Raw genomic sequence first — 72,089 nt, forward strand, 5'->3', positions numbered from 1 at the left:
TTTGTGACTTTTTATTCAAAAAGTTAAGCACTCTATTACAATCTCTTCTAAATCCTGATCTGTGTCTAACTTTGGTGGAAAAGTTGCAAATTTTATCACAAATATGCAAATGCACAGTTTGCAAGTTTACAATCGCATTATGTGTTTACCTCCCAAAAATTTGTAATAAAATGTGATCAGTCAGATGTACACCAGAATAGTATCAATATAACCATTATCTTATCCTGCACTAAACATGCACTAAAAACAAACATACGAGTTTTCCCCGAAAGGCTGTATTTCGAGTAAAACCTCAGAAAACCTGTACATGTTTGTTGTCTCTTTAATCGTACAGAACTACAATATACACTCACCAGCCACTTTATTAGGTACACCTGTCCAACTGCTCGTTAACACTTAATTTCTAATCAGCCAATCACATGGCGGCAACTCAGTGCATTTAGGCATGTAGACATGGTCAAGACAATCTCCTGCAGTTCAAACCGAGCATCAGTATGGGGAAGAAAGGTGATTTGAGTGCCTTTGAACGTGGCATGGTTGTTGGTGCCAGAAGGGGCTGGTCTGAGTATTTCAGAAACTGCTGATCTACTGGGATTTTCACGCACAACCACCACTAGGGTTTACAGAGAATGGTCCGAAAAAGAAAAAACATCCAGTGGGCGGAAATGCCTTGTTGATGCCAGAGGAGAATGGGCAGACTGGTTCGAGCTGATAGAAAGGCAACAGTGACTCAAATCGCCACCCGTTACAACAAAGGTAGGCAGAAGAGCATCTCTGAACGCACAGTACGTCGAACTTTGAGGCACATGGGCTACAGCAGCAGAAGACCACACCGGGTGCCACTCCTTTCAGCTAAGAACAGGAAACTGAGGCTACAATTTGCACAAGCTCATCGAAATTGTTCAGTAGAAGATTGGAAAAACGTTGCCTGGTCTGATGAGTCTCGATTTCTGCTGCGACATTCGGATGGTAGGGTCAGAATTTGGCGTCAACAACATGAAAGCATGGAACCATCCTGCCTTGTATCAACGGTTCAGGCTGGTGGTGGTGGTGTCATGGTGTGGGGAATATTTTCTTGGGACTCTTTGGGCCCCTTGGTACCAATTGAGCATCGTTGCAACGCCACAGCCTACCTGAGTATTGTTGCTGACCATGTCCACTGACCCTTTATGACCACAATGTACCCAACATCTGATGGCTACTTTCAGCAGGATAATGCGCCATGTCATAAAGCTGGAATCATCTCAGACTGGTTTCTTGAACATGACAATGAGTTCACTGTACTCAAATGCCCTCCACAGTCACCAGATCTCAATCCAATAGAGCATCTTTGGGATGTGGTGGAACGGGAGATTCGCATCATGGATGTGCAGCCGACAAATCTGCGGCAACTGTGTGATGCCATCATGTCAATATGGACCAAAATCTCTGAGGAATGCTTCCAGCACCTTGTTGAATCTATGCCACGAAGAATTGAGGCAGTTCTGAAGGCAAAAGGGGGTCCAACTAGCATGGTGTACCTAAAAAAAGTGGTCGGTGAGTGTAATATATAAAAAATGGCAGCACTCCTAGATTCGATATGGTCAAAAACGTACTATTTTATTCCAGCATGTGCCAAGCAACGTTTCAGCTCCCAAAGCCTGGAGCCTTTCTCAAGCAAAGGTGTATACAGCAGTGATACAATTTATACAAAACATTGAGGAAGTGACATCATTCCTCTATTGTAAACAAGTGAAAATTACAATATATACATAGTGTTAAAGATACATATTTGAATAGAGCAACACATTTCATCAATAAACGTGGCAACAGTGTGGTGTGTATAAATATAATGGCTGTCGATCGCTCACCAGATAACTATACTGTCAGGTCCGTCGGCGTTCATAGTAGTGTACTGCGCATGACAGTCACATGACAATCACGTGATAATCACGTGACCGCTATAGCGTGATGGGTAATGGGAGAACGACGATAGGTGCGCATGCGCACTAGTAACTAATGTGTCGGCGTCGCCATATTGGATAGGGGAACGCTGTATAGAGTAAGTATATGGGAATATATCCCTAGCGCATCTGTACTAAGCTAAAGATGCCTACCGGTGCCGGTATATTTTAAATACCGTAGGGTTGACCATGTAAATGTTTTAACCCCTTCTTTTTAAAAATTTTAAATTATTTATTTTATGCTTTTCAGGCAGATCGTCATAGCACCCAAATAACTTTATAACTAACATTTCCCCAATGTCTGCTTTATTTGGGTGATTTTCACTATTTTGCGTTTTATTTGATTATTGCATGGAATGGGACTTCAAGGAACTATTATTCTTTTTTTAATAATTTTTTTAATTGCACCTTTTTTTTTACTGTTTTATTTTGTTCCAGGATGGAACATGAACAAGTGATCATTTGATGACTTGTTCATTGTAATATACTGCAATACTAATGTAATGCAGCATATTGCATAGGCTGACAGCTGCACTGTTAGCTGCACGATCCTAACAGGCTGCAACGATCGGCACCTAGTGCGATGCACTATAGAGTGACCGCGGCGTGTATAGGGTTGAACAGACGGGATTGCGGCTACCGCCTACTGAGCCTTCTGAGCCCGAGTGATCGCCGGGAGTATCAGAATTTCTATTTTTTTATGTTTCCCTTAAGAAAAGGGTTTTTAGCTTTTTTTTTTTTTTTTTTTTTTTTTTTTTTTTAAGCTTTATGCTATTTTACTCTATAACTGAGGCGATTGGTAGCTACAGTTCATAATGGAATAAACAAGTCCTTATATGGCTGTCAATTTTTTTTTTTTTTTTAGTTATGAAATTCAAGCATGAAAAACTGCTTTGTCCTTAATGCAAAAATAGGATTCGTCCTTAAGCCATTCTGCAAAACCACTTTAGTTTTTAACCCTGATCATATATCTCTGGTGAAAGAAAAGTTGAAGTTCTGTTTCCAAAATATCAAATGGCTAAACTTATGCCAGAAGTTTGGCAGAAAGTTATTATACATTGGGAGAAAACCAGCAGAGACTACAGATTAAATTAGATTTAAAAGGCGTATTCCCATTACAGCAAATTAATGACATTCTTTTTATGATAAAAAGTTATACAATTTTCCAATATGCTTTCTGTAACAATTCGTCAGGGATTTCTAGATCTCTGCTTGCCGTCATTCTATGGAAAGCTTCTAGGTTTACTACTAGTGGACAGAAATCTGACCATGGTCACACAGGTGCACGTCTCATTATAACGCACAGCTCTGATAATTTTCTGTGATACAACGAGCCGTGCACCTATGTGACCATGGTTAGATTTCTGTTCACTAGTAGTAAACATAGAAGTTTTCCATAGAATGACAAAAAGCTGAGATCTAGAAATCTGTGAGGAATTGATACACAAATTATATTGGGAAATTGTGTAACTTTTTATCATAAAAACAATAAAATAATTTGCTGAAATGGGAACACCCCTTTAATTCCGCCAGCTGAGCATGTCTCCAGATTTACTAATAGGCACGACTCTTAGGCCCGTTCCACACTTGCGAGTGTGATGCGATGAACTCGCATCACACTCGCAACGCAAGCTGCCGGGAACGCACGGCCCGAACACTGCACCACGGGAGTGAACTGACATGCTGAGTTCACTCCCGCGGTGCAGCGTTCGGGCCGTGCGTTCCCGGCAGCTTGCGTTGCGAGTGTAATGCGAGTTCATCGCATCACACTCGCAAGTGTGGAACGGGCCTTAGACTATCCAGCATACAGCACAGCAAAAATTAAGACTTGCGTTCAATACGCCAGGCTTAATAAATTTTCTCCTTTGTTGTCTCTTTTCCACTAGACACATCCTTCAGAGAATGCTAAAAAGTTTATAAAATGCATAACAAAGGTTTTTCATATCATTTTGTGGTGCAAGCAGCAACAGATTGATGGCTCATTTTAAATCCCCTTTCGGTAAATCTACTCCAGTTGTGTTTTTGTTATATTTGTCTTATTCAGTTACGGCATATTTAATGTAACATTATGTAAAAGTACAATCTTTTGAATCCTGGCTGATTTGGTCTTTAGGGTGATGGTTTACAGTTTCTGTAATTAACATGCAGGGAATAGAGATACTGTACAATTCATGTAAAAGGAAAGTGTTGTAGTTCCCTGCACATTGGTGCATTTTGCCACCTTCTATGAGTGATGGGCCTAGAAGTCAAACACTTATCACCCCTTGTGATATGTCCATCATTGGAATGCATCTTCAACAAAAATAATTTTTGCAACAGATTTAAAACATGTTTGTCATATTTTCCTTTTTTCTTTTCAACATTAATATTTGCAGGTTCCATCCGCATTGTTAACATTTCGTTGGGATGAAGCAATCTTAGCTGATGTTAAGGCTACAGATGGATATAATATGGAAAATGTGCTGAAACAGGACTTGCTATCTTCTGCAAAAACCTTTTCATAGGTGGAAAATGTCTGGTCATTTTTAAAGCTTTGAGAACTGATAGAAAACACTAAACTATTATCCTGAAAAATAAAGTGATTCATATTTATGTACATGTTAATGTCACTGAAAATTGCTATTGCTGTACAGAAAAATATATGTATATACTGTGTATTTAGCAAATTTGGAAAAAACACATATTTCAAAATAGTAAAATATTATAGTTTTATTTCTGCTTTGTGAGGCTAAGCACAGATTTATTTATGTCTGCAATTCTTGCACAGTTGGAAAGTTTAACTGTTCATAGAAAAATATTACCTTGCCGAAAATAATATTGAAGTGAAAGACGTATTAGAACACCTATAAAAAATATTTTATTTGAATTCTGCTAAGTCATATACAGTATAGTTCAAATATATGCCAGAATTAATATGTCATGAACTCTTCAGTTACTAGTGAAGATAGTACAACAGTACGTCTTTTCACATGTGCTATTCGTTATTTATGGGTCTGTATTACACAGTTCCTAAATCTATGCTAAAAACACTGATTGCAGATAGCTTTTGTAAAAAAATAAATAAATAAATTGCAGTATACCCCATGTTATTCAACGCTCAATCAGGTGTGTATAAAATAGGTCACCACTTCTGACATATTTGTTCAACAAAATACCCCCCATAATTTACGCTTGCAGCAGTTTTCTTATCACCGTTGGTTGCATAATTTCTCCTAGAAGTATACAGTATGGATAAATTGACAGCTGTCACTATCCAATATGTTTTGAGCTTATTGGAGTAAGGGGCATATGCATTTATCAAATAGACAGGTAAAATAAAATTTGAGCAGAGGTCCCTGAATCCCATGGATCTATAATAAGAGCAATCACATGATGTTTTAGTCCTATGAGCCTTTCTCATTGTATATAACATAGCACAGATAACCACAAAAAAATAAAGAATCTCACAGAAGTAGGGAGTGACTTCAAGATGCAGTAGTGATTACAAATGCAACCATTAAAACAAAATCACCAACAGAAAACGGGTGGATGGAGTAGTCTGCTTCTGCTCTCTGCTGAACGCTGCCAACAGCACTCCAAACCGCTGATATAATGCAGGCTTATCCAAAGGATAAGCCTTTGATCTGATAAGTCTGGAAAACCACTGTAATATATTTACACTTGACAAGCAGGCATCCCCTCAACTGTTTTTATTTAAACAAAATCAAACTTGATAAACCATGTTCATGCATTCAGGCTCAGTGACTGTGATAATCTTCTTACAGTTGTTATCCATGGCCGCCTCCTTCTGAAATCAACTTTTAAAATTTTGCTAATGAGCCAGAAGGGCTCTAGGGGGCATAACCAGAGCCCTTGTGCACTGCAGCTTCAAAGGCTGTTATACTGTCACCTCCTCCCCACTGCACCATCAGCACAACCACCTCCCATGCTAATGAGTGTGAGGGGCTATCCTTGTCTCTCTGTGATCTGAATTTACAGACTGTTACACTGTCTCGGCCTCCCCATCAGCGCTCAATTATGCAGAAGTACATGCACACATGTATCTATAGTTAAACTTAGAAAAGGGTGACAGATTGCCGCTGTACATACTGTATTTTGATAAAGTTTTATTAGATTTTACTACTTAAAGAACTTCAATGGGAAAAAATATTTTAAAAAAACATTCTTTACATTTTGAGTCATTTGTCTGCTAATTCTATGAAAAAAAAAAAGGAAATCAACTACTTAGAAAAGCTTAGTACAAGCTAAGCACACTCACATTTAGCTGTTTTTACCCTGATTCAGGCATAAAACTTTGTAATTCCTGCAGAAATTGGCTTTTTAATTTATGCTAATTAGCATTGGGCACCCTTGTGCACATCATGCAAGGTTCGGCGCCCCTCTGCTAATAATTTATTATCCCGCCCCATCCCTCTTATTCAGTATGACGAGGTTGGTTCTTTCAATGGAGCTTCACTGGCATCAGGCATTAGTGCTCTGAGGAGTTTACACATGTGGCTATGCTACAGGCTCCACCAATGAATATGAAGGGGATTAACAAAAGAATATAGAGCTTCTTTTCCACTGACACCAATTATGAGCTATATGTATTCTTTGGTATAGTGGTGTAGCATAGCAGGGGTTAAACCCCTGGTAGAGCATGTAGCATAGCCGCATCTGAGCTCACATGGGCAAGCATTCACTAGAGCCAGGTGACGTCACTGTTGAATCTGAGGGAGAGGTTGGGATAAAACAGGAGCAGGAGGAGAATTTAAAGGCAGATTTCTGCAGAGATTAAAAGGTTTTATAGATAAGAAAAGTGCAAATAGCTAAATATGACTGTGCATGGTTTACATCAAGCTTTTCTTAGTGGTAGATTTCCTTTTAAAGGAATAAAATTATCCTATCAAGTCTCACATCTCATAAAAAGAAACTTAGATAAAAATGTTATGATATGTAAAGTATGATATGATAAGGCTGTCACGGATGCCATGATGAAAGACGCCGCAGGGTGTCAGAAACACGTTGCTTAGTTGTAACTCACGTGATGTCCTTGATGCAATATGTATAAAGACCAATGACTTTTGAAGCAAGAGAGCTGGAGCTTTTTGTTTGTTTGGGATCTCTGAATCATGCATTTATTTACTACATCACAGTAAAAAAGATATATTTATATATAAGGGGGTGCTCACATGTGGCATTAAAGGGGTTTTCCTACGAATCAAAGTTGGGCCCTATCCACAGGGCACTTGGCGATCTCCATCAACACTGGGTTTATTGATTTCTACGGCGAACTCCGTACAAATAGATCTGCTCAAAGAGATTTCCCTGAATACACAGTGCTGTGTGTGGAGAATCTGATGCCATTCATTAGAATTGAGGAGGAGCCTGAGCTCTGGCTTTTTGTGCATTCACAATTTCATACATACACATTTCTACTATATCCAAACTTTCAAACACAAACAGCCCTGCTACATACCATTCATGGTATGTAATTTGATGACCTAAAGCATGTGATCAATCACATGCTTATGACATCACTGCAGGTCCTGGAGCTGCTTGAGCTTTTACTGATAAGGAGTAGTGATGGGAATTACGCCTCTTCTTAATGAGCTGGCTCATTAGGCTCCTCTCACTAAGAAGAGCTGGCTCCTGAACGGCGCACTATTAAATATATAATATGGAACCGCATGCCAGTCAATCACCCCATTTCACACCACTTTTAACCCGATTGTATTGGATTAAAGAGGGCGTGGTGAGCCAGTTATGGGCGGGTTTAAGTGAGCCATCAGCTCACTGAGGGGAGCCTACTCCCGTCATTCACGAACAAGAGCCATCTCGTTCGTGAATGACACGTCAATTACTGTGCTAGTAACCCCTTCCTCCACCCTCCTCTGGTCTTCTAGCTACAGAATCACATGGCAACCCAACCAAGCCAGACAGCCAGAGAGATCAGGTACTGCTAGCATTCAAAATACCATAAAAAGAACCAGAGCGGCAAAAGATTTCTATATAAACAAATATGTAATATTCTTTATTGAAAATACATAAACAATACATGTATAACCCTCAAATGGGAAAAAGATACAATAGACTGCTAGCATTCAGCCTGTGAGCTGACAAACGGCTAATTATTGTAAATTACAGAATTGCTTATTTTGGCTTCGTGCAGAGATGGGCAAAAGTTATACTTTACAGTTACCCTATAAGCATTTGTTTAAATAGATTATGTCTAGAGATATGTACATCTGCACATACAGTTAAATAATATTTGACATGGTACAACAATCCAAGTAAATTACAATAATAAAAACAATAATAATTATACTGACCTTAGAAATCCATGGGGTAGATGAGGGTTGAGATAGGTTATGTGGGGAAACATTTATGACTTGCCAGGATCAGTATGTATCCAGCATAGAAAAATCTGAAACCTAAAAAAGTGATATTGTTCCATTCTGAATATGGTTTTATCATTTCAACTTTAGATAAATTTTAGGATACATATGTATGAAAACTTTTAGTAACTCCAACTGGAAAGGAACAGAAAAAAAATTCTATAAACTATTTTTATATACAGTTGCCTGTTATAAATGATGCATCCGCTTTATATTTTGGCTGTTACGATTATTTTTTTAGGCTTTACTACTTTTCTCAATAAATGGTTAAAAGGTTTTTAACTAGTTTTTTCGGTTTGTTAATAAACACAGTCATTTACATAAAAGATATGTTCTTTATGTTTGTTCTTATGTAAGTCGGAACAGGTATATTTTACAACTTTAGCTCCAGAAAAAGTGCTTTTTTTTTGTCCCAGTGAAAATTGGATTTTCAAAATTTTGTGCTGTCACGGGAACAAGGATCAATAAAGGTTCATTACAGACACCTTACAGCTGATCATTGCAGCCTGGGGCTAAAGTAAACCATCCAGAGAACTTCACCAGGGGGTCACATTGGGCAGAGGTCTGTCTGTAACTAGGGGACATCTGTAAGTCGGGTGTCTTTAAGTCTGGTACCGCCTGTACATTGCTTGAGATAAATGAGGTGTTTTTTGGGTACATATTACATATGCCATTACAGGCTGTCTCTGAATTAAGGACACCCGACTTACAGACGACCCCTAGTTACAGACTGACCTCTCTGCCTACTGTGACCTCTGGTGAATCTCTCTGGATGTTTTACTTTAGTCCCCAGCTACAGAGATCAGTAAGGTGTCTGTAATGCAGCTTTATTGATAATCCGTGTTTTCATGACAGGAAAAAATTTTGAAAATCCATGTCTCATGGACAAAAAAAACATTTTGTCTATAGTTACAATTTTAAAATATACAGTTCCAACTTATATGCAAATTCAACTTCAGAAAAACCTAAAGAACCTATCCTGTACGTAACCCCGGGACTGCCTGTATATGGCAAGGTCAATTAGCTATACTTATATAGACAATCCCATAACACATGGGTTCTGAGAGGCACAGGAAGTGATTTAGAGTTGTCCACACAACCTCCGGACATGGCACAACAATAAATCGTCACCCTTGTTATCATACCAATAAACTGCCAATAGTTCTCCTTTTAATATAAGCCCGGCCGTAACGGGATTATATACAGTAGAGTGAGGAACCTACCCAGTAGCATACATTTAACCGAGACATGGACGTGGGGATTAGTGGATGGAGATAACAGAGCAACACAGGTTAAATTTTATATTCTAGGGCACACTAGACAAACCGTACACACAATAGATATTTATACAGTTAAGCAGAGTAGAAAATGCAAGATTAGGGCTACAGGTTTCAGCAATTCAGTATGTTAGGTTACCTAATGTCAACCTAATGGAAACTGATAGGCCACACTTAAAGATCATTCCTGTGCTTGTGATAGTGAATCGTTTCCTCAGGCAGAAGACCATGGGCATCAGTGGTGTTCTGATTATATTAGGTGCAGATACACCACTGCACACCCCCAGGAGGGCTTCGAGGACCCTCCCACCTGAATTCAGAACCTTGGAGAAGTCATAGCTTCTCAAGGGGAAGTCTTAGAGTCAGGGTTCTGGTATCATTGGATCCGTGTGAATCCCTGGATCGCATTGATACCAAACCTGACCCATTTGCTATGGTCCCATCCCAGGATATTTATATCTCTGGACCCAAGGATGCTAGAACCTAATTATTCATATCTATATGATACCCTGGTGATACAGATTCCAAAAATGTATTTGCCCTTGGGGTGAGATGGACCATAATTCCATAACCATCCTTAACCATAATATTGGTCTAAGATTTTATAACTCTTTGTCTTCTGGTTTAAAAATTGGAGGGAAGTCTCCTCAAGCCTTTCGGAGTCGCTGTGGCTGCAAAATGTATTAGTTAATAGTTACCCCTTAGAGAGCCAGAGTCCCTCTACTAGACATAGGGAACAAGCTTTCTCTCTACAAAGATCCAGCAGGTGACACAGGAAGGGGTTGGCAATTTATCAGGGATGGCGGCCGGCCAGCGCTAAATATCGGCTCCTTTAAATCTTACAGAGCCGACGCACACTAGGTAGGTGGGGACACTTGCGCCGGAGCGCAGGGACCACTGCTGGAACGAAGGAAGGTAAGTGAGGCTGCAGACTGGCCCCGAGGGCACAGGGAGGCACACGGGTGAGTCTGCGACCCGGGAAATGGGTTGCAGGAACACCCGTGAAAGTACCCCCTCCCCCAATTCTTGGACTGAAGAAACCATTGTAGAAGACCATGATCCAGGATGTTGTCCTCGGGCTCTCCTCCAGGACCTCTTTTACCTCATGCACATTGTGGTATCAGCCTCAGGAGCAGTTGGAGGTACCTGTCGGGAGAAGCCGTTCAGGATGACTGGCGTTTGAGAAGTGCGTGGTGGGAGGAAGACAAAGTTTATAGGCCACAGGATTTATGATTTCCAGCACCTTCGATGGACTCAAGAAATGAGGACCGAGCTTGTAGCTGGGAATCTTCAGCCTGACGTATCTGGAAGACAGCCACACTTTATCAACTGGAGAAAAGACTGGAGGAGACCTGCGTCTCTTATCAGCTTGGTTTTTGCGGTGTGGAAGGACGCCCGAAGTAGCGATTGATGTGTCTGCTCACAGATGGATTTCCTCTTTTTTTTTCTTCTTTCCCTTTCAAAACTTTTTCTTTATTTTTACCCACATTCATAATACAGCAATCAATTCTACAATTGTTTTGTTAAAAACAATAGAATATATAATCAACATTATTATTTCTTAACCAACCCCCCCACTTCTTATTAGTTGTACAATCATCATAGTGCTTTTTAATAAACATTAAAATCAACCAGACATATAATCAAACCACATTATGACCTCATACCCATCCCTTACCCCTTAAATAATGATCCATTGTCAGATTATAATACTTATACAAATATAACCAACCACATATATGACACCAGTCCTTTTAAGCATCCAATACCACCCTCTCCCACCCATGGGACCCATGGACCCATGCTGGAGATAGTCGGGGGAGAAAAAAATTAAAATTTTATATTATTATTCAATTATTTCCCTTTCCTGTATTCCCCTCCTCCCTCATATATTCCATTGATCTCACAGTTCATTAAGACCTCTTCCCCTTCTATAGCGTTTTTCATATGCACATTCATATACCTTAATACGTTCAACTGTATTATGCCATTCCTTTACTGTTGGAGCCTTAGTGTCTTTCCAATGTTTAATCAGAACCAGTCTCGCCAAAAACAAAACCTTTAAAACCAGATCTCTCTAATGGCTTGAGCCTATATTAGTTGGAATTAGTCCCAGGACACCGAGGGTAGCTATACGTGGTAAAGAACAGGCTGCCCGAGCCTCAACATACTCAAAAATCTCACTCCAGTATTTCCCAATCCTCAGGCAGTCCTAAAGAACATTGAGGATGTCGGGGGTTTGGGATTGGGTTTCTATTCAGTTCCTCTAGGCTTCAGTGGTTCTGTCCAGCCCCTTAGTCTGTGCTATTTACCATAAGCACCCACTCCAGTCCTTCATATATCACAGGAATAACATACAACCCTCGCAGATACTTATATACAAAAAGACTTTACTAACAACAAACATGTGACAAAGTAACTACATAAAATACAATACAAAATACATAGAGAACACAACTACACACAAACCTCTTTTCCTGGCCCCTTTTGGACCCAGTAATGTGTATGTATATACAATATAATCTAACACTACAGCAGCTCCTGGATATACCCTGAAACAGGAGTCACATCCAATACCTGACCATATACATGTACATATAGAGACTCATGCACAATAGCATCTATATATCTACTCCTCCAATACACGTGCAGGGCACAGATCCACGTGTGAATGGGATACGGCTACAGGTTATACATGTAGTTACACTAATATATATACACTCACTGTAAACACTTAGCTATGTATATAGATGGTAAAACACAGAACACCTGTAATATCTATAGGTACATGTATAAAGTCTACTATATTATAATAAGTACTATGTTATAATTACTCTTATAAAGTTATATACATACACAGAGAGCACACACAGTATATGACCTGGTTCCTTGTTAAGTGCTGTTCGTCCGGGGGGGCCAGGAGGCAAGAGACAGAAGAGAGTGATTTCTGTTTTTACCATGCTTAAATATCCCTGTGTATAGTCCCTCCCCACCCCCTTATAACTCCACCCTAAGACCCTCTCAGGATAGACCCCAGTGGGTGCAGGGTATCTCACACCTGGTTCATGGTGGCTTCTTACTGTTCAAAGCCTTTTGATATGTTAATGACCCAATGGCTTCAGTACACACTGACATCTCACCACAGAATATCAGTGACTGCTATCAGTATATACTGTATCCATTTACACTATATGTAATATATATAATAATAGAGCAGAGGGTCCAGTTATGAATAGTGTCCCCTGTAACATCGGCATTGTGCGTCTTACATCTCATACAATTACAATTATCTTTTAACCCAATCTTAAACATAAATTGCGGAGAAAAAAGTGTCCAATATAATATATTTAATTGTGTACATCTATGGTTTAGATTTATAGTGCTCCTAATGACATTCTTATAAATCTCCCCCCATTGTTCTTCAGTGATCACTCCAATCTGATTGGACCAATTAGATTGACTTGTGTGACCTATTACCTTATCAATATTATTCCTGTTTTCCCGTGCTAAGTTGCGCAGGCGCGCGTGTGCCGGAGAGCTCGGTGACGTCACAGGCTCTCCAGCACTTTAGAATCCGGCGCACCGTGCCCAAGTGCGGTGCGCCGAGTTATAAGTTAATATAACTTATAATTCTGCGGTAAGGGCTTTGTTCCCCTAACAAAAATATGCTCTGGCACTAGTTCACCCTGAGCTGGTGCCATGTATATGTGTATAAACCTACCACTTTTAAGTGGTAGGTTTCCTTTAAAGCACCAAACACATTGCACCGCCATTATCTATAGCCCATTTTCCCTGAGGAAGCCAGGGAACTGGCGAAACATGTTGGGGTGCTAATAGTGTATGAATTTTAGATGCAATGTGTGTGAGGAGAAATGGATAAAATCAGCTTGTAAGAAGCTCTGTACTGCAGACAGAGCCAGTTGTAGAAAAGGCTAAATAGCCTGAAAAAGTATTGGTTGTTAGTACAAAGTATGTGCCTGTTTAGGGTAGTGTCAGAGAAATTATACTTTGTAACAATCTCTGGCTACATGAAGCATACCTAAAGTTGTGCACAACACTGACATCTAGTGTCAATATTTAACTACTGTGTATACAGTGTATAAAACAGCCTATGAGCTTTGCACTTATACTCATCTAACACTACCAAAGATAGAAACAGACACCCACACCAAAAGGTTATACAAACAAATAAAAAATAATCAACTTATTAACAACTGTTTTATCTCCCCACAACACATTGGAATTTTATAAACTTTATTTGCCTAGAATCCTTTTATCTGAAATTGAATAAAAGTTACATTTTATTATTTTCGCTTTGGCACTTGGATATGGGATGAACCTTCTTGCCTTTTTCTGGAAACTTGACTAGAACTGGCCACCAGTAAAAATGAGAAATTAAAACAACAGATCATCACACTCCAGAGTGCCCAGCCACACGAGAGCAATGTATCCTGGTATCTGGCAATTGGCAACTTATAGTTTCATAGTTTATATGGTTGAAAAAAGACACTTGTCCATCAAGTTCAACCAAGGAAGGGAAGGGATTGAATGAGGAAGGGATTTAGGGGAAACAATTCTACATAGCATAACTTAGAATGTGGCGGCTGCAATCCAGCTAGGTGGATTGGTCTTACACGCATTCGCATCAAGAAGACGTCATAGAAAAGGTCAGTGGTGCCATATCTTGGGATCGTGAGATTTCCCCATAAGAAGAGCAAACCTGATAATCAGCGAAGTGTATACATTTCAAATAAATTGCCCAACAACTTGGATTCCTTCAGATAACAAGTAATGTCAGATTATTGTATCTCTATTTTAAATAGCATTATCCAGCTCTTGTAATATTCCACAGACATACACATGTTATAACAAATATTTTTATCTCCGAAAGGCAGGGGTGAGCACTCGGGCCCTTCAGTGCCACTCTGCCCCTTTTTTATACCCAGTCTGTGTTCTCAAAATAATTTTTGTAAAAAATCTCTATAAAAAATCTTTTATATGTGTATCTTTTTATATGTCTCATGTATGATATATGTTCATGTACAATATATCTTGTTTTCTAACAGTGACATGCACTATTTCTGATCTAGATGTCCAAAATCTACATAGTGTGAATTAGTGCTAGGTGTCATTTTTTTAATTTTTCAAAATTATTTTCAATACAGCGAGGCACCTGTATAACACCAATGGCTCATTTACTTCCCTCTACCATCTACTTTATATAGTTCTCATGATCAGGTTAGTGCTGAGATAAAATTCATATTCTCAACAGGAGAGCAATGTCCCCAAGCTTGTACCTTCTTCCGAAGGGCAGGTAAAACATAGGTCTTGGCAGGCAGGAGCTGCTGTAGATCCACAGGAGCGGCAAGCACCAGACATTCAGGAGGAACGATATGTTGAGGTGCCGGTTCTTCCCCAATAACAGTGGGGGCGGGCATCGCCTTTGATGTTCTTCTCTGCTGGATGAAAGTGAATTAGGAAATGAAAACGGGAAAAGAAGAGGGACCAACGAGACTGTTCCTCTCTGCAGCTGAGAAGGTGTTTGAGAAGAAACCACAAGTGAGTGTTCAGCCTTTAGGCCCTTTCTGTGTGAGAAAGACTCCAGCTCCCATCGAGGAGGCGTCAATCACGAGCAGCAACCCTTTCTCTGTATCAGGCAGCGAGAGAACTGGAGCAGTGGCAAAGGCAGACTTAAAGGGGTATTCTCATCTGGGCACTCACATTCAGTTTCATTAATCTGCCATATATAAACATTTCTTCAATTGGATGTTATTAAAAAAAATGCTCCTGTGTGAAGATAATTTCTCATAAATGTAGTTATTTGGTCCCTTAGAAACGAGATAACTTCCTCGGATACGGCCACCTCTACTAGAGAGATTGCACAAAGAAACAAAAAGTTTTTGTATATGAAATGTCCAGGAGTTACTGCATGTCCCACAGCCGTCCTGGGGTAATGAATGCTGAATCCTGGTGGTCCGGCAGGGCTCAATAGCGCATGTCTGACCACCGCTGCCAGAGTGTGACGTGGTCGTATCCGAGGAAGCTATCTGGTTTCTAAGGGACCATATCACTACATTTATAGAAAATTATCTTCACACGGGAACATTTTTTTAATTAACATCCAATTGAAGAAATGTTTACATATGGTAAATGAATTTAATTAAATGTAAATGCCCTGATGAGAATACCCCTTTAAGCTTAGAGAACGCTTCTTCAGCTGCCGGAGGCCAGAGTTTTTCTTGTTAATGTCACGAGGAGACACGAGGGAGGAGAAATGCGGTAGTAGTTAGGGAAGCCCAGGAATTTCTGGATAGCAGATCCCACTGGGCGAGGCCACTGAAGTACTGCAGACAACTTGGTGGGATCCATCTATAGTCCCTTGTCAGAGATTATATACCCAAGGAACGGAAGGGTTTTCTGGTGGAACTGACACTTCTTGAGTTTGGCATAAAGGCGATTAACCTATAGGCGCCTGAGAACTTGGCCTGTTGGGACTCCAGGTCCATAGAGAACTCCAAGATATCGTCCAAGTAGACCACTACACAGGTATAAAGTAAGCCTCTGAAGATATCATTGCCCATCCCGAGTGTTGAAGGCAGTCTACGAGGGGGCTCATAAACGACAAGAGGCCACAATATGAGAGGGATGGAGGAAGGAGACCACAGTATGAGAGGGGAGATGAAGGACAGGAGGCCACAAAATGAGAGGGATCATGGAGGATAGAATGCCACAAAACGAGGGGAGAGGGCTACAATATGAGAGGGCTCATGGAGGACAGCAAGCCACAATATGATAGGGCTCATGGAGTACAGGAGGCAACAATATGAGAGGGATCAAGGAGGACAAGAGGCCACAGCATGAGAGGGATCAAGGAGGACAGGAGGCCACAGCATGAGAGGGATCAAGGAGGACAGGAGGCCACAACAGGAGAGGACTCATGGAGGACAGAGGGCCACAATACGAGAGGGCTCATGAAGGACAGGAGGCCGCAATATGTGAGGGATGAAGTACAGTAGGCTACCATATAAGAGGGGTCATAGAGGAGAGGAGGTCACAATACGAGAGGGATGGAGGACAGGAGGCCACTATTTGAGAGCGATGGAGGAGGACAAGAGGCCATAATATGAAGGGAGATGAAGGAAAGGAGGCCACAAAACAAGAGGGATCATGGAGGACAGAATGCCTCAAAATGAGGGGAAGGAGCTACAATTTGAGAGAGCTCATGGAGGACAGGAAGCCACAATATGAGAGGGATCATGGAGGACGGGACGTCACAACATGAGACGGCTCATGGAGGACAGAGGGCCACAATACGAGAGGGCTCAAGAAGGACAGGATGCCACAATATGAGAGGAATGGACAAGGACAGGAGGCCACAATATGAGAGGAATCATGGAGGTCAGCAGGCTACAATATGAAAGGGATCATGGAGGACAGGAGGCTAGAATATGAGAAGGCTCATGGAGGGGAGAAGGCCACAATATGAGAAAGATCATGTAGGACAGGGGGCCACAATGTGATAGGGATCATGAAGAACAGAGGGCCAATATATGAGAGGGATCCTGGAGGACAGGAGGCCACAATATGAGAAAGATCATGGAGGACAGGAGGCTAGAATATGAGAAGGCTCATGGAGGAGAAAAGGCCACAATATGAGAAAGATCATGGTGGACAGCAGGCTACAAAATGAGAGGGCTTGCGTTGGCACCGATCACAGGTGTTAACCCTTTAAATGCCTTTGGCAAAGCTGCCGAGGCACTTAAATCCTGGAGGCGTGTGGGCACTGCCATCGCTGGATTCGATCGTTGCTCCCTGTTAGGTCATCGGGGAGTGGTGATCAGTTGCCATGACAGCCATGATTTGCACATTGTAATGAATGATGTGGTAAATCCCCATATACTGTGTGGGAGATTTGGCCCAGTAGAGACCGTGGTAGCGAGGTGCTGTGATGCAGTTCAAGAAAGTGACACCAAGGTACAGTCCAAAACAGGTCTAGCCTGTGTTTATTGCAGCAGGAACAAAATAAAACAGCCTTCACATTCAGGCATCAAAACAAATAATATCCTACCTGTCAGGGTGCTAACTATACAGTGATTCTCTAACTCACCACTAACACTTTGCTGCTCCAGGCACAGAGGTCAGGGCTGTGTGCTCTCCAGCCTCCTTTCAGAGAGACAAAGCTCTCAGCTCTGCTCAGCAGCTTTATGCAGGCTGATTAGGCTGCTCCCAGCACCTGTGTCCAAGGTGCTGGACAACACAACCTCAGCACTAAGGTCTTGCTTAATAGGAAAACCTAGGGGAAACATACCGCCCATCCACAGTTAACCCCTTCAGTGTCTCACATACCCTCCCCCTCTGTTTGACCCTGTGGCCATCAGACAGTGGGTACGAGCATTCCTGCTCGATGTTCTACTGTAAACTTACAATTCTGTAACATTAGGAACCACCTTGTGACCCTGGCGTTCCTCTCTTTAGCCTGACTAATCCAGGTGAGGGGAGAGTGATCGGTTACTAGCGTAAACTGTCGCCCTATCAAGTAATACGTCAGGGATTCCAGAGCCCATTTGATCGCCAAGCACTCCCTCTCAACTATACTATAGTTCTTCTCAGGGGGTGTGAGCTTGCGGCTCAGGAATGTCACAGGATGTTCCTCACCCTCCACTAATTGGGACAGGACAGCCCTAAGCCCACGTCAGAAACGTCAGTCTGGACAATAAAGGTTTTGGTGAAGTTAGGGGTGATCAGTACCGGTCCCTCGCACAAAACCGTCTTAAGTCGCTGAAACGCCCCCTCAGCCTCTTCACTCCACTTTACAATTACCGACCTGCTACCCTTGGTCAGGTCAGTCAGGGGTGCCGCTATTATTGCAAAATCGGGAATAAAACGGCGATAATAGCCCACTATGCCTAGGAAAGCCCTCACTTGCTTCTTGCTCACAGGTCGTGGCCACTGCTGTATCGCCTCCACTTTATTTAGTTGGGGTTTGATGACAACTTGCCCAAATACGGTACCCCAGGTAACGGGCCTCTTCCAGACCAAGTGCACATTTTTGAGGGTTCGCTGTCAACCCTGCTGCCCTCAGGGAGTCTATCACTGCTTGTACCTTGGCTAAATGACTCTCCCAATCGTTACTATAGACCAGTGATGGCAAACCTTTTAGAGACCGAGTGCCCAAACTTCAACAAAGACCCGCTTATTTATCGCAAAGTGCCAACACAGAAATGTAATTTGTGATTTATACTCCCTTCTCTGTCACAGTTTTCATTGATACCAGCACTGAGGACACCAATAAAGCAGAAAATAGTCCCAGGTAGAGCTGTCACTTTAAAATAGCTCTGTGCACAGCAAGTCCTGGGCTGTCTGGGACCGCAGGAAGATACCTGGAGTCATCTCTGGTGATGGCCTGAGTGCCCACAGAAAGGGCTCTGAGTGCCACCTCTGGCACCTGTGCCATAGGTTAGCCATCACTGCTATAGACTATGATGTCATCCAGGTAGGCCGAGGCATATCTCCGGTGAGGTTTTAGCACGAGATCCATTAACCTCTGGAATGTGGCAGGAGCCCCATGTAGCCCAAAGGGGAGTACCACATACTGAAATAGCCCATCAGGAGTAACAAAAGCGGTCTTCTCTTTAGCCCTGTCAGTAAGGGGTATCTGCCAATACCCTTTCGTCAGGTCAAGAGTGGAGAAGAACCTAGCCTGTCCAAGTCGTTCTATCAACTCGTCAACTCTGGGCATAGGATAAGAATCAAATTTGGACACCTCGTTCAACTTCCTAAAGTCATTGCAGAACCGTAGGGAACCATCAGGTTTGGGAATCAACACAATAGGACTCGACCAGTCACTTTTAGACTCCTCGATAACCCCCAGGTCTAACATCTGCCTGACTTCTTCGGATATGGCTAGCCGGCGCGCTTCAGGGACCCGGTAGGGTTTTTGGTGTACCCGGATGTGGGGTTCGGTTATGATGTCATGCTTGATGACTGAAGTACGACCCGGTAACTTAGAGAACACATCAACGTTTCGGAGCACAAACTCCTTCGCTTCCTGAATCTGGGCCCTGGAGAGGGACTCCGAGATCCGGACTTCAGGCACCTTGCCATCGGGTACACCTACCTCCGGTGTCACCTTCTTGGGGACAGACGCTTTTTCTACTCCCACGGCCATCAGGGACTCTCTTTCCCTCCATGGCTTTAGGAGGTTCACGTGGTATATCTGTTCGGGTTTCCTCCTCCCCGGCTGAGATACCTTGTAGTTAACCTCCCCCACTTTCTCCATGACCTCATATGGACCTTGCCATTTCGCCAAGAACTTACTCTCAACGGTGGGCACCAGAACTAACACTCTGTCGCCTGGGTTAAAGGCCCTGAGTCTGGCTGATCTATTGTAGACCCTACACTGGGCCTCTTGTGCCCTTGTCATGTGCTCCTTTACAAGGTGCATTACTGCCGCTATGCGGTCCTGCATAAGGGAGACGTCTTCAATCTACGGTGGGGGGTCCTTTCCTGTTCCCAGGTCTCCCTAGCTACATCCAAAAGCCCACGTGGGGAACGGCCATATAACAGCTCAAAGGGTGAGAAACCCGCGGAGGACTGGGGAACTTCACGTATGGCAAACATCAAATAAGGCAACAAACAATCCCAGTCCTTCCCATCTTTGCTGACCACCCTCTTTAGCATCCCCTTCAAGGTCTTGTTAAACCTCTCGACCAGGCCATCTGTCTGAGGATGATATACAGAGGTGCGGAGCTGTTTAACCTGCAGTAATTTACACATCTCCTTCATTACTCTAGACATGAATGGGGTTCCCTGGTCAGTCAAGATTTCCTTGGGGAGGCCTGTTCGGGAGAATACCTGGAACAGCTCCCTAGCAATGTTTTTGGAGGAGGTGTTCCTTAACGGGATTGCCTCCGGATACCGCGTAGCGTAGTCCAGGATAACCAGGATGTACTGGTGCCCCCTTGTGGATTTGACTATGGGGCCAACCAAATCCATTGCAATCCGTTCAAACGGCACCTCTATGATTGGTAACGGGACCAGAGGACTCCTGAAGTGGGACACCGGGGCAGTAAGTTGGCACTCAGGGCAGGAGCTACAATACTGGTTTACCTCCTCCCACACCCCGGGCCAGAAAAATCTCTGCAGGATCCTCTCTCGGGTCTTCTCAGCACCTAAGTGCCCTCCCAGCACATGTTTATGTGCCAAATCTAGCACCAGCCTATGGTGAGATTGGGGTACTACAAGTTGCTCAACCTCCTCACCCCGTTCCTGGTCAACCCTGTACAACAGTTCCCCAACAATCACCATTCGGGGGTATATTTTGTCAGCCCCTGGTATTTGGAGTACCCCATTTATCACTTTAACATTCTCCCGTGCTTTAAATAAGGTAGGGTCCTGTAGCTGTGCAGCCCCAAAATTTTCACGGGAAATCTCAAGGTCCTGCATGTCGGCTACCTCCTCGTGGCCCTCGACCTCACCAGCTAGGACCTCTAGGGGAGAGAATTCATCACATGGGGTCACCCCTACTGCTGGTGTGGGTACACTGGCCTCAAAGGGTTCAGGGGCCAAGGCCGGGCATACCTGATGTCCATTATCTGCAATAGCACCTGAGGTGGGTCTTCGTCTCCAGAGGTCCCAAAACACCGGTAAGTCTCTGCCGATAATAGCCTCATGAAACAGGGTCCCCACCACCCCCACTTCATGGGTAATAGTACCACAAGAAGTATGTAGGTTGATGACAGCAGTGGGATATTCGCGAGTGTCCCCATGTATACACAACACTCCCACTTTCCGCCCACTGTATAGTCCAGGATCAACCAAAGTTTCCCGCACCAGGGTGACCAGACTCCCTGAGTCTAGCAAGGCTTCCACCGAGTGACCACCGATTGTGACCATACACACTTGTGGTTCCGCATCCGTGACCGACTCGGCTGCCAGAACCGGCCGGGCAATCAGTGACACTCGCCGGGTCTGGTTGAAGTCCATTGGCTCCACTGACAGTGGACAGTTGGCAGCAATATGGCCCATTTCATGGCATTGCCAGCACTGGATACGGCTATGACCTCTGTCACGAGCCTCACTGGGTTTCTGTGTATCCGTGCCCCCCAATGAACCCCCTCCCAACCTTACCTGTCTTCCCTTTTCCGCAGTAGCAGTATTACCAGATTGTTTGCTGACCCTGTCACTGGCACTGCTTCGTGTGGGAGAGGTAAGTAGAAGATCCTCCGTAGCCCGATATCTCTCTACTAGGGACATGAGTTCCTCAACTTTTGTGGGACCGGCCTGTCCAACCCACCGCTGGAGCCGAGAGGGTAGAGAACGGGTGAACTTGTCAAGAACCACTCTCTCGACCATCTGTGTCGGGGTGCAGTCCTCTGGTTGTAGCCACTTCCGGACTAGATGGATCAGGTCATGCATTTGGGAGCGCGGGGGTAGTTTTTCTGAGTATGCCCACTGGTGGACTCGGCTGGAGCGAACTTGTATGGTGACCCCAAGACGAGCCAGAATCTCCGCCTTTAGCTGGGGGTACTCATGGGCTTCTGTTTCACTCAGGTCGTAGTAGGCCTTCTGCGATTCACCTGTCAGGAACAGTGCCAGGACATCTGCACACTGTTCTGCTGGTAACTCCTCTCGTTCAGCTATTCGCTCGAACACAGTGAGATACGCCTCCACGTCGTCGGTCGCCGTCATCTTTTGTAAGGCCTTCTGCACTGCAGCCCGTGCGGAATGCTGGACAACCGGGTACCCTTGCAAACCAGTATGGGACCCCTCAGTAGCTGTCGCTTGCGGTGCTGTCATAATGCCAGAAAACTTTTCCATCATCAGCTGGAACATGGCTTGCTGCTGACAGGACCTCTCCTCCTGTTGCTGGAGCATGGCTTGCTGCTGGCGGGACCTCTCCTCCTGTTGCTGGAGCATGGCTTGCTGCAGCTGCCGATTAGCCTGGGACTCTTCCTGCTGTTGCCGGAGCATGGCTTGCTGCTGCTGCCGATTAGCTCTGGCCTCCTCTTGCAGGTATTTAATAAAGTCCTCCATCTTGGCTGTATCCTGCAATTTGCCTGCTGCTTTCACCCAGGCCATGCAATGTTGCAGGATGTAGCGAGCCTTTCAGGTGTCTTTTGAACTTCCCGCAATCCGAAGCACCATATGTGGGAGATTTGGCCCAGTAGAGACCGTGGTAGCGAGATGCTGTGATGCAGTTCAAGACAGCGACACCAAGGTACAGTCCAAAACAGGTCTAGCCTGTGTTTATTGCAGCAGGAACAAAATAAAACAACCTTCACATTCAGGCATCAAAACAAATAATATCCTACCTGTCAGGGTGCTAACTATACAGTGATTCTCTAACTCACCACTAACACTTTGCTGCTCCAGGCACAGAGGTCAGGGCTGTGTGCTCTCCAGCCTCCTTTCAGAGAAACAACGCTCTCAGCTCTGCTCAGCGGCTTTATGCAGGCTGATTAGGCTGCTCCCAGCACCTGTGTCCAAGGTGCTGGACAACACAACCTCAGCACTAAGGTCTTGCATAATAGGAAAACCTAGGGGAAACATACCGCCCATCCACAGTTAACCCCTTCAGTGTCTCACAACTGCCATACAATATAATGGCGGTATATGGCAGGATCAATCAGACAACCTTTAAAGTACCCTAGCGGGTCTGAAAAATAGTAAAAATATTAAAAAAATAAATAAATTAAAAAAAACTACAAATTCTAAACACCCCCCTTTCCCTAGAACTCATATAAATAAAACAGTAAAAATCATAAACATGTTACCGTATATACTTGAGTATAATATACGGTATATATAAATTTGCTGAAAAACCCTAACTCGGCTTATACTCGAGTCAAGAAAAAACCCCAAAAAAGTGTACTCACCTTCCAACATTTCCCCGGCAGGTCCTATTCCATACATTGCGGCCCCGGGATCAGGAACGTGTCCCGGTCCGTCGCAGGCATCAAGGCGTCAGCCACTCACTCATATGATTCTAACATGTGCGCTAGCATTGGCACACACAATGATGTCAGCGAGCGGCTGACGTCATTGTGCCTTGGACGCACTGCGCGACACACGGAGCTAATGCCGCAGCCGCAATGGATAGAAGAGGGCCTTCGGAAGGTGAGGACATTTTTTTTTCCCTACAGGAATTATATTGGGTGCAGGGGCTGGCAGAGTATATACTCCAGGGGGCTGGCAAGTTATAAATTAGAGGGGGCTGTGACCAATGCATTTCCCACCCTCGGCTTATATTCGAGTCAATAGGTTTTTCCCATTTTTGTTTTAAAATGAGGGGTCTTGGCTTATAAAAAATAATTTAAAAAATAAGTTTATTATATTGTTCCCTTATGAAGAATGGCCGGATCATTATACAACCTCTTGTGTCAACAACCTCATCAGAAGAAGCCGGGGAGACTCGGCGAAACACTTGTCGGGACACAATCTATGCCCGCAGCCACAACTTAGGGAAAGAACAATAGAGGGACAGATGCAGTAGCGATACTTACATATCGTGTGATCGCTGGTTAAGATCACATTAGGACCTACTGTCAGCCTCAGTATCGTGCTTGCACGTTACCTGAGACAAGACAAGCTGTGCAGTGCTAGAAGAGAGGAGGCGCGGTATGGCGCTCCACCGCGATCCCCTCATACTTCACAGCGGACACATGCACACTGCGGTGTCGCGCTGAGCAGCAAGGTCCTTCAAGATCTCTCATTAAGAGAGAATCATATAGCACTGTCCTAGATCCCCACTACTGAATTCAAGTGGGATCCAGCTATTTCACAGGAGGGATTAAAGAAATCATAAGGGGACTCCCACCTGTATCTATATCCCTAGGAGTTACTCTGCATAATTTGTGGCTGGGGCAACAGCGTGGCAACGATAATTCTGCCACGCTTGTTAGGTTATTTATATTAATAAAGAGTACAGACTCTAGATTTTAAAACAACAATAAAAGTTAATTTTTATTACACTCACAACTTTTTCTTTCTCCTACATATTCCCCTTCCCTTCTTCTTTTCTGAGTTAACAACCTCATCATCATAGTCTGTAAGCTCTTGTAGGCAGGGCCCTCACTCCTATTGTTCCATATGACTGTTTGTTCTGTGTAATGTAATATTATATTTATACACTCACCGGCCACTTTATTAGGTACACCATTCAAGTAACGGGTTGGACCCCCTTTTGCCTTCAGAACTGCCTCAATTCTTCGTGGCATAGATTCAACAAGGTGCTGGAAGCATTCCTCAGAGATTTTGGTCCATATTGACATGATGGCATCACACAGTTGCAGCAGATTTGTCGGTTGCACATCCATGATGCGAATCTCCCGTTCCACCACATCCCAAAGATGCTCTATTGGATTGAGATCTGGTGACTGTGGAGGCCATTTGAGTACAGTGAACTCATTGTCATGTTCAAGAAACCAGTCTGAGATGATTCCAGCTTTATGACATGGTGCATTATCCTGCTGAAAGTAGCCATCAGATGTTGGGTACATTGTGGTCATAAAGGGATGGACATGGTCAGCAACAATACTCAGGTAGGCTGTGGCGTTGCAACGATGCTCAATTGGTACCAAGGGGCCCAAAGAGTGCCAAAAAAATATTCCCCACACCATGACACCACCACCACCAGCCTGAACCGTTGATACAAGGCAGGACGGATCCATGCTTTCATGTTGTTGACGCCAAATTCTGACCCTACCATCCGAATGTCGCAGTAGAAATCGAGACTCATCAGACCAGGCAACGTTTTTCCAATCTTCTACTGTCCAATTTCGATGAGCTTGTGCAAATTGTAGCCTCAGTTTCCTGCTCTTAGCTGAAAGGAGTGGCACCCGGTGTGGTCTTCTGCTGCTGTAGCCCATCTGCCTCAAAGTTTGACGTACTGTGCGTTCAGAGATGCTCTTCTGCCTACCTTGGTTGTAACGGGTGGCGATTTGAGTCACTGTTGCCTTTCTATCAGCTCGAACCAGTCTGCCCATTCTCCTCTGACCTCTGGCATCAACAAGGCATTTCCGCCCACAGAACTGCCGCTCACTGGATGTTTTTTCTTTTTCGGACCATTCTCTGTAAACCCTAGAAATGGTTGTGCGTGAAAATCCCAGTAGATCAGCAGTTTCTGAAATACTCAGACCAGCCCTTCTGGCACCAACAACCATGCCACGTTCAAAGGCACTCGAATCACCTTTCTTCCCCATACTGATGCTCTGTTTGAACTGCAGGAGATTGTCTTGACCATGTCTACATGCCTAAATGCACTGAGTTGCCCCCATGTGATTGGCTGATTAGAAATTAAGTGTTAACGAGCAGTTGGACAGGTGTACCTAATAAAGTGGCCGGTGAGTGTATATGTCCCCTATGATTTGTAAAGCGCTACGGAATTTAATGGCTCTATATAAATTAAGATTATTATTATTATTATACTCAAGTAGGCTTAAACTTGAGTATATACGGTATGTATTGCTGCGTCCCAAAATGTCTGATCTCTCAAAATATAATAACGGTTATTCCTGGCCTTTAACCCTTTAATGGAAAATAACGCCCAAAGTAAAAAATGCCACTTTTTTGCCATTTTGAATAGTACAAAAAAAAATGAATAAAAAATGATTAAAAGGGTGTACAGTACTAAAAATGGTAGCATAGAAAACATCATCAAAAGTCGCAAAAAAATGACACCACCCACAGCTCAGCACACCGAAGTTTGAAAAAGTTATTCGCGCCAGAATATAACAAAATGGTGGTTTGGAGGTTTTAATTTATTTTTATTTTTTTATTTCTTTATTAATTTTTTTTACATTACACATTGTAAATATTAAATAGGATGACGTTGTACATTAACCAAAATATATCCTTAGACCACCCTCCCTCCTACCACCATCCCGCCCCTCGCCGATCAGAGAGAGAAAAAAACAAAAAACAAAAAAACCTATAAAGCCTATAAAAATTTGGTATCCCTGTGAAAGAAGTAGACAGGTCATTAAGTGAACACAGTGAAAGACGTGAAATCCAAGCCCACAAGAATACAGTGCAAATGTGTTTTTTTCACCATTTTCACTGCATTTGGAATTTTTTTCTTACCAGTATACTGCATGGAATATTAAATACCGTCACTGTGAAGTTAAATTTCTTAGGCAGTAAACAAGCCTTCATACAGCTCTTTACATGGAAAAATAACAAAGTTATAGCTTTTTGAAGGTGGGGAGTAAAAAATGGAAACGAAAAATGGCCTCGGCATTAAGGGGTGAAGGTTGATACACTATGTTTGGGGGATGGACAAAGGGCATGGTTTCTGAAAAAAGGGAGGAACTTTTATCCCTTCTTTCTGTTGCCCAAAAGTTGGGGGGTATGATTAACAGAAAGAAGAACAAAACAGAAGCCAAGAGCACAAAGCAAGCTGTATTAACCCCTTACCGACATTTGATATAATAGTACTGCACGGCGGGAGATGCGTTCCTGAATTTTGCAATATTATTATATCAAGCCTCTAAACAGAGCCTGCACCAGAAGCTACGGGTGTCGGACATATTTTATAGCCGACACCGCCTCTAAGACCCATGATCGTAGATTACTCCAATCGCGGGTATTAAGCCCTTAAGCCTCCTAGCAGGACCCTCCTAGCAGGATCCGACTGTAACACATGCTCAGTGTGTTACATAACACAGTACTGTATAATACATCTGTATTACACTGTGTAATAAGCGATCAGAGAATCGCTTGTTCAGGCCAACGTGTTATAAAGAAAAAAATAAAAGTTAAAAACACTTAAAAAAGTTTTTCTAATAAAAAGAAATAAATGAAGTAAAAATCCCCTAAACACAAACATTACCTAAATTCCTGATAAAGTAAAAAAAAAAAAAAAAAAAAAAACACACAAAATCACCAAAAACCTCCACATATTTAGTATTGCCACGTCCGTAACAATCTGTACAATAACTCAGAAACATTATTGGACCCGCTCGGTGAAAGTCGGAAAAACAAAACTTGAAAAACTCGCCAAAAATGTAAATGTTTCATAAAATCCCTACACAGAAATGTTCCTAAAAGTGATAAAAAAAAGTTATGTGTGCGCCAAATTGGTAGCACTGAAAAAGAAAACTCAACACCTAAAAAATAAGCCCTAAACAAGCTCTGTCAATCAAAAACTATTAAAGTTATCTCCAAAAAGATGGCGATACGAACACAAATGAGATTTTCTTTATATTAGTTTTTTTCCAGAAAAATTGTAAAGATATATAAAAACTATCTATATAAATGAGGTATCACCGTAATCGTAGTTAACTATAGAATAAAGATAATGTAGTTTAAAAATACTACATTATCTTTATTCTATAGGTCACTACGATTATGGTGACACAGTCCCCAAAAAATACAAAAAGGAAAGGAAACCAAAATTGTCAATTTTCTTTTCCTCCATACATTCAAGAGTTAATAAAATCTTATCAATAAGCTGCAGACCCACTAAAAAGAAGTATTTGTAAAGTGCATCTCATGTCACAAAAAACGAGCCTTTATATGTTCATGCCAAAAAAATAAAGATGGTATAGCCTATAAAAAGTGACAATGCATAATCTGCTCCCTTCAATGCCCTGGCTTTTGCACGTACAGCAGGTTACCGCCACATAAGGGGGATTTGTTATACTCGAGAGAGATTCGGGATCAAACTTTGTGGAGCGGTTAGATATTTTATCCACTGAGATTGTGTAGCTTTTATGAAAAACACATTCATTTAGCCAAAAAAAAAGCAATTTCAAAATTGCATCCGATTTTGTTTTAAGCTCTGTAAAACAATTAAAAGGTTAACAGACTTCATAAAAGTTGTTTTACATATGTTGAGGGGGATAGTTTCTATAATGGGGTAATTTATGGGGTTTTAATTTTATTTAGGCTTCTCAAAAGGTACTTGAAACCTGAGCAGGTCCCTCAATAGCAGGATTTTGTGTTTCTTATGAAAATGTAAAAAATTGCACCTATAGTGCAAAGCCCCATAACCTCCTACAAAAATGAGAGGATGCGTACAAAACCATGTCCACATAAAGAAGACATTTGGTAAATGTTACTTATTAAGTTGTTTTGCTGTTGTGACTATGTGTGGAAAAAGTAGAACATTTTGAATTTCAAAAATCGAGAATTTTCCACCACAATTTTTCACTGTGTACACATTTCTGACACAGTAGGACTTGTGCACTCCTTGTAAATAAGAACCTGCACAATGATGAAACGCTGGATACAAAATGTAACAGTTCACAGTCTGGCCACAGGGAGGCAAACAATCGCAAGTAAAAGATAGGAACTCACGAGCCGTTGCACCATTTCTCTGAGGAACTTAGAGACAGCAGCTACTTGCAGCACTTCCGCCACGTTGTAAAATGGCGGCGCCCACCAATAAGCAGGTGGCGAGCGTTGGTCGGATTTTGCTGGATACGAGTCTCGCTTTACCACACCGATTCCGTGCACTGTTCACTCTACGCAACCTGGGCGGACCCGAAGCTGTGGACTGGATCGGGCGCGGCTTTGTTGATAAGTCTTCCCTTCTAAAGCATGAACTGGCCTATTGCTTAGGCCAGATGAGAGATCGCAGCGCGCTGCCAATACTATCCGCTGTGCTGAAGGATCCCACCCAGGAGCCCATGGTGCGCCATGAAGCAGGTGGGCAGTGGCACCGTCACGAGTCATTGCATAGCGGCTCTTACTACGGTCCTAGGGCAGAGAATCTGTGCGGAAAGAATAACGCGGATGCTGTGGTCTCCTTCTGCGGAACCACGTCATATTTTGGCTTGTTGGGATTTTTATATATAATTTATTCATGAGTGAAAAAGCGTACATCCTCTTCATATGTCAGCAGTTAACACCTTCTTGCCCAGGCCCTTTTTAATGTGATTTTACGTTTCCATTTTTTACTCCCCACCGTCAAATCTATAACTTTTTTTTTTCTCAATGTAAAAAGCTGTGATAGGGCTTGTATTCTGCGTAACAAATTGTACTTCATAGTGATGATATTTAGTATTCCATGCCGTTTAATGGGAAGCAGAAAATACATTCCAAATGCAGTGAAAAGACGTATTTGCGCTGGTTTCTTGTGGGCTTGGATATTACGTCTTTCACTGTGCGCCCTAATAACATATCTACTTTATTCTTTGGGTCGGTACAATTACGGGGACTCAAAATTTGTATAGGTTTTATAATGCTTTCTTAATTTTACAAAAATTCTGCACAAAAAAAATTATTCACTTTGCCATCTTCTGGTGCTAATTTTCCTTACTGTGGAGCTGTGGGTTATGTCAACTTTTGCGACTTGATGACATTTTTAATGCTATAATTTTAGCACTGTACAGCCTTTTGATCACTTTTTAAAGAATTTTTATTTTTCAAAATGGCAAAAAAAAATGTATTTTTGACTTTGGGGACTATTTTCTGTTTCAGGGTTAAACATCAAGAGTAACATTTTATTATATTTTGATTGGACATTTTGGGACGTGGGAATACCTAACATGTCTATGATTTTTACTATTTATATTTATGAGGTCTAGGGAAAGGGGGGCGATTTGAACTTTTAGGGTTTTTTTTTTAAAAATAACTTTATTTTTACTATTTTTCAGACCGCCTAGGGTACTTTAACCCTAGGTCAGTGGTGGCGAACCTATGGCACGGGTGCCAGAGGTGGCACTCGGAGCCCTTTCTGTGGGCACCCAGGCCTTCACCCCAATTTAGAGTTGCCAGATAGGACTCAAGGCTTTCCCCTGTGATCCAATACAGCCCAGGACGTGCCATGCTCAGTGCTATTTTAAAGCAGCATCCTTGGCTGCCAGGACTACATGAGGAGTGGTAAGGTGTAGATAGAGATGGATTATCGTTGGAGCTCCTGCTCTGGGTTACCTGATCCTTCCTCTGCAGTGGACCCTAGCGGGAAGCTACAGTCCACTGTTCTCCATCATCTTTCAATTGTATTGGTGAACTCCAATATTGGAGGACGCCAATACAATTAAAACCTGTGATACAGCAGGGTCCAATAAGTTACTGCTTAACCCCTTACCGACATGTGGCGTAATAGTACGTCACATGTCGGGTCCCGGTACATGGAGAGGGCTCGCGGGCTGAGCCCTCTTCACAGCCGGTAAGTCTTTGCTGCATATTGCTTCAAAAAGACGACGGAGCGCATGCGCCACCATCTTTCCGTGGATCGTCGCTCCCTGTGACTTCATCGGGGAGCGGCGATCCATCGCCATGGTAACTTCGGGTCTCACGAAGACCCGAAGCTACTTCGGGTTAACCCATTCATTACCATGTGCTGTCAGCACATGGTAATGTATGAGTAGTAAAATCCCCCATATACTGCCATACTGTAGTATGGCAGTATATGATAGGATCGATCAGACAACTTAGGGTTAAAGTACCCTAGGGAGTCTGAAAAATAGTAAAAATAAAAATAAAAAAAGTTAAAATAAAAAAATTATAATAAAAAAACCTAAAAATTCAAATCACCCCCCTTTCCCTAGAATTGATATAAATATACAGTAAAAATCATAAACACATTAGGTATCGCCGCGTCCGAAAATGCCCGATCTATCAAAATATGATAATGGTTTTTCACTGCGTTTAACCCCGTAACGGAAAATAGCGCCCAAAGTCGAAAATGGCACTTTTTTGCCATTTAAATTTTTTTTTTAAATTCTATAAAAAGTGATCAAAAGGTCGTACAGTCCTAAAAATGATAACATTGTAAACGTCATCAAAATCCGCAAAAAACGACACCACCCACAGCTCCATACACCAAAGTATGAAAAAGTTATTAGCCCCAGAAGATGGCAAAATTCCCCAAAAAAATTTTGTACAGGAGGTTTTAATTTTTTTAAATGTATGAAAACATTATAAAACCTATACAAATTTGGTATCCCCGTAATCGTACCGACCCAAAGAATAAAGTAGACATGTCATTTGGGGTGCACAGTGAAATCCGTAAAATCCAAGCCCACAAGAATACGGCACAAATGCGTTTTTTTACCAATTTCACTGCATTTGGAATTTTTTTCCTGGTACATGGCATGAAATATTAAATACCACCATTTTGAAGTGTAATTTGTTACGCAGAAAATAAGCCATCACACAGCTCTGTACATGGAAAAATAAAAAAGTTACAGATTTTTGAATGTGGGGAGTGAAAAATGAAAACACAAAATCGAAAAAGGGCCGCGGCGGGGAGGGGTTAAAGGGCACCTACCACCCCGATTCTACCTATAAAGGTAGAAGGGTTGGTAGGTGGATGGATGGGACGTGAGGATAGCCCTTTTTTGGGCTAATCCTCACATCCCGGGCATCTTTTACAAAACTTTATTACATCTATATGCAAATTTTTTTATGCGGCTACTGGGGCGTGGAGTAGCCGGACATTAGGCTACTAGTCGCGGCTACTCCACGCACCAGTAGCCGCGTTACTCCGTCTACCAGATAATCTTTGGCGCGCAGAACGCAGGCCTTCGGCTGCGCGGCTCCGGGGCCGGAACTACTGCGCATGCGCAGTAGCCGGGGGACTCGGACGAGGGCGCACAGCTACCAGGAGCTGCGCGCCGAAGATTTCCTGGTAGGCGGAGTAACGCGGCTACTGGGGCGTGGAGTAGCCGCGACTAGTAGCCTAATGTCCGGCTACTCCACGCCCCAGTAGCCGCATAAAAAAATTGGCATATAGATGTAATAAAGTTTTGTAAAAGACGCCCGGGACGTGAGGATTAGCCCAAAAAAGGGCTATCCTCATGTCCCATCCATCCACCTACCACCCCTTCTACCTTTATAGGTAGAATCGGGGTGGTAGGTTCCCTTTAAATTGTCATGTGGGCACTTCGCGATATATAAGTGGGTTTTGGTTGTAGCTTGGGCACTCTGTCCTAGGTTGTCTGATTGATCCTACCATATACTGCTCTTCTACTGGCTTTGCCAGAGATATAGTCATTCAAAGAAGTTCATAGAAGAACGTCAAAAATGAACCAGGTCTTTCTAGAACCAAAGGCCATTGGTACTGAAAGAGTTAAGGTGTGTGTAGGGTAGTCGCGAAGTTAATTGACCTCAGATTAAATAGGACATCACTGCAGACCAAGTGGAAGTTGAAAATTGGGAGCAATGTTTTATAAAACTATAAATTAGACTACTAGACTATAATTTTAACTTGCAGGCCACAAAGGTATTACTTGTGGGCAAACAAAAAATGTAATTTGCGTACATATTTACAAAATCCTTCCTTGCTTTTGGGTTTTGTTGTTATAACATTCAATGTTTATTTTGCTGATGGCAAATTCCTACGTGATTTTTTTCAAGAGTCTTTATTTTTAGTTTTCACCTGGTGTGACTCCTACAAAGCAGGGAATAAATCTTAGTAATTTTTTTTTCTACTTGCTATACTGTCCCAGGTACAGTATATGTTTCCACCTTGGTGGAAATGAGCACAGCATCTCCATTTTGTAATCTCAAAGATTATGAAATATCACTGACAACAGGATCAGCACAAACCAGCTGTAACCCAATTTCTCTACAAGTAACCCCATAACTACACATTATATGCAAGTTAGAACATTAAAATAAACATGTTTTTTTTTTCTTCTTATCTCTCTTACCAGGTGAAGCTTTGGGGGCTATTGGAGATCCACAAGTTCTGGATCTGCTGAAAGAGTATAGCCAGGATTCTGTTACTGAGGTAATATTTTTATGAATCCCCATCTGCTCCCGCTCCCTTCTCACTGCAGGTAGTATTGAAAAGAAAACATTTGATTTGCCTCTTTACATGTGTTGTATTGATAATATATAAAGACTGAAGCTGATCACTCATTGCTTTCAGTCTCATTTTGCCCAAGTTCTTAAAGAGGTCCTTTTACCACCTCACTTATGTGAAGATTAGCACAAGCTGTAGGGGCTGCTACATATATTAAGGGGCACTTTGAAATTTCGTTTTAGCCCCTGGTGGAGATATCAATCCCAGTATCTTACCATAGTAATCTGTGTTCTATCAGAGAGGGGTAACTGAGCTGTAGCGTGTGTTATGCTAATCTTCTTCAATCAGCAGCAGGCTACTATGACCGTTAATGAGCTGTGATTCCTCTATGCTCATCTAAAGGTTGTGTTCACACCATTGGCATTTCTAGGGTCGTAAAAGATTACTACCTATTGCATCCATCGCCGGCAGGTGACGTGTCCTCGGAATTTTGTTGTTCTGTATCTTCTCCATTAGGCTCAGCACCTAACGGAAGTCTCCTCTTCAGCAATGTGTCCTCCCTGTGGAGTTTACCACACAGACATCTTATGTTCTTAATTGTTGCTTGATACCCTGACTGTTATCCTGCTTCTACCCCCAACACACTCCCCAAAATACTGTAAGGCTGCTTTCACACATGGTGTTTGCCTTTCGTTTAAATAATGTGAAACAGCGGCTGCTAGTTACCAATGCCATGCATTTCTATTGAAACGCATGTGTGATCAGACTAAGCACCACCCACATGGGGTTTGCCTTGGCAAATGCCACATGTGAACTCAGCCTTCTAGAGCTACATTGAAAGTAGAATGTCTTCCACAAATGTAAACTGCTGGCACCGATTGCGGCAGTTACCGTATATACTCGAGTATAATAATAATAATTCTTTATATATATAGTGCACACAGATTACGCAGCGCTGCACAAAGCATGTCAAATCGGTCCCTGTCCCCAATGGGGCTCACAATCTAAACAACCTAACAGTATGTTTTTGAAGTGTGGGAGGAAACCGGAGTACCCAGAGGAAACCCACGCAAACACGGAGAGAACATACAAACTCTTTGCAGATGTTGACCTGGGTGGGATTTGAACCCAGGACTCCAGTGCTGCAAGGCAGAAGTGCTACTCACTCAGCCACCATGCCGCCCTAACCCGACCCCTAATTTTAACACAAACTGGAAAAACCTATTGACTCGAGTATCAGCAGAGGGTGGGAAATGCATTGGTCACAGCCTCTCTGTATATAACCAACCTGCCAGCCCCCTCCCTTTTAGTATATAGCCTTCTAGGGAAAAAAAAACCAAAAGTGTACTCTCGTTCTGACTCTCCTTCCAGAATTTGGCATAATGGCAAATATTTTCTTTGTTCAAAAGACTTTCATTTTTTAAAAAATACTAAAACCTAAAAAGAATCAACGGGAAATGTCATATTGAGTGCAAAATGGAGTGCAAAACGTGTTTTGTTTTGTCAATTTCACTGTACTTTTTCCAGCCTTTCAGTACATTGCATGGAATATTAAATGGTGCCACTAAAAAGTAAAATTTTTTTTTTTTTTAAGTGAAAGGAAGTACACCCAACTTATAGACGACCCCTAGTTACAAACCGACCTCTTCTAATTTACTGTACTTCAGTCCCAGGCTACACTAAACAGCTATTATAGGTGTCTGCTATGAAGCTTTGTTACTCCTGGTTCTTATGACAATCCAACATTTTTTAAATCCAATCACAGAGACCAAAAAAAAATTTGTCTGGGGTTACAATTATAAAATATACAGTTCGACTTACATACAAATTCAACTTAAGAACAAGCCTATGTCGTACGTAACACGGGAACAGCCTGTATAGTTATTACTTCTGAACACTTATCAAAGCGATTTATGAGGTTGTTTTTTTCCATCACATGTTGTGCTTCATTTTAGTATTGAATTTTGGCTGATAATTGTTGTTGTTGTTTTTTTCATAAACAAATGCAAAATTTAGATTTTTAAAAAAAAAAACTTTGCCATCTTCAAAATTCAAGATCGTGTTTTCAGGCAGATAGTTTTACCACCTAAATGAGTTGCTGTATAACATTTCCCATATGTCTGCTTTACATTTTCATAATTTTTGAAATATCTGGATAATTTATTTTGAGGTCATGCGACTTACAAAACGAATATAGGTTTTCTGTATTTTCAGATTTTACTGTTTTGGGGATAATTACTGTTTTAATGAAATTTTAAATATATATGAATAATGTTTTATAAACCCATTTTCAAATCTGCACCCCTCAAACTATCAGAAACAGCTTTTAGGAAGATTGTTTACCCCTTGATTGGAGGTGAAATTTAGAATGGTCAAATTTTGTTGGTTATATGTTCATTTAGCCATAACATTTAGAAATTCCCAAAAGTTAAAGAGAAAACCCATCTTAAAATTGGTTTTGCAATTTTTCCCGAGTACATAGACCCCCCACATGTGGCCGTTACTTCCTTTATGATTACAAAAAAGGGAGGGGAGGGGGGATGGGACCCACAGTAGCCATCGCAAATGAAATTGGTAGCTGTTGTCAGGCCGATAATCATCCAGCACCATCATCTCTTCCATCCTCAGAATGTATGCCATTTCCGTAGACCACATTGCCCTAGAGGGGGGTGTAGTAGACTTTCAGAATCTGCCATAACTAAATACCTCAAAAGCCCCAATCTGACTTTCTTAGGAGTCAGAGTACATTGAGAGAACCACTTCAGTAGGACCCACAAATCCTTAACTCTAGGACAATCCCACCAAATGTGGAGCATCGCCCCCCTCCTCAACCCTACATCTCCAGCACCTATCAGACACTGAGGGGTAAAACAGACCAAGTTATCTACCATTACTACAAAATCTTGTAACTTGTCTCCCGTAACAAACAAGCTTTGAGTGATCGCCATGGATCTTGACCACTCTTCCTCCGAAAATACCTGCTGGGTACTCTCTTTCCTGAGAGCCATCTGATTTAACTTTTTTTTTTTTTTGCATTATATGTCTTTTATGTTTATTGGGCTTATGGGCATTTTTATTTTTACTTTTATATTAGCTCCACTATGAACAAGCAATCATCTAAGTTCATAATAATACCCTGCAATAGTGATGTTGCTGGGTATTCGCTGTGTCAGCCTATGCAATCTGCCTTACTGGCACTGCCTTAGGACAGCCCTGGGTTTTTTAAAGAGACTGCGCAGGAGCGCCGATCGTGGGGGAGAGACGTCTGGCAGCCAAGTCAAATGCTGTGGCATTTAACCCCATAGCACTCCGCAGCGTAGTTGTCCTGCGGATAGTGCTTAGCGCAGTAGAGTTATGGCGTGGAGACTATGCCGGTTCGGCTCTGCACAGGAGCCGAGCCGGGGTCGCGGGATGTCAGCAGTAATCTACCATTGACAACCCCGGGTAACACCCGCAGTCAGAGTGGGCTTCGATCGCGGGTGTTTAACCATTAAATGCTGCGGTCATGCCTTTGGGGGTCTTTCCCCCATGACACCACCCCCCCTCCCTGCGCCGTTTTTTGGGGGAACCGATCGTTTCTATGGCATCTTTGGGGTCCGTCAGTGACGTCACCACGTCCGTAACGATCTGTAGAATAAAATTAAATAATTATTGAACCCGTACGATATACACCGTTAAAACAAAACAAATAAAAAGTGGCAAACAACAAAACGTATGTACTCCAGAATGATACTGTTGCAAACTACAACATGTCTCGCAAAAAACAAGCCATCAACCAGCTCTGTAGCCAAAAAAGTAAAATGTTATGCCACTTGGAAGATGGCTATGCAAAAATGATAGATTGGCCCCCTACTTTAGGGTTTTATTTTTGCAAATTTAGTAAAACATAAAAAATATTCAAGTCTGGTATCCCCGTAATCGTATCGACCCATAACATGATTATCAAAAGTTAAAAGCATATAAAGAGACGCAAGTCATAATGCAAAAAATGAGACTGAGCCTTAAGCTACAAAATGGCTGTGTCCTTAAGGGGTTAACGGGTTAAACACCCACGAATGGAGCCCACTCCGATCGCAGGTGTTATACTGGGATGTTAGCTATTAGTTACAGCAAGGTTACAGTGGTCATCGTCAGATTTATCGGACACAGTGTTAAGGGATTAATAAAATTGCCTAGTTACATGGACTAGGCCAATACAGATTATGGATGAGGCTAACAGGAGGAATTTACCATCGTATGGTAGGTTTCTTTTAAATTTAGCAGTTTTATGAAGTTTGTTTAAAATTAGTCACAACATAGATCTGGAGGAAAAGATACTTGTATCTTTCATTGATTCTGGAGTATCTACTAAATTAGACAATTGTATAGTGTCAGATTTTGGCATAACAATGTCTGACATAGAAAACTAGTGTTCTAGAAGCTCACCATGAAGTACTCGGTTAGCCTAAAAAAGGCTAACTCTCTGGCTCACGTGGTATAAGTCTACACTATGAGTGTTATTGTTATAATTGAAAAAACAATAGATGAAATTTCTTTTTTTTTTTTTTTCCCCCAGGTTGCAGAAACGTGCCAGCTTGCCATTCAAAGAATAGAGTGGCTCCTGAAGAACCCTGATATTCCTGATAATAATCCATTCTTGTCAGTGGATCCTGCTCCTCCTGCTGAGGAAAGAGATGTGCCATCTCTGCGAGCTGTCTTATTAAATGACAACTTGCCACTATTTGAACGGTATCGTGCAATGTTTGCCCTACGAAATATTGGAGGAAAGGAGGCAGTTCTGGCATTGGCAGATGGTGAGTATTGTATAGATCATCGATGGCAAACTTTTTAGAGGCTGAGTGCGCAAACTGCGATAAGTGGGTTTTTTTTAAGTGCCAACATGGCAATTTAAGCACTTATTGATCACTACTTTGTCACAGCTCTCAATTGTATTTTATTGTAGAATTCCAGGGCACAGAGCAGAAGCTCCAGTGATGTTCACACCTTCTCACTCCTCATATAGTCCCAAGCAGCCAGAAATGTGTTACTTTAAAATAAGACTGATCACTGCACGATCTGGTTCTCCTGCGACAGGAGATGGCAGGAGTCCTGTCTGGTGAACTCTGTGCTGTGGTGACAGCCTGGGTGCCTACGTTTAGGACTGAGTGCCACAGGTTTGCCACCACTGGTATAGATTTAACACCTTACCGACATGTGACGTGGTACTACATCATGTGTCGGCTGTGGGTGATTGGAGAGGGCTCACGGGCTGAACCCACTCCACAGCTGGCAAGTATTTGCTGCATATTGCAGCAAACTCGTACCAGTAACACTCATGATCGGTGCTATAGAATGTGGGTGTAAGAAAAACAAAACTCCATATAATATATCCAGATATATCATCATTTGAGGACTGTGCAACATTTTGATCACTTTTCATTACATTTTTTTTATGCCATGGAAAAAGGTGCAAAAGTCATGTTTCGGACATTTGGGCGCCATTTACCGTCTCTGAGGTCACCGCCGGCCGAAACCGTTTTAATATTTTGATAGATCAGGCATTTTGGGACGCGGCGATACCTAATGTGTTTGTGATTTTTACTGTTTATTATGTTTCATATCAGTTCTAGGGAAAGGGGGGTGATTTGAACTTTTAATATTTTAATATTAATTTTTCACATTTTTTTAAACTTTTTTTTTCACGATTTCTTAGACCATCTAGGGTACATTAACCCTAGATGGCCAGATCATTCCTACCATATACTGCAATACAACTATCGCAGTATATAGTATTTCTGCACACTATACATTGCAAAGAGCCACTGACTTATCGTAATGAATAGGCAGAAGCCATGCAGCCTTGGGTCAAACGAAGACCCGAGGCTACCATGGCAACTGATCGCCCCCCCCCCCCCCCATGACGTTTGGGGAAGTGACGATCGGAGGTAACATGGCAGCGCCATGCTTTCTGTGCTGCCGGGGACTTTGCCGGCGGCATAGAAAAGGTTGACACTTGCGATCGGTGCAAGCACCGACCACAGGTTTTAGCGATGGGTCTTTGATGCGATATGTAGCAGAGCCCATCTCTGTATAAAGAGGGCTCAGCCCGTGAGCCCTCTTCATACACCCTTCATAGCTCCATGGCGGATATATCTGTCACGGGGCGTGAAGGGGTTAAAAAAATCTAACTTAATTTTCCATGTAGAGTGCTTTGGGAGGGATTGTTTTCTGCGTAACAAATTGCACCTTATAGTGACGGTATTTATTCCAAAAAATATGCCAAATTCCAAATGCAGTAAGATTGGTGAAAAAACACATTTGCCACGTTTTCTTGTGGGCTTGGATTTTACGGCTTTCAATGTATGCCCCAAGTTACACTCACCGGCCACTTTATTAGGTACAACATGCTAGTAACGGGTCGGACCCGCTTTTGCCTTCAGAACTGCCTCAATTCTTCGTGGCATAGATTCAACAATGTGCTGGAAGCATTCCTCAGAGATTTTGGTCCATATTGACATGATGGCATCACACAGTTGCCGCAGATTTGTCAGCTGCACATCCATGATGCGAATCTCCCGTTCCACCACATCCCAAAGATGCTCTATTGGATTGAGATCTGGTGACTGTGGAGGCCATTTGAGTACAGTGAACTCATTGTCATGTTCAAGAAACCAGTCTGAGATGATTCCAGCTTTATGACATGGCGCATTATCCTGCTGAAAGTAGCCATCAGATATTGGGTACATTGTGGTCATAAAGGGATGGACATGGTCAGTAACAATACTCAGGTAGGCTGTGGCGTTGCAACGATGCTCAATTGGTACCAAGGGGCCCAAAGAGTGCCAAGAAAATATTCCCCACACCATGACACCACCACCACCAGCCTGAACCATTGATACAAGGCAGGATGGATCCATGCTTTCATGTTGTTGACGCCAAATTCTGACCCTACCATCCGAATGTCGCAGCAACATCAAGACTCATCAGACCAGGCAATGTTTTTCCAATCTTCTACTGTCCAATTTCGATGAGCTTGTGCAAATTGTAGCCTCAGTTTCCTGTTCTTAGCTGAAAGGAGTGGCACCCGGTGTGGTCTTCTGCTGCTGTAGCCCATCTGCCTCAAAGTTCGACTTACAGACGTTCAGAGATGCTCTTCTGCCTACCTTGGTTGTAACGGGTGGCGATTTGAGTCACTGTTGCCTTTCTATCAGCTCGAACCAGTCTGCCCATTCTCCTCTGGCATCAACAAGGCATTTCCGCCCACAGCACTGCCGCTCACTGGATGTTTTTTCTTTTTCAGACCATTCTCTGTAAACCCTAGAGATGGTTGTGTGTGAAAATCCCAGTAGGTCAGCAGTTTCTGAAATACTCAGACCAGCCCTTCTGGCACCAACAACCATGCCACGTTTAAAGGCACTCAAATCACCTTTCTTCCCCATACTGATGATCGGTTTGAACTGCAGGAGATTGTCTTGACCATGTCTACATGCCTAAATGCACTGAGTTGCTGCCATGTGATTGGCTGATTAGAAATTAAGTGTTAACGAGCAGTTGGACAAGTGTACCTAATAAAGTGGCTGGTGAGTGTACATGTGTACTTTATTTCTTGGGTCGTTGCGATCATGTACAAAAACTGACCTCCTGCATGAAATTAAATTTTTTTTATTTTGCCATCTTCTATCGCTTATAGCTTTTTCATACTTCGGCATATGGAGCTGTGGGTGATGTCATTTTTGAGACTTTTGATGACGTTTTCAATGCTTCTATTTTAAGGACTGTACTTTGATCACTTTTTATTACATTTTTTTCAAAATAGCAAAGTGGCAATTTTGACTACAGGCTCTATTTTCAGCTACGGGGTTAAATGCAGTGAAAAACAGTTATTAGATTTTGATCAGGCATTTTGGGACGCGGTGATACCTAATGCGTTCTTTTTTTTATTGTTTATTATTTATATGCCGTCTAGGTAAAGGGGGTGATTTAAATTTTTAGGGTTTTTTTTGCTATAAATTTATTTTTTACTTTCTTAGAGATTTTTATCTGGGGCTCAAACCCCTAACATTGTAAAGGTGACTTTCAAATTATAGAGTCTTTGTATTCCAGCTTGGAATGGAGTAACACAGGAAAGACGCACTGTCCTTTCTGAAGATTAGCTCAAGACTGCTTTATTCTCTTTGGCACTGAAACTCTTATATGGAAAGTCATAAAACACACTCTGAAAGGGGTGTGCAAGTACACAAGCGGGCAATACTATTGGGTGGGTTGACCCTGGAAATGTAACACTATTGGATGTAAGCACACAAAGGAATGTAGAACCATTGGCTGTCTTCACATAAACAAAATGCCCAGATGTTCACCTGGATACCTTCCTCTAGGTGGTACTAGCGAGTACTAAGTCTTTGTGTGCTGAGGGACAAACGCCACCCAAACTTTAGTTTTCACTACACAAAGTTATGTAAAATGAATACTGAATCTTTAAAATGTCCGACAATATGTAAAATGGCATCTGAGTCCAGTGTGATATCTTTAACAACTTTTATTTTACTATTTTTTAAGACCCCCTAGGCTACCTTAACCCTAGGTTGTCTGATCCTACCAATTACCACCATACTACAGTATGGCAGTTTTTATGGGGATTTTCCTCCTCATTCATTAAAATGGAATGGAAGTTGGTAGTTGCATATGCAGCAACTGACACTCCTCCTAGATGACCAGGAGAACCAAGGCAGGAGAAACAAAATTAGCATAAAAGCTCTATAAAAAAAAAAAAAAAAAAATGTTCCAACCACCGTGTCTTTGTGTGACTGCGAAAAGGTGAACTAATGGACTCTACGTGTCTGGTTCGCACTGTGAAGCATGGAGGTATGATGGTGCTTTCCTGGTGACACTTTTGGGGATTTATTCAAAATTGAAGGCATGGTTACCACAGCATCTTGCAGAGGCATTTCCATCCGGTTTGCGTTTAGTTGGACCATTTATTTTTCAACAGGATAATGACCCCAAACATACCTCTAGGCTGTGTAACGGCTATATGAAAGTGATTGGGTGCCATGCCAGATGACCTGCCCTCCACAGTCTCCAAACCTGAAGCCAAGCGAGATGGGTTTGGGGTGAGCTAGACTGCAGAGTGAAGGAAAAAGGGCCAACAAGTCATAAGCATCTCTGGGAACTGGAGCAGATTTGCTCCAACACATACGGATGAGGGTATCCAACTGGGACCGGATTTGTCCTTAGCTCTACTTACCTTCCTCAGCCTTGCCTACCTACATAGTCCTACAGGCCATCTAGTATTAAAGTACCCTTGAGGGTCTAAAAAATGTTCACAAATTAAAACAAAGCCTATATAAACTTGGTATCGCCTCAATCATACTGAACTAAAGAATAAAGTAGATGTATAATTTGGAGCGCACAGTGAAAGTTGTACTAGCCAAGCTTACAAGAAAGTGATGCAAATGCATTTTGTTTACCAATTTCACCACATTTGGAATTTTTTTCCCAGCGTATCAGTACATGGAATAATAAATAACATCACTGCGAAGTAAAATTTGTTACGCAGAAAATAAGCCCCCACACAACTCTGTACATGAAAAAGGTTATAGATTTTTGAAGTGGTGAGCAAAAAATTAGCGAAACAGGGCTTCGTCATTAATATGCAATAGATGTTTAGCACTAATGAGGAGGAGTTGTGGGGTAGGGACCTGCGTCTGTGTTACATTGATGCTGGTCACTGTTCTAGAGGATAATGAAATTCTGATATACAGTATTAATGTAATATTACTTCATATTATGTCATTAATAGTGCTAGTCACGCCTACTACAAGGGTGAACTAGTTTGGGAGATCTGTTAACTCAGTTGCAGTAATATAACTTGGACCATTACCACGGCTCTGAGTGCTTTGTGATAAAGACAACATGTACATGATGATTTCCCAAGATCAAGTTGTCCCATGCCACTCAATGTCCTGCACTGGAGGGTGGTGATTAGTAATCCATTTGCTGTTCGTGGCAATTTCTTATGTTTAATGCGTCCTACTCTTGTTGATGGATCTAGTGCTCATTAGCAACTGCATCCACGATGAGAGGGGGACTAAGTTATTAGACTGTTTATAACAGTTGTAGTTGATGCCTGTTAGTCAATAAGCTCAGTTTATGCTCTTCTGCGTTCCCCACTAACATCTGTTACAGGTGTTTCCGTAGTGTATCCACCTGGGAATTGGGGGGGGGGGGTACCCCATTGTAGCTACATTTGTTTTTTGTTTTTGTTTTTTTCCCCATTTTGTTTTGCCTCTATATTCATCATCTACCCTCTCCGCCTCTTGGACCCTGCCCCGTTTCTGACATCCCCAGCCTCCTTCCCTTCCTCCCTAGGTGGGATTCATGCCTTGTCTGCGTTGAACTTCAGAATGTGCTGGTCATAAGCTCCCTTAATGAAGGCGAAGCTGAGGCCCTAAACAGGGGTTAGGAACTTTTTTGGCTAAGAGAGCCATAAGCTCCAAAAATCTTAAAATATGCGAGAGCCGTACAATATGTTTAAAGGGAGTGTTTGGTCATGTGACCGGAGCGTCATTGGTATGTACACAATTACTGGGCTCCGGTCACACGACCATCCATCGGGCCATCAGCTGCAGCAATGTAATGTCTGCAGTGCGGCCAGGAGGGAGGGAGGAGAGAAGCAAGACTTTTTAAAAAATCCAATCTTTGGATGCTTCCCTGGCTGCGAGCCAGATGCGGCCATCAAAAGGGCCACATCTTGCTCGCGAGCCATAGGCTACCTGCCCTAGAAGCTCCAATAACGGGTACTTCCCAGAAAACTGACTGGTAATCCCCAGGCTCAGATGGCTTTTCCTTTCCCAATTACAAGACGTTCGCAAAAATACTCTAACTTGATGCAAGAGATGCACTTATTTTCAAAACTGTCCAATTTCCGTATCAATTTGTCCAAATCTAAGGCGCTAAATATATCCCTACCCGATTCTTTCCGAGAGACAATCGCATCCCTATCAATTTACCTACAGCTTTCTTTTGCTCACTAAATTCCCTGCAACATTTTTTTGTTTGGGCAGGTAAACCAGACAAAATCAAACATGCCACTTATTCAGGCCCAAAAGAACGGTGGGGCTTCTTGACTTTTAGAACTACTACAATGCAGCCCACTTAGCAAGAGTCCTAGATTGGTGTTGCAATCATAATTTGAAGCTCTGGGTTCGTCTGGAGCAGACTTTTATCCAACTACCATACGGGTGCCTTGGCTGGAACCCACGAAGATATTACCCCTCAAAGCGACACCCCAGGATTGGCCCCAATCTTCTGCCATTTAAATCGCTACCCAGACTTCTCCCAGGGCTGTGCGGACTTTGTTTTTCAGCAGTAGAGTGGTGCCGTTAGGTTTAGAGCAGAGCACTTTATAAATGGCTCCAACTGGTTAACTACTGAAGAGCTTGCAGACTTGACAAATTCTAAGCCCTTGGGAGTGTGGAGAACCAGCCAACTGAGACGCTACTTGACAACATTACCACTTTGTATGCAATACACCATAGAGAAAACTACTTTTAAGTGCCTGTACTCTAACACAAGTAGGCTCAGACATGCATTGTACCTGACATACTCCTGCTTGCAATAAATTTCAGATGATCAGGGTCCTTTTTTTTTTTTTTTTTTTCCCTCATTGGAAGTGGTCCTAAACATTTCCCTGACCCCAGTACAAAAAAAAACAGGATCTTTGAACTCTGTCGCAGCATGACCATTTGTTTCCGCTACTAGGAAGCAGGCTATAAACTGATAGCGAGATGGTACAGGGCAACCACCACATTGCATACCTTTTTCCCTAAAGTCTCAGCCACATGTTGGAGATCTGGGAAAGCAAAGGGTTCATTTTTGCGTATGCTTTGGTCCTGTGCAATACTTTCCCCCATCTGGCAGGAATTGGGAAGAGTAGTTTCATCATTGTGTTGAGAACTAATGGGTGTAGACCGACCCCTTTCCCTCCACCACTGTGACATGTCCACTCAGATACAAGTGCTCCTTTTTACATTTCATTCTTGTTTTCTGGCCTGTTGCTGATCGCCAGTAAAAGAAATTATTAGAAAGAAAAAAAAAAGCTCCATCACGACCCAGTCACAATGCTGATGAAACAGGCCGGTACTCTGATCTGCAGTCAGGCACGGATGCGCACTCCGTACACAGCTGGTTCAAGATTAACCTTGACATTTGATTACTGCTCTCCTTTGTTCGTGAGCGGCCCTTGGTAAGCCTGACCTCTCAATTCTAGTTATGCATACAATGGTTCCTATACTATAAATGGTTTCCTTTAATATTTTTTATATGCCTCTCTTGCTTATTACCGTTGAGCGGATGCTGTAAAAGAATGTGCACGAAGTGGTGAACGCGCATGCGCACTCGGTGCTCAAAGCCACATGGAAGTAGCGGGTGCGCAGAAGGAACCCGGTTGGATGCCGGGACCTGACGGTAAGTGGCGCATGCGCAGAGGGCGCTGCGCCACAAAGGCCGTGTAAGGCCAATACTAAGGGGGGGGGGGGTGAGAACACCTGAGGAAGTGAGAATAGGATTAGAGAATAATTCTTCACATTCTTCTACAGCATCCGCTCAACTTTCATCTTGCTGTATGATGTAAGTATTGTCCACCCCGGCCCTACTGTATATGGATAGGTTCTACCACTGATCACCAGTCGTCTCATGCTTACATAGATATTTTCGATTGCCACCTATTAATTATTTATTTATATTTATTATATATTTTATATATTTTTTTATATAATCTACTATTGTCATTTTCTGATTTATTTATTTCTGGACCAATTAAGTTTCATCCATTCTTTTATTTACCTATATTTGAACATAATAACCATCTATGTAATTGCCCATTCACCTGGCTTTACTTTAAGATAAGTGCATGTTTACATAATGTCTGGGTATCCATTGTATCCCATTCTAATTAAGATATATCATCCTCTCTAATGGTATCTATGCATTTCTTCACCTGACATTTATTCTCAACTTTACTGTATGTATACGGACTTTATTTTATTTATTTATTTTATTTATCTATTTTTTGTTATCATGTTTTATAATATTGGTCTGATGAAGGGTCACCCCGAAACACGTAACCAATGTTTTGAAATCAAATTTTAATCAATCGCAATAAATCAGCTTTTATACCAAACCGTGTGTTGGTAAAATTTTCTGGGTTACAAGCGCACCCATCTGTAGCGCCACATTTTCTCTTCCGCGGATACTCCTGTTCTTTCTTCTGTCATGGACGCGGCCATGTTTTCTTCTAGCATGCGCATACTATGACGCGGCCGCAGCTGACGTCATAGTATGCGCGGCCATGAAGAAAACATGACAGAAGAGAGAAGAGGAGCCGCGAGAAGAAAGAAGACGGGATGCGCTGACATCGGGGACATCGCTAAGCCGCGCCAACATCGGGGAGCCGTGCTGACATCGAGGGTGAGTATTTAAGTTTATTTTTTTTAAGTGGGTAATTTTTTTTTTTTGTAATAGACTCGTGTATAAGCCGAGGGGACGTTTTTCAGCACTTTTTTTGTGCTGAAAAACTCGGCTTATACACGAGTATATACGGTATATATTCAACCATGCTCTATCAAAGGCTATTGTGTATGATACGACTATAACACATTAATGTTAAAGAACCATCTAGGTTATTGTGTATCCTATTTGGTTTGTTACGTGTTACTATTATTCAACATTATTATTCCTCCCCACATATGTACTTCTCACACCACAACTGACCACACTGTGCACCCATAATACATTATTCGGGGTTCCCTCATAGTACTTCATTAGGTAGGTCTCCCCCTTGGTCCCTCCCATTAGGAATTTATTAGGCACCAGGGTTAATACACAGTGATGTCACATCACAGGGGGTTAAAGGGGTTGTCCGAGTTTAAAAAAAAAATAAAATATATGTGGCCGGGAGCAGGCTGCCTAAAATAATAAAGATGTACTTACCTCCGGTATCCAGCGCTGCTGTCGCTCCGGTCCGGGCGCCATGTAAACAAACATGGCCGCCGGAGCAGCGCTGGACTCCGGTCGGCCGTGGCCAGGTACGCCTATCCGTCCCTATACACAGCATTGTGTATGGGGGCCGGAAGGTTGTCGGGTCCGGCCGGAACTGAGTCCAGCGCTGCTCCGGCGGCCATGTTTGCTTACATGACGCCCAGACCGAAGCGACACCAGCAGCGCTGGATACGGGAGGGCACCGGGAGGCAAGTACAGCTTTATTGTTTTAGTCAGCCCGCTCCCGGCCACATATAGTTTTTTTGAAAACTCGGACAACCCCTTTAAAATATATTATAAAACACACACGGCACAGGGGGTTAATATACACGTGATCTCCCAGCACAGGGGGTTAATACACACACACACACTGTGATGCCACACCACTGGGGATCAGTACACGCACAGTGATGTCATAGAACAGGGGGTTAAGCACACAAGGGTTAATACACAGTGATGTCACAAAACACACATACAGTGAAGTCACAGCACCAATGTAAGAAAATGCTGAAAATCGTAACAATAACTGATTTCAATTACCCCACATAACAATGCTAGCTCAGTAGGAACACTAGCGCATAAGCTGAGAGCTGCCTTACACTAGAAGTTTAGTGACTACAATACTCATTTGACACAGGCAGAAGTTCCATCTAGTACCTCACAGGTGACGTATCTTCTCCTTCACGGCCAAAATCGCTGTCACTTATGGCTGAAGAATTTCCCATCAGATTTCTTCTGCTCCTGGCAGCACATGTCCCACACTGTGCAACTAAAAATACCACAGTTATTCACAGTATAATGTCACCTGGATAACAGAAAAATCCCCCCCCCCAAATATACCCAATAATAAAACCACTCTGTGGCCCCTGCATGTACGAATACATTGTGACCCCCAATATATTACTATACTACAGCTTCTGAATAAATAATACTGTACCCTTGATTATAGAAGTTGCTCCCAATTACACAATTTATGGTTCCCCTGTGACTTAAATTAGGTAATTAAAAGGGGCCCTTTCTAATATACTGTGGTGCCCCATAAAATTTAGATGCTGGCCCCCTAAATTAATTATTTAATGTACTGCTCCCCTCAATTATCTAAAACACTAGCCCCCCCCCCCCCCCCCCCACCCCTCACCCTGTGAACTTTTATATACTGGGCCTCACCCCCAATATATTTCATATACTGACGTTTTCTTTGCTACCATTTTCTGGACTGTACGACCTTATGATCACTTTTTGGTATTTTTTTAATATGTTGCAAAATGTCGAAAAAGTGGCGTTTTAGGCATTTGGGCGCTGTTATGGGGTTCAACACAGGGAATAACCATTATTATATTATGATAGAATGGATATTTTTGGGTGAGGGGATACCTAACCTGTTAATGATTTTTCTTGTTTTACTTTTATATCCGTTCTTGGGAAAGGGGGGTGATTTTGAACTTTTAGGTTTTATTACTTTTTTTTATTTTTTTTTTACTTTTTCAGATCCTCTAGGGTACTTTTAACCCTAGGTTGTCTGATTTGATCCCATCAAATACTGCCACAATACAGTATGGCAGTATATGGGAATTTTCCATATCATCTATTACAATGTGCAAATTGCACATTGTAATAGATCAGCAGGAATAAAAACAGCCTCAGACCTTGTAGATACCAGGCTGTCATGGCAATGAATTGTTGCTCCCCGATGAAGTCAAGGGGAGCGATGATAGAAATAAAGATGGTGGCGCCCATGTGCCATTATCATTTGACTGCCACCAGTGGCTTTACCAGATGTGATCAAATGGTTAACAACTGCATGTTTGTAAGGATTGCAGCTGTTAGCAGTGGGTGTTTGCTGCAATTTGCAGAAAAACCCATGTCTGTATGCCGATGGCTCACCCAGTGAGCCCTCTTCATACATGCTTAACAGCTCTATGCTGTAATAGTTCGGCATGGAGCGTTTAGCGGCTAATATACTGGACCCCAATTAATTTTATATATTGCCCCCCTTAATTATTATATATACTTTGCCACTAATAAATTTAAAGTACGGTCACACATTAGCGTTTCCCCCACAATTATATACTGCCCCCCACATTTATTTTAATATTCTTGCCCCTACAATTATATGCTGCCCACCACAATTATTTCATATTCTAGCCCCCACAATTATATGCTGTCTCCCACAATTATTAGATATGCTGGCCTCCACAACTATCTGCTGCCACACCCCACAATTAATGATTTAATATGCTGCCCTATACAGTGACGGATGGAGGCCCCTGTCCGACTGCTGAAGGTCGGGGCCCGCCATGGGCCCCAGGAGGATCCTGATCATTGGCGCTATTGGAGCACCAGGCCGGGGGGCCCCCTGTAATAACCCATATCCCGGCGCTAGTGCTCCAAGAGCGCCAATGATGACCTGGCTCTACCCTTGGCAAAGTATCTCCCACAAAACACGAGATTGGCTTCTATGGTCTGTATACAATATAATTGCCCTCTTGTATTCTTCCCTCTCTATTTATGCTAATGCTAGGTTTATGCTGTATGTTTATGCTGATGTAGTTGGGATTTACTTTGCTCTAGGTGTCAGCATTGTGGTAGTTTTTCTCGATATACATTCATTCAGTATACACCATGTCCTGGTAGCAGCCCTACGCATTCCTTGTGTTTTCCTCATTTCAGTATACATTTTTTTTTAAACTTTTTATTGAGAAATATGCATAGAATAAAATAAAACATCACCAATCTCGCAACTTCTATATAACCAATTTTTATTCTAACTGGTGAGTATATTCCCACCTAAGTTGTCCAGTGGTTTTAGCTGGGATTATGACTGTAAATAGTTTATCCATCAGGCTCAGTGTTGTAATTTATTATCTATTCCTACTAGACATAATATCTTCTGGAGTATGCACGGTAAATGGGGAGTCGCACCAATTTCGCCATACCTTATCAAATTTCACTGTACAACCTCTCTTGTTATATATCACCTTTGCATAAGAAACTATCTGGTTTACTAGCTGCTGCCATTGTGAGAGAGGGGTTAGAGTCGCTCATCCATCTTGGGGCAATAGCTTGCCTAGCTAAGAACAGTGTTTCTCGCATTAAGATTTTCTCGTGATGTGTCCGGCCTTCTTCATCTACAATGCCAAACAGAAACACCAGAGGGGTCTTGGGAATAGGTTTATTCGTAACTTGAGATAGCAAATTAACCACTGAGGTCCAGAAGGTTTCTATATATGGGCTAGCCCAGTACATATGCATGCAAGAAGTCTGCAGGGTTATGCATCGCAAGCATTGGGGAGACGCTAATCTTCCCATTTTGAAGGGAGTTAAGTAGCTCTGGTGTATAATATATAGCTGGGTGAGTTGGTTATTGACAGCAGGGGAGACATGTAGGCGACTCTAAAACCTCTTTAATTAACTCATCATCAAGTTCTGGGATTAGACTCTTCCATTTCTGGATAGCTGGAAGTTGCGTCTTGGTGGCTTTGCTATCTATAAAGTGTGAGTATATGGTAGAAAGTATGCCCCCTGGGCCCTGTGATCTAACGACTCCGATAAGTGGGTACGAGGAGATAGTGAGGAGGGGGCTGGGGAACTGCGTTTGTACAGCGTGCTGTAGTTGCAGATATCTGTAGAAATATATTCTCTGGAGTTGATACTGATCCTTCATTTGGTCAAAAGAAAGAAAAACATTATCATGGACTGCTCCCAAAGTGCAAACACCCATAGAGCTCCACCATTCTTTGTCATGAAGTTGTTTTAACTGTGGTAAACTTTCATTATGCCAGAGAGGGGATATTGGTAAAAGGGGCAAATCAGGGAGGCTTCCTTCCATACAATTCTGGCCACCTTGTGGATAGCCAGCAATTTCTTCCCAGGGTTTCTCTAATAAGCGACCAAAGGCTTATTAGATCTAGACAATCTGCCAACTCCTTTTCTAGGTATAGGAGCGGTGTATGTGTTAACCACGGTCCCAAAAATCTAAGTTGTCCAGCAAGATAATATAAAAAGATATCCAGTAAAGCCATCCCAGCTTGGTCTTTGGGTCTTTGCAATTTCGCCAGTTGCTGTTTTGACCTGGAGGAGCCCCAAATGAAATTAATTATTATAGAGTCTAAAGTTTTAAGAAGTGTTTAGGGATCAGATGGAAAATGTTCTGAAGAACATACCGTATTTTCCGGACTATAAGGCGCACTTAAAAGCCTTGGATTTCCGTGGAAATCCAAAGTGCGCCTTATAGTCCGGTGCGCCCTATGTATGGCGCTGGGCAGCGGACCATACTTACATAGGTCCCCGCTACCGGAGACAGCAGATCTCCAGCGGCAACTGCAGACCACGCGGCACGAACAACTTCTGCCGCGTGGTCTGCAGTTCCCGCTGGAGATCTGCTGTCTCCGGTAGCGGGGACCTATGTAAGTATGGTCCGCTGCCCTCCTCCACCTCCCGCTCACCTTCCCCGTCGCGTCTCGGCGGGTCTCCGCTCCGCCCCCGGACCTCCGCCACGCCCCCGGACCCCGCGCCTTATAGTCCGATGCGCCTTATATATGGAATTATTACATATATAAGGCGCATCGGACTAATGCGCCTTATAGCGCAAAAAATACGGTAGACTTTTTGGTAGCACTACCATTTTAACAAGGTTTTCTTCTGCCTGCCACTGACAGGAAGGAATGCCCAAGTTTTTAAATATGAACCCATGGTATTTGAATTTGCCTGTGACAATGAGATCTAATATCAATGTTGGGGAGTCATTAACCCTGTCTGGGGACAGGTACAGTAAGCATGACTTTCCCCAGTTGATATGGAGACCTCCGAAGACCCCAAATTTATTTATAAGGTCTATGGCTCTAGGAAGGGAACTGTCAGGTTGTGGCATGAACAGGAGAAGATGGTCGGCATAGAGTGCGAGGCAGTCTTGTCCTATCTCATGCGGCACCCCTGAGTGAATGATATCCGAACTGAGTTTTATGGCAAGCGGTTCTATTGCTAGAGCGAAAAGGAGTGGGGAAAGGGGACACCCTGGTCTAGTTCCCCGTTCAAGGGAGAATGGAGTAGAGCGCAAGCAGTTTACTGACACCTGAGGCTTGCGGTTTCTGATAAGTTATGGATACCCATTTGATACCCATTTCCTGAATACAGGGCCAAACCTGAATTTGCAAAGCACCGCCTGCAGGGAATTCCATTCAACTGAATCAAAGGCCTTGGCCGCATCTAATGAGGCCAAGGCCCAGTCCTCTCTAGTCCTATTTGTATTATTATCTGCGATCTGCGCAGGTTATCTGATGTTGATCTGCCTGCCATAAATCCTGCCTGGTTAGGATCTTGGTTAGGATTTTCTAAAAAAATTCACCCATTTCTCTCCTCTTGTCTTTTTCTATATAAGAAATGGGCCTATAAGAGCCAAATTCCTTTGGATTCTTATCAGGCTTAAGGATAACCACTATGTAAGCAGTATAGAAGAATTCAGGAAGGATTCCTTTCTCAAATGAGACCTGGAGCATCTGTAAGATTGTGGGTAACAGTATATCTTGATATTGGATCCACATTTCTAACGGGAGACAGTCTGGGCCAGAGGCCTTACCATTAGCCATCAGTTTCAGAGCTTCTTGTAACTCCTCAAGTGTGAGGGGGGCATCAAGCAAGTCACGTTGTTCCTGATTAAGCCCCGGACAATCAATCATATCTAAGTAGGTGTCTATCTCAGCCAGTGAAGATGTTGTCTGCTTTGAGTCAAGTGTCCTATAAAACTCTGCAAAAGATGCCAGTATCTCATCGTTGGAGGTAATAGCATCTCCAGTGGGAGAAGCCAGTTGCAGGACTGTGGGTAAGGCTGTGTTTTGGTGTATTGGCTGCGCCAACAGACTGCTAGATTGATTTCCTGATTCAAAATATTTTTGATGTGCAAAAAAGGTTCTCCTCTTGTCTTTTTCACATAAGCAGTGTCTACCAGTGGATAGCCACCCATCTGTTAGTGTCAGTGGGATTTTCAGTGTACACAGTTTCTGAATGAGCGCATAGGGCTCCCAGTTCCTCTTCCTCCCTACACGTGTCTCTATTTACATGGGTAATCGCAGACTGCAAACATCCCCTAATATAAATTTTCAGTGCATCCCAATATGTAGAATGCGAATCTGTCACATCATTGCTTGCCAAGTATTCCTCGATTAATGCTGGGGTTTGATCAGTGGCAGGCAGAAGGGAGAACCGAAATGGAATTTTACGCGGATTGGTGTGGGTCACTGGGAACCTAAGGTCCACTAGAATGGGGGTATGGTCGGAAACTACTCTCGGCAGGCGGGTGATTTTATGAAGCAGTGCAACTGTATTACTGTTTCCACATACATAATCAATCTAAAGGGTATTTCTCCCAGGAGTATGACATGTAAACTCTCGGGTCAGCGGGTGCAGTAACCTCCAAAGATCAGTCCAGCCGAGCTCTAAAAACAGACGAGCCAGGGGGGGGTCTGAGGGTCTAGAGGATCCGGAATGGGGTCATTTCTGTGTTTGTCTAGAGTGTTGTCATGTATAGCGTTGAAGTCGCCCATACATAGCAAGGTAGCTTGTTGAAACTGAGCGGCAAAACAGGCAGCCTCATGCAGTAGTCAAGGGGGCGATGGGTTGATACATACAAAGGCCCGATTCCCATTGTACCGATTGGTGAACTAAGATTGAGACCCCTCTGGAGTGTGAAGTTTGTGTCGAGTGTTGTGACCATTGTACCCAGGGCTTATGAAGCAATCTAACGTTTGCCTGAGTTGAATGAGTTTCCTGGAGACATATGATAGAAGTTTAATGTCCCTGTACACATGATATTACACTTCTGATTGTCCCCCAGCCCCCTCACATTCCATGATATTAGTTTGAGAGACATATTATAAATGCCTTATGGTTGCACTATACACAGAAGAAAGTTTAAATCCAAGCCTATCACTCTTATTTATAAACTGCTAACAGGAGCAACTCTGTAACGCTTCTATAGAGCAACTAAGAGCAGTTGATCCAAATCCTAGACCAACTGCGTAAAAATAGTATGAGGTAACTTGCGCCTAAGGTGGAATCAAAAAGCGCAAGCTAACACTCCCGGGTAGAGCTCTTCCTTGTCATATCGATAATATATCGACCATACAAATGAAAGGAAGGGACATCGCGGGAGGGCACAAGACATAATTGTTGAATTTATACATTTCTTTACTCCTGCAAGAGTAAAACTTGTATGGATAATGCATTTAACAAGTTAGGCCCAAGTATGACCCATAGCCGCATGGCATTATCAGTATGAGAATAAGCCTGGTCATATATAGTTATCGGTAAAACATAATATCACAAACAAGACAGAGTATACTTAGCAGGTAAAGTCCTAATAAACTTTTGTAGCTTTAAACAAACGGTCCTGCGGTGAGTTGGAGAAAATGGCGGTCTCAGGGTCCAAGAGGACATCTTCTAGTGGTTCAACCAGTCCTCCGCGTCTGCTGGTGAGGTGAAGAACTTGACACTGTCCTCGTGTATAACTCTCAAGCGTGCCGGGAAGGCCATGGAATAGGGAATTTGTAGTTCACTGAGTCTTTTCTTTACTCCCAAAAACGTGGCCCTTGATTTTTGAAGGGCTGCAGAGAAGTCCGGGTACATAGCCACATTACTGCTCTCATATGAGATGGTACCTGCACGCCTGGCAGCTCCCAAGATGGCTTCTCTGTCCTTGCTGCATAATATGTGCACAACTATAGGGCGTGGTGGAGCTCCCGGTGGGGGAGGTCTGGCAGGAACCCGGTGGGCCTTCTCCACAGCGTATAGCGATGAGACAGAGAATTGTGGCAGCATCTCTTTGATCCACTTCTCCATGAATATGATTGGGTCAGCCCCCTCCGATCTCTCTGGCAAACCCAGTATTCTGATATTGTTCGGCCGCAGGTGGGTTTCTAAGTCGTCTGACTTCTGAGCCCACATTTCTACCACTTTTTCTAGTGTCGCTAGTTGTGCTTGTACCGGAGCATTGTCATCTTCAATTTGAGATATGCGCTCTTCTGTATCTTTCACCCGGTCTCTTAGATTTGGTATATCTTGTCAAAGTAAAGCAACATCCACTCATATCTCTTCGATTTTTGTGGTCAACGATATCGTGGAGTGCTGTATAGCTGCCAGGAGTTAAGGGGAGACTTCTTTAAGTGTGGGTTCTGATATCTTCCTGAGCTGATGCATCTTCAGGCTCCGAGGCGGCTTGTTCTAGCTGCACACATGGTCTTGCCGTGGCGCCATTTTGGTTCCCTGGTCTCGCGAACCCCTTGAGCCTCTCAGCTGCGGCGGAATTTCATGCCTTGCTTATGGTACTCGACCTGCGGCTGGAGGAATGTCTGACCCGTGACCAAGGTATGTTTGCGGTCTATATTTCAGCAGGATTATGATGATAAGCTTACTCTGTAGCGGAGCTCTTCGCAGATGCGTCCGCTCTTTCTGGAAGTCAGGCCACTCCCCCCATTTTAGTATACATTTTTAATACATTTTTCCTGATTCAATAAGAGATTTTTATATTTGATTTTTGAATTTCCATTATTTTTGGGTTTATTGTTGGAACAGGATCTATTTAGGGCCGAGGTATTATTTCTCAGCATTTAAGTGTTTTATTCCTTCTAAGATTATAGCAGCAGAGAGAGGGACATGGGGGGAGAGAAAGAGATATGTTCTAGTTGCTCATGGCAACATCAGAGTCCAGCTTAAATTTTATTAAGAGCTGTGAGAAAATGAAAGCTGTACTCTGGTTGTCATGGGCAACTAGAAAAGTTATGCTCTCAAAAACTTTTTAAATCTCCTCCAGTATTTTTCTATTCACTTATGTAAGAGAATGCATGCTTTGTGTTTGCCCTAGGAATTGGGTGGCTTTTCAAGTCATAATGTATACAACCCAGAGATTTGTTTACATTTCATTTCTTTTCACTTTCAGGACTACGGTGTGGAGGATCTCTTTTTCGCCATGAAATTGGATATGTCTTGGGCCAGATGCAGCATGAAGCAGCAGTTCCAGGACTTGCGGCAGCATTAGATCGATTAGAAGAAAGTCCAATGGTCCGCCATGAATGTGCTGAAGCTTTAGGATCTATTGCACAAGAAGAATGTTTAAAGGCACTTAAAACACATATGGGGGACCTTGAACAAGTGGTCAGAGAAAGCTGTGAGGTGGCATTGGATATGTATGACTATGAGAACAGTGGGGACTTCCAGTATGCAAATGGACTTGGCCAAATCCAGGAGCTGGCCTAATATTGGATGCTAAATATTGTTAGTAGATGGCTTTATCAACTGTGCAAAATTAGAAATAAAGTGGAACATCATACTTTATCATCATTACACTAGAATACTGCAGATATAGGTAGAAGGGAAAAAAAGAGATCTTCCCTATTCATTTATGTATTCTTCAAGATCAATCCCACTTTAATAAATGTCTATTTGTTGTTTGAGTTTTTTCTTACAAGCTTTAATTTCTACAAGAAGGTTTGGACTATACTACTATAGTACTATATACTACTTACTCTGTTAGATACCTGCAAGTTATTTGGCGCCTGGAGCTACTTTCCTTATTCATCTGACAAACCCTATTCAACTGGCAGCCTAAAAACTTTCCAGTTTTTACAGACAGGGGCAAACTTGGCCATAAGACCCACTGGGAGAAATCCCGGTGGGAAAATAAAAAAAACATGATCTCGCATTTGACGCTCCCCAGCTGCTCCACTACTTGATTCAGTCCGGCCGCGGTGACAGCTCCATACGGTCCAGCGCCTCAGACTATGACGTCGGCAAGCACCTGACGTCATAATCTATGCGACGCCGGCACGTATGGAACTGTCACCGCGGACGGACTGGATCAAGTAGTGGAGCAGCTGGTCGAAAAGGTGAGTTCATGTTTTTTATGTACTGGGGTGGGGAGGGTCTGGCTGTGTATAGGGGGAGGAATGATTGTATACTGGGGGAGGGGAGACTGACTGGGTGGACTGACTATACTTAGGGGGACTGGCTGGCTGTATACTGGGGGCTGTCTATATACTACACTGGGCTGGCATGCTGGCTATATACTGGGGGGTTGGCTGGTTATATTCCTGTACATAGAGGGCAGTATGATAGTAGTTGTATGCTTGTACATAAAATGCAGTATTACAATATATTTTACTTAGGGGCAGTATTATAGTAGTTACATTATTGTTTATTGGAGAAGGTATTGTAGTATGGTTTTTAGTATTATATAGCAGTATTAAGTTTTGTTAAGTTGTCAAAAAAGTGTTATTCTTGTACAAGGAGTCTCTTTCTCTGCGGTGTACATGTTGATTTAGACCATCTATAAACTGTTTGTGTGGAGTTTAGTAACTCCACCCACATCACAAGGCCACACCTACTTGGTTAACAATGGAAATCAAATATATTAACCAATTGGAGGCCTGTAATTGGAGTCACCCACAAAAAAAAACACATTACAGGTTTTTCCAACTTTGATGTAATGTCTGTAAAACAAGACAAAATGAGGCTCAGTGGGGGACATTTTTTAGACTGTTTTTAGCGCAATAATCTGGCACTTTTCTGTGACATCTTCTGGTGCACGGCAAAGTCTGGCACTGAGTGGTTTTGAGTCCCTGCGCCTTATCTGACATACTGATAGGCTGTTATACAGATGTTTGCCTGGGATCCATCACAAATTTGCACCTAAAAAGATGCAAAAAAGGCGCAAAAATGCACCTACTCTAAACAGGTGCACTTAACAAAAAACTTCACTTTTCATTACTGAAAAAGGTTTTTGCTTTCCAAATTCTCTATGCAGTATTGCAGTGTATTATCAAGAACAAGCAATCCGTTCTACTTGTTCCGATGGTGGAACAAGTAGAAAAGTTAAAAAAAAAAAAAAAAATGTTATTCAATAAAAAATATGTTTATAAAAAGTTTATAAATCAATAAAAATGCCCATAAGCCTCAAAACATATAAAGAGACATATAACGCTCAAAAAAATTCCCGTACAGAATTGATGCTTTTCTACTCGTGACCTCAAAAAAAGTTCCCAAATTTTCAACAATAGGGGATACCAACCCCAAAATGGTAACACTGGAAAAAGCATCTCGTCCCACAAAAAAATAAATGCCATCACATGGCCCCAATAACGAAAAAGCGAAAATGTTATAGCCTACAAAAGGGGCCAATGAGCAAACTAAAATCTTGGCAGCTGCAGGTCCCTCCTTTCCTTCTGTAAAACAAGTCCTGGCCACAGGAGGGGGGTCTCTGTAATCGGGAGAAATTGCATAACAAATTGTATGGTGGGTTTTCCCTTTTTATCTTTTGGAAATGTGTAAATGTTAGAGCTAAATGAACGTATAACCGACAAAATTTGACCAGATTTCAAGGGGTTAACAATCTTCCTAAAAGCTGTTTCTGATAGTATGAGTGGGGCAGATTTGAAAATTGGATGGTTTTAATGCTAAATATGTACAATTTCATTCAAAACAGTGTAAATAGTAAATTCTGCAAATACAGAAAAAATAAAATCAAAAATCTATTTGTAAGCCGCGTGACATCAAAATAAATTATCCAGACATTTCAAAAATGATGTAAAGTAGACATATGGGAAATGTTATTCAGCAAGTTATTTAAGTGATGATTTCGAATTTCGAAAATGGCAAATTTTTCAAAAAATTTATAATTTTTTCTTTTTTTTTTTGTAAATAAACGCAAAAATTAACCACTAAAATGAAGTACAACATGTGAAGAAAAAACAATCTCAGAATCGCTTTGATAATTAACAGAGTTCAAAAGTTAAAACCATATAAAGAGACGCAAGTCAGAATACAAAAAATGGGACTGAGCCTTAACCCTTTCCCGACATTTGACATGCTATTACTGCATGGCGGGACGTGCGTTCCCGCAAAATGCAGTAATAGTACGTCAAGCTTCTGGCGCCGGCTCCGTTCTAGCCGACACCGCCTCTAACACCCGCGATCTGAGATTTCTCCGATCGCGGGTGTTAACCCCTAACACGTCGCGGAGTTATATCTCCGAAAAGATGGCGATGCAAAAACAAATATATTCCTATTTATATTCCTTTTTTTCATGTAAAATATATAAAAAACTATATAAATGAAGTATCACCGTAATCGTAGTGATCTATAGAATAAAAAAAATTATAGTATTTTTGTGTACGGTGTACGACCCCCAAAATATACAAAAAAAACAAATTTGACAATTTTCTTTTCCTTTTCTTTTCATGTTGCAAAAAATAAGCCCTTATATGTCTAAATTGCCAAAAAAAATAAAGATTGTACAGCCAATATAAAGTGACAATGAATAATCTGCTCTGAACGGTGCAGCTCCCCCCTCAATGCCCTGGCGTGTGCTCATACCGCAGTTTACCACCACATATGGGGTATTGTCATACACGGGAGGGATTGGGTATCAAATTTTGTGGAGTGTTTTGGTATTTTATCCACTGAGAATTTGTACATTTTATAAAAGAAACATTAATTTAGCCAAAAAAAATTTAATTTCAAAATTGCATCCAATTTAGTTTTAACCTCTGCAAACCAATTAAAGGGTTAACAAACTTCATAAAAGTTGTTTTACGTAGTTTCTATAACGGAGTAATTTATGGGGTTTTACTTTTATTTAGGCCTCTCAAAGTGACTTCAAACATGAGCAGGTCCCTCAATAGCAGGATTTTGTTTTTTTTATGAAAATGTGAAAAATTGCACCTAACATTCAAAGCCCCTTAACATCTTACAAAAATAAAAAACCACCGAGGCATAAAGTAGACATTCGGTGAATGTTAGTTATTACGTGTTTTGGTGTTATGTGTGGAAAAAGTAGAACATTTTGAATTTCGAAAATTGCGAATTTTTCCAAATTTTCACCAAATATCTGATTTTCTCATAAATAAATGCAAAACATACGACCAAAATCTTTTAACATGAAGTACAATGTGTCACGAGAAAACAATTTCAAAATCACTTGTATATGTTAAAGCGTTCCAAAGTTATAACCACACAGGGCAGATTTGAAAAAATGGGCCGTGTCAGGAAGATGAAAAGTGGCTTCGGCGTTAAGGGGTTAAGCTACAAAATAGCTGCGTCCTTAACCCCTTAAGGACCAGGCCCTTTTTCTTTTTTGCTTTTTTATTTTTCACTCCCCACCCTCAAAAATCTATAACTTTTTTATTTTTCCATGTACAGAGCTGTGTGATGTCTTATTTTCTCTGTAACAAATTGCACTTCATAGTGGTGGTATTAAATATTCCATGCTGTGTACTGGGAAGCGGGAAAAAAATTCTAAATGCAGTGAAAATGATGAAAAAACACATTTGCGCCATTTCTTGTGGGCTTGGTTTTTACAGCTTTCACTGTGCGCCCCAAATGACAGATCTACTTCATTCATTGGGTCAATACGATCACAGGGATACCAAATTTGTATAGGTTTTCTAATGTTTTCATACATTTACAAGAATTAAAACCTCCTGTACAGAAAAAAAATTCTTCATTTTACAGTGTTCTTGCGCTAATAACTTTTTCATACTTTAGTGTACAGAGCTGTGGGTGGTGTCATTTTTTGCGACTTCTGATGATGTTTTCAACGCTTTTATTTTTAGGACTGTGCGACCTTTTGATCACTTTTTATAGATTTTTTTCTATTTTTCAAAATGGCTAAAAAATGCAATTTGCGACTTTGGGCGCTATTTTCCGCTACGGGGTAAAACGCCGTGAAAAACGGTTGTTATATTTTGATAGATCGGGCATTTTCAGACGCGGCGATACCTAATGTGTTTATGATTTTTACTGTTTATTTATATTTATATCAGTTCTAGGGAAAGGGGGGTGATTTGAATTTTTATTTTTTTTTTTAATATAATTTTTTTTTTTTACTTTTTTTATTTATTTTTTTTTACTATTTTTCAGACTCCCTAGGGTACTTTAACCCTAGGTTGTCTGATTGATCCTACCATACACTGCCATACTACAGTATGACAGTATATGGGGATTTTGCATACCATCTATTACAATGTGCAGATCGCACATTGTAATAGATAGCCTCGATCATGACAGCCTCTTTAATGCAGCCGGCAGCTTTGCCGGTGGCGATCAAAGGGTTAACACCCGCGACGGGCGTTTGCTTCATTATGAAGCAAACGCCCGGTGAGTATGAAGAAGGCTCAGCCCGTGAGCCCTCTTCATACTCCCCCATGCGCAGCAAGACGTAAGGGTACGTCTTATTGCGCTATGGGGTTAAAGGACACCTGTCATCAGGTCTGTGTCACTTGTCCTGTCACTACTACCTGTTGGAGCAGCTCACAAGGATCCCATCCCAGCCTTTATCTAGTTATTTCATACATTATTCATTGTAAAATCATCTATTTTTTTATCATGTAAATGAGGCTGGTCACATGGACAGAGGCAGTGATGTCACCCCTGTTCCCCCTCCCCTCTCATCCCCCTGCTCATGTCTGTATGTAATGTATAGTAAAGCATTGCTAGTGTGTGTGCTGCATCTGCTGACATGCTGCATTCTCCTAATATACAGGTGAGAGACCCAGACATCAGCTACACATGAATCTGACATGTTCTGCTGTAACATGGCTGCCTGGAGCTGCTGTATCTCTCCTAAACACACACACATGCACACACAGGCTGCAGGGGGTGTGGCCACTAGCACCAGGAAGCACATCATTATACACCCTCACATCATTATACAAGCTGTCAGTCATGCACGAGGGGTGTGGCTGTGCCTCCCACTCATGAATTAGGTGGACAGCTTGAATATGCTAATGCTTCATTGGACATTTCACAGGTCATTTGCATACAGCTTTAGGACCTCATTGCTTAGGTTTACAGGTGCAACACCCTCGCCGATGCAATGGCGAGGGAGTGTTTGCGAATACGTCCCACCTGCATGTAATCACATCAAACTACATGGTCCTGATAGGACATAGAGGTATTGCAGTGGTGAATCCTGCCTGGCAGGGCAGGAGTTAAGTGTTTTGTATGATGCAAGATGCTATTGTCCAATGATCTGTGTTACATCCTGTCCTCTGTAAGCTGAGATGTGATTGGAGGAGCAGCCACCACCTGACCAAAGGGAGGTAATAAAACCCCTGGCCAGGAATGTTCTGGAGAAGTCTCTCTCAGGAGAGAAAGAGAGAGGTCTAAGATCTTCTTTCAGAGAGATTCTAGTGTAGGAGAATCCTAGAGTGAGTGAGCAATCTCTGTCTAGCCCATACCAGAGCAGGAAGAGCCTAGCCCCTGCCTCTGAAGAGTGGAGCAAGAAGACTAGAGTTAGTATAGTGAGGAAAAGGGGTATCATCTTACCTTTAAAGGTGATACCTGAAGCCCTACAGGACAAGCTGAAGCTTCCTACCAGGACACAGCTGCCTCCCAGCCTGCCCTCTACATCCAGGCTGGTGAACTATCTCCTGAGGCTCCCTCCAACTCACATCTCAGCACTCCATCTACCTGTTAAAGGCACGTTGCTGCGGTTCCTGCCGGTTCAAATAAAAGAACTGTAAGTTGTTTTCTTCAACTTCTGTCTCCGTCTGGTCCCTGCTAATACGGCTGCCTTCATCACCGGCACCCTGTCCATCACCCAGAGACTCACACTCGGGACATTAAGGGGTTGCCCCAGGGAGATCCGCTATAGCAGCCTCTCCCTCTTCATTTCTTGCCAACACCACCCTGCTGGAGACCTGCCAGGCTGTAGGACAGCCCTCCGGTTCCCCCGTACCAAGCACCGTGACAATAGCGTGCTTAGGCCGCAACCGCCAGCCACTCCGGTACCGCGGGCTCCGGCTGTCTCCAGGCCTCACCTCAAGGGCTAGGCCCCGGTGGGGGATGTTGCACAGGCATGTAGAGGGACAATGAAGGGATAGAGGCAATGCTCTCTAATGGCAGTTTATGAAAATATATTTAGTTTAGGGGGGTTATTTTGCATGACGGATTCTCTTTAAGGGGTTAACGGGTTAAACACCCACGAACGGAGCCCACTCCGATCGCAGATGTTACACTGGGATGTAGCAAACAATTGACGGTCCAGCCGAGATCCAAGATCTTTATTCAGGCATGTATAACAATACACCAAATCCACTCAGAAAGATGGTAGTCGCCTATGCGTTTCAGACAGATTTCCTGTCCTTAATCATGGCTAACAAACAATGACACACATTTGCTTATAAAGGAATAAACCCCTCCCTCCGTACCACCCTCCAGCATACACCCAACCGGGTTTCCTTCGTGGAAACATGACATATCAATAGTAACATCTCTAAACCTGGAATTAATATCAATCCCTGTGAAAATGGGCAACATATGAGTAGTCGTCCTGAATGCGTGACATGGAGTCCATTATAAAAAGTCCATTGCTCTTTATCAGATGACATCGGACACCCTTGTAAACGACTGCCTGTTGTCCTAGCAACAGTTTTGAAGTCATGTGACCAGTCACGTGATATAAACTCAATGCGGATGTTGAAGCCGTTGCTTAGCAAAGTGTAAACGATACACTGGGATGTCAGCTATTAGTTACAGCTAGGTTACAGTGGTCATCGTCAGATTTATCGGACACAGAATGTTAAGGGATTAATAAAATTGCCTAATTACATGGACTAGATTATGGATGAGGCTAACAGGAGGAATTTACCCACCTTAATAGTTAGATTCCTGATGGTAGGTTCCTTTTAAATTTGTCAATTTTATGAAGTTTGTTTAAAATTAGTCACAACATAGATCTGGAGGAAAAGATACTTCTATCCATTGATTCTGGAGTATCTACTAAATTAGACAATTCTATCGTGTCAGATTTTACAAAAGCTACAAAATGGCTGTGTCCTTTAGGGGTTAACACACAACACAATTCTGTCAGTTTTCACAAAAATCACCACATTTAGGAAGGGTTTTATACAGTTCTCTGGCTCTCTAACATCTATGTCAATAAAAGGGGCATGTACAAATTTTCTGGCATAAAGTAAGCTAAATTATAGGAGGTTCGGAGTACGAATATTACTTAGCGCCATCAGCCAGTTTTTTGTCAGACTTTGCACTTTCTTTTAGGTGCAAACTGCTTGCACAGGTATTTAAGAAGTGCCTACGCCACATTTGTGTTGCAAGCAACCGTTTTGTGGCGCGGCTGCACTATGCTTCACAAATTTCTGCACTGAAGGGTGCGTTCTGGTGCTATACAACAGGAAGGGGTTAACATCTGGCGTAACAGCACAGCGTGGCGAGAAGTGACTTAACAAACGTGAGCCGGCACTGTACAGAACGGGTGTCATCTGACACCCGTCTGTAACGCCCGAGACTGGTGTTAACCCCTCACTCGCGCGGTCAAACGTGATTGCGGCAAGTAAGGGGCTTTTGACGTGGATCGGCCCCCCCCGCTGTGCGATCTGTTCCAGGAGCCGGGTCTCTGCCTCCTGGCTGGACCCGGCTGAAATCGATTGAGCATCTGTTTTTACAAACTCGTTAGTCCTCATTAGGACTGCCATTAGGACAGAAAAAGGTCAGGTCAGGCCTAAGGCCCGTTCCACACTTGCGAGTGTGATGCGATGAACTCGCATCACACTCGCAACGCATGCTGCCGGGAACGCACGGCCCGAACGCTGCACCGCGGGAGTGAACTCAGCATGTCAGTGTGGAACGGGCCTAAAACTAAACCTTTATTGGTATTCACCTACTAAAAATTTTTTTTTTTACTGGAATTCACTCCAAAAACAAATGTTAAAAATTGCTTGTTGGGGCTGCTGCTAATAACAAGTCCTTTTTGGAAGAATAAATCACCTCAATCAGTGTATATTTGCAGCGATTGACACTAGTAAGCAGCCTCTAACAATTCTCTTTAAAACACATACACGACCCCCCTCGTCATGTTTCGCCGGAGCACTGGCATCATCAGGGGATCTGGGCTACTTATTTGTGGGAAGAGCTAAGAGTTTCTGGGTGGGATCAGTGTCTCCAATCAGCAAGAAAATTTATTTTGGTTGCCACAAAACACATAACTGACAAGTGTATCCTCCAATAATTACCAATGGATCACGGGCAAAATTCTTCCGGGTCATCAGGAAATGACACAATATGTATAATGCTTTTTTCAATTGGTCAGTTATTGGGTGTACCTAATTTGCTAACTGCATCCAACTCCAACGCTCAGCAAATTGGGAAGACCACCCAAGAATTTAGACGTCGGATTTCACAACATTTGTGTTCGATTAGGAACAATGCTGATGTCCCCTTAGCAAGGCATATGTGGAAATACCATAATGTTCTTATTAGATTCTGGGGTCTCTGCAAAGTAAAAATGGGACCAAGGGGAGGAGATCTTGATCAAAAATTGCTTCAAGTTGAGGCAAAGTAGATCTACCAATTGGAGTGCCCAAAATTACTTAAAGGGGTGTTCCCATCTGGGCATTCACATTTAATTTAGTTCATTTGCCATTTGTAAACATTTCTTCAATTGGATGTTATTAAAAAAAATGTTCCTGTGTGAAGATAATTTCTTATAAACATAGCCATGTTGTACCTTAGAAACAAGATGGCTTCCTCGGATACGACCACCTCACATTTTGGCAGCAGTGACCAGACATACGCTATTAGATCCTGCCTGACCACCTGGATTCAGCAATCATTACCACAGGACCAGCAGTAACTCCCAGACATTTCATATACAAAAAAAAATGTTGTGCGATTACCCCAGCAGAGGTGGCCATATCCAGTCTTGTTTCTAAGGGACCGTATGACTAGATTTTTGAGAAATTATCTTCACCCAGGTACATCTAAGTGAAGAAATGTTTATATATTGCAGATTAATGAGTGCCCAGACGAGAATACCCCTTTAATGAAGGGTTTTCCTTTTCTGCATTTCCTTGAATGTATAGTATGTGTTGGCTTCCTTTGGTCCGTTTGAACCGTTATGAACACTTTTTTGATAAGAAATAAACATCACTCAGTTGTAGGAACATATGATTTATATCTGGGTATAATTAGTAAAAACTTACCAAATTTAGTATCAAAGACTGACCAAAAATGGACTTCGATATCATTCCAATAAAAATTGTGTGTGTTAGACTGCTATTTCTCACACTCAAATTTTGTGTGTTACCATAATAACTTCACAGTCCATTTGCAACTATTAAATCTAGCTGGAATAGTATATCAATGTTCTAGATACTCGGTAGATAACCGAGTATTACCATACTATAACCATATTATATACATACATCCCTTGATCAACCTTGTAATGTTGATATATTGATATAACATTTATAACACTAGAGTCACAGCACTTAACTTATGCTATCCGCTAACTAATAATTTTATATGTATAAAAAGGTTCTATCAAAAGCGCATGCGCAAGCGCATATCATAGGCACTGTAAGTGTAAATATTCTCACGAATGGTAGTTACAGTCTACGCATGCGCGAAGTTACGATTGTTGATAGACTTGCATTATTGCACGACTTGGGGAAGCGCATCATCGCAATGACTGATGGACCATTGTGATAAGTGATGGACCGATGGTGCCCCAGTCACGAAAAGCATCAAAAGCGTATCATTGAATGATGGGGCAGCTCGGGATTTGCTGAGCGTTGGAGTTGGATGCAGTCAGCAAATCAGGTAAGGTTGCTTCTTATCACCCGATAACTGACCAATTGTAAAAAAGCATTATACATATTGCGTCATTTCCTCATGACCCGGAAGAATTTTGCCCATGATCCATTGGTAATTATTGGAGGACACACATGTGTATTGTGTGGAAACTGAAATAAACTTTTTTGCTGATAGGTTAAAGTTACATCTTGGAGACACTGATCCTACCCAGGAAATATATTATACCCCTCTTAGCTCCTCCCACAAATTAGTAAGACGCATATGCTTCGGCGAAACATTACGGGGGTGGGGGCTCGTGTATGTGTTTAGGGGCCATGGTTTTGTAACTAGATTTTAGATCCAGGGTTTAGATGTTGCAGGGTTCCTGCCTTGATTGCTCCTCTCCATGACCTGTTATATGCCTGACCTTTTAGCTGCAGGTGTGTGTGTTCAGATTGTTGAGGAGCAAATGGACAGAGGCAAGAGTGCTGTTGTTGTAAACAGAAGACCAACTGCAGGTCCTGGACTACACAGCGGGAGCAAAAGCCTGAAAAGCTGGGTGAGAGCCATTGTTGGACTATTCCTTTTGTACTGCTACCCGGAAACTAAGGACATTATATTTTTGTTTTATGCTGAAGAAAGCTTCTTGAGTTCTTGTTGGTGTTAAATAAATCTTTGGACTTTTATTTGGACAAACCTGCCTGGATGTGAATATGTGCCAGACAACAAGTCTGTCTGAGGGGTCCCATTTCCCACACCATGTATTTGGTATCACCGCATCAGTAACAATCTACACAACAAATCATAAATCGACCCACTCAGTGAACGCAGTTAAAAAAAAAAAAAATCACCAAAAATGTTCATTTTCTATCAAATTGCTTTACAAAAAATGTTCTAAAAGTGATCCAAAAAAGATACGAGCACCCAAATGGTACCCCTGAAAAGAACAACTTGTCATGCACAAAAAAATAAGCCCAGAACCAGCTCAGTCAACCAAAAAAACACCATGCCGCTGCAAATGTGGCGTTACTAAAAATTTTTTTTTAATTCTAGATTTTCTTCAATAAAATTGGACAAATATAAATAAAGCTATGTAAATGAGGTATCACCATAATTGTAGTGATCCATAGAATAAGGATAATATATTATTTACGCTACTGTGATCGCCCCCCCCAAAAAAAAAACTGCTAAAAATCAGGAACAATTGATGATTATATTTTCTTCCACACATATTTATTTATATTCCAAGTGCTTTATCATTCCAGAGCCCTGCTTTATTTTCTGACTGGAAGAAGACTGAAGAAATCAGGTTGCCAGAAGGCCTATTATTTCTGGTATTGGCACCTTGACGGAAAGTATCTCAGGTTGGGTGGAAAAAAGCAGCAGCCATCAACAGAGATGATTTACTCAAATACAAGGAGACCCAACAGGAGGCCCTAGTAGCCACTTACAGCCCACAACAGGAGATCCTACGTCACATTGCCAAGGAACTCCAACCGAGTCTACATAAAGATACGAGAAAAGAAATATTTCCAGTCCCTTATCTCTTGTCCTTCTGGCAACCACCAAACCTGAAACAACTGGTTGTCCGGAGTGCCCTGAGACCGCCATCAGAAAATGGTACCTCACCCTGCCTGCACCCAGGTGTTAAACGTGCCTGCGCATTTGCACAGGTGACTTTGCATGACTTTGATACCTCAATCACAGCAGGTACATCAGATCAAGGGGACCTTTTCCTGCAGGTCCTCTAATGTGGTCTACCTTATTATGTGTCAGCAATGTCCAACCACAGGCCTTTATGTTGGGGAAACAGGCCAGAGACTCCATCAACGAATGAACTCACACAGATCTGATATTAAAAATGAAAGGAAACATCTCCCAGTGACTTCACATTTCTCCAGAGAGGACCACACTATGGAAGACATGCAGATTACTATTTTAATGGGACATTTCAAGACACAGAGGAAAAGGAAAGAATAGGAGTATAAATTAATGAGGAGATTCAACACCTTGCAAAGTGGTCTTAACATTCATGCCAGCTTCATGACCTCCTATGACCTGGAGGCCACAAGCAGATAAGAGCCAGGGCTCATGTGTCTCGCCTCATAGGTTTTTAATGTTTTTATTGCCATCCTGTTGTAAATAAGAGGTTTTTTTTAAATTTCCTTTGATGATTTAGTGTGTATAAAATGTGTGAATTTTTTGTTTCATGCATAACATCATGTCTAATGAAGAGAACTAGTATTCTCGAAAGCTCACCATCAAATATACTCAGCCTCAAAAAGGTATCGCCTGCTTTCCTCACTCTTCTTCTGCTCTCCATGGCTAACACGGTACAAATCTACACTACTAGCAAGAGCAGGCACATTCAGCTTAGAATGGCCAAGGACAGTAACTTCTCAATTTGAACCTCCTTTAACATCTCTCACAGAGAAATTAACACAGTTTTCAGGTTAAAAAAGGGTCAACAGAACTTGGGATTCCCAGCCAGTCTCCCATGCTGGTCCTTGCCAAGCCTTTAGCTGCATTGCTGCTGCGATCTGACGAGAGCAGGCACATTCAGCTTAGAATGGCCGTTGACAGCAGCTGTTCAATTTGCACCTTCTTTTACTATCTCATGGAGAAACTAACACAGTTTTCAGGTTCAAAAAGGTCAACGTAACTTGGGATTCCCAGCCAGTCTCCCATGCTTGTACATGCCAAGCCTTAAGCTGCATTGCTGCTGCGATCTGATGAGAGCAGGCACATTCAGCTTAGAATGGCCGATGACAGTAGCTTCTCAATTTGCACCTTCTTTTACTATCTCATGGAGAAACTAACACAATTTTCAGGTTCAAAAAGGTCAAAGGAACTTGGGATTCCCAGCCAGTCTCCCATGCTGGTACTTGCCAAACCTTAAGCTGCTGCACTCGGATGAGAGCAGGCACATTCAGCTTAGAATGGCCGTTGACAGCAGCTGTTCAATTTGAACCTTCTTTTACCATCTTTGACAGAGAAACTAACACAATTTTCAGGTTCAAAAAGGTCAACGGAACTTGGGAATTTCAGCCAGTCTCCCATGCTGGTACTTGCCAAGCCTTAAGCTGCATTGCTGCTGCGATCTGACGAGAGCAGGCACATTCAGCTTAGAATGGCCGATGATAGCAGCTGTTCAATTTGAACCTTCTTTTACTATCTCATAGAGAAACTAACACAGTTTTCAGGTTCAAAAAGGTCAAGTACCAGCATATAATTTATACATAGTTTCCTCATAATTGATTCTATTATTATATAAAGACCCCAAATTATGAAAGGGATCTTGTCAGCACAGATTATCCCAGTAACTAGTAGCAGTGCCTTGTGTAATCTGCACTAGTATTGCACCGATTCCCGCTATAAGTGCTCAGCTATGAGCCGCAATTTGGAGCCGCGGGATGTCAGCAGTAATCTACCTGACATCTCCAAGTTACACCCGCAGTCAGAGTGGACTCCAATTGGTGTTTAACCTGTTAAATGCCATGGTCAGCGCGACCACAGCATTTAACTTACCTGCCAGGGGTCTTTGCCCCACGTTCGCCCCCACCACACTCGTGCCGTCTTCGGGGGACACAGATTGTTCCTATATTAGCGCCTGTAAGATGGCGTCTATGAGTATTATCATTATCATTAACAAGCAATCACATGATTGCTTGTTCATGTTCCATGATGGAAGTAATAAAAAAGTAAAGAAAAATGTTATTCAATAAAAAAAATAAATCAATAAAAAGATCCATAAGTCCCAAAACATATAAAGAGACATATATAATGCACAAAAAAGTCTAAATCATAACACATACCCCACATATCACCGCGTCCGTAACAACCCATAGAATAAAAGTAAATAAATTTGAACCCATATGATGAATGCCATTAAAAAAACAGCAAAAAAATGGCAAAAATTATGATTTTTACCTATTTATTCCAACAAAAAATGCAATAAAAAGTGATTTAAAAAAATATGTACTCCAGAATGATACTGTTGCAAAGTACAACATGTCCCGCAAAAAAACAAGCCATCAACCAGCTCCGTAGCCAAAAAGTAAAAATGTTATGCCACTTGGAAGACGGTAATGCAAAAATTATAGATTTTCCCCACGTTAGGGTTTTATTTGGCTAATTTAGTAAAAATAATACAAAATATTCAATTATGGTATCCCTGTAATCGTATCAACTCATAGAATAAGATAACATGATTATTAGGTTATAGGTTGAACACCAAAGAAGAAAAGGAAAAAAATCCAGTACAGAATTTAAGTTTTTCTACTCCCGACCTCAAAAAGAAAGTTCATACATTTTCAACAATAGGGGACACCAAACCCAAAAGTTAACAATGGAAAAAAACATCTCATACCACAAAAAAAAAATGCCATCACATGGCCCCAATACGAAAAAGCTAAAATTTTATACCCTACAAAAGGGGCCAATGAGAAAACTAAAATCCTGACAGCTGCAGGGCGCTCCTTCCCTTCTGCCCCTCGCTGTGCACCCATAAAACAAGTAACGTCCACATGTGAGGGGTCTCTGTACTCGGGAGAAATTGCAGAACAAATTGTATGGTGGGTTTTCTCTTTTTATCTTTTATAAATGTGTAAATTTTAGGGCTGAATAATCGTATAACTGAAAATTTTGACAATTCTAAATTTCACCTCCATTTTGATTCAATTTTTACGAGGATCTCAAGGGGTTAACAATCTTCCTAAAAGCTGTTTCTGATAGTTTGAGGGGTGCAGATTTGAAAATAGGTTGATTATATAAGGGGGTTTTAATGCTAAATATTTAAAATTTCATTCAAAACAGTATTTATCCCCAAAGTAGTCGATTCTGGAAATACTGAAAAGCGATATTCCATTTGTAAGCCGTGTGACATGAAAATAAATTATCCAGACATTTAAAAAATTATGAAAATGTAAAGTTGACACATGGGAAATATTATTCAGGAATTTATTTAGGCGCTAAATCTATCTGCCTGATTTCGAACATGTCAAATTTTTCAAAAAATTCATCATTTTTTCTTTTTGTAAATAAACACAAAACTTATCAGGCAAAATTTACCACTAAAATGAAGTACAATATGTGAGGAAAAAACAATCACAGAATTATTTAGATAAGTAACAGTGTTCAAAAGTTATAACCATATAAAGTGACGCAAGTCAGAATCCAAAAAATGGGGCTGAGCCTTAAG

The 72,089-nt window shown here is 42.2% G+C and overlaps 2 protein-coding genes across 2 annotated transcripts in view; both read left to right on the forward strand.

Moving 5' to 3' along the window:
* The window catches only part of UBXN6 (UBX domain protein 6), a 68,152-nt gene extending 63,497 nt beyond the window's left edge, over nt 1-4,655 (forward strand). The window contains exon 11 of the mRNA XM_072113516.1: nt 4,319-4,655. Coding sequence (XP_071969617.1) covers nt 4,319-4,447 — 129 coding nt within the window. The 3' untranslated portion in view covers nt 4,448-4,655. The remainder of the gene's footprint in view (nt 1-4,318) is intronic.
* Nucleotides 4,656-28,892: 24,237 nt separating this feature from the next.
* On the forward strand, nt 28,893-56,754 carry DOHH (deoxyhypusine hydroxylase). Its single transcript, XM_072113519.1, has 4 exons — nt 28,893-29,247; nt 33,204-33,280; nt 37,851-38,088; nt 56,241-56,754. The coding sequence occupies exons 1-4, from the start codon at nt 28,968-28,970 to the stop codon at nt 56,555-56,557; spliced, it is 912 nt and encodes a 303-aa protein (XP_071969620.1). The 5' UTR covers nt 28,893-28,967; the 3' UTR covers nt 56,558-56,754.
* The last annotated feature ends 15,335 nt before the right edge of the window (nt 56,755-72,089 follow it).

Source organism: Engystomops pustulosus, chromosome 1, assembly GCF_040894005.1.
Source record: "Engystomops pustulosus chromosome 1, aEngPut4.maternal, whole genome shotgun sequence".
In the NCBI taxonomy this organism is placed as follows: domain Eukaryota; kingdom Metazoa; phylum Chordata; class Amphibia; order Anura; family Leptodactylidae; genus Engystomops; species Engystomops pustulosus.

Bases quoted from the DNA above. Each gene is read 5' to 3' on its own strand.
- DOHH (XM_072113519.1), top strand. From the start codon at position 28,968: ATGGCGGCGCCCACCAATAAGCAGGTGGCGAGCGTTGGTCGGATTTTG. The intron at 29,248-33,203 runs GTGGGCAGTGGC...CTCTCTTACCAG, and splicing joins CATGGTGCGCCATGAAGCAG to GTGAAGCTTTGGGGGCTATT. The intron at 38,089-56,240 runs GTGAGTATTGTA...TTTCACTTTCAG, and splicing joins AGTTCTGGCATTGGCAGATG to GACTACGGTGTGGAGGATCT.